Consider the following 72,089-nt stretch of genomic DNA (forward strand, 5'->3'; position numbering starts at 1 on the left):
CTACGAATACCTTTGATGTCCTTAGGACATGGCATTTTCTCAATTGCATCAACCTTACCTTGGTCCACTTCAATAACTTTTTCAGAAATTTTATGACCCAAGACATTGCCTTCATGAACCATAAAGTGGCACTTCTCCCAATTCAAGACAAGATTTGTTTGTTCACATCTCTGCAAAACTCGATCAAGATTGCTTAAACAATCATCAAAAGACTTCCCATAAACAGAAAAGTCATCTATGAAAACCTCAACAATCTTTTCACAAAAATCAGAGAATATAGCAGTCATACATCTTTGAAAGGTAGTAGGTGCATTACATAAACCAAAAGGCATACGTCTATAAGCATAGGTTCCAAAAGGACAAGGAAAAGTGGTCTTTTCTTGATCAAGTTGAGAAACAGGTATTTGTGAAAAGCCAGAATATCCATCAAGGAAGCAAAAGTGTGTGTGCTTAGATAATCTTTCAAGCATTTTTTCAATAAAATGCAAAGGGTAATAATCTTTTCTAGTTGCTTTGTTTAATTTTCTGAAGTCAATTACCATTGTATAGCCTATAAAAATTCTTTGTCGAATAAGCTCATCCCTATCATTAGTAACAACAGTTATACCTCCTTTCTTAGGGACACAATGAAGAGGACTTGCCCATCTACTATCAGCTATGGGATAGATTATACCTGCTTCTAGAAGTTTTAGTATTTCCGTTCTTACCACCTCTTTCATCTTCAGATTTAACCGACGTTAGTGATCAACAACGGGTTTAGCATCAGGTTCCATATTAATTTTGTGCTGACAAAGAGTGGGACTAATGCCCTTTAAATCATCAAGAGTATATCTAATAGCAGCTCGGTGCTTCCTTAGAACTTTCAATAATAATTCTTCTTCATGTTCTTAAAGGTTAGCACTGATAATAACATGATATATCTTCTTTTCATCAAGATAAGCATATTTCAAAGTGTCTGGCAATTGTTTTAATTCAAACATAAGATCACCTTTAGGTGGAGGAGGACCTCCCAGAGTTTCAATAGGCATGTTGTGTTTAAGTAGAGGACGTTGTTCAAAGAAAATCTTATCTATTTCATTTCTTTCATGCATATGTAAAACATTTTCATGGTCTAGCAAATACTGTTCTAAAGGATCAGTAGGAGGCACAGCAATAGAAGCAAGACCAATTAATTCATCCTTACTAGGCAATTCTTTTTCATGATGATTTCTACTAAACTTGGAGAAATTAAACTCATGAGACTCATCACCAAAACTAACACCGACAGTTTGTTTCTTACAATCTATCTTAGCATTAACTGTGTTCAAGAAAGGTCTACCAAAAATAATGGGACAAAAGTCATCTTGTGGTGAACCAAGAACAAGAAAATCAGTAGGGTATTTTATTTTCCCACACAAGACTTCAACATCTCTAACAATCCCAAAAGGTGATATAGTGTCTCTATTAGCAAGTTTAATAGTAACATATATTTCTTCTAACTCAGCAGGTGCTATGTCTTTCATAATTTCTTGGTATAAAGTGTAAGGAATAGCACTCACACTAGCACCCATGTCACATAAACCATAATAACGATGATCTCCTATTTTAACTAAAATGACAGGCATGCCAACAACTGGTCTATGTTTATACCTTTAATCGGGTTTGGCAATTCTAGCAGCTTCTTCACAGAAGTAAATAACATGCCCATCAAAATCTTCCTCTCAGAGATCTTTAACCATAGGTATGCTAGGTTCTACTTTAATTTGTTCATCAGGTTTAGGTGTTCTAATATAGCTTTTGTTAACCACAGTTGAAACTTTAGCATGTTCCTTTATCCTAACTGGGAAAGGTGGTTTCTCAATATAAGCAGAAGGAACAACTGGATCAACATTATAAATTATAGTTTCTTCTTTAACTGGTACTGGTTCTTTAATTTCTTCTTTAATAGGTGGGTGACATTTAAACCACTTCTCTTTAGGGAGTTCAACATGAGTAGCAAATGATTCACAAAAGGAGGCTCCTATCTCAGAGTCAAGTCCATATTTAGTGCTAAACTTTTGAAAAACATCGGTATACATAAAAGATTTAACACAATCATACTTAAGTTTAATACCTGACTCTTTACCTTCATCGAGTTCTCAATCTTAAGAGTTGCGTTTAATTCTTTCCAAAAGATCCCACCGGAATTCAATAGTCTTCTTCATAAAAGAACCAGCATAAGAAGTCACTACTAGGGAAAACGTTATACACAGAATTATAGCAGTAGCGCTTGTTAAAAACGCTCGCTACTGCTAGATAGCAGTAGCGAGTGCAGAATAAGCGCACTGCAGATGCATATATATCAGTAGCGCTTGTCGGTGAAAACTCGCTACTACTAAGATTCCAACCACTAAGCCGATGGGCTACACATAGTAGTAGCGATCTTTGGAGAACAGCGCTACCGCTAATATTCTTATAGCAGCGCGTTTATGTGTAAAGCGCTACTACTAACTAAAAGAAAATAAATAGAAAAGTAAATGAAAATGAAATAAATAGAAAAAGGAGAGAGGAAAAATATAAAATGTAAAGAAAAATAAACGAAAAGGGGAAAAAGGATGAAGGAATAGCAGTAGCGCGTTTGCTAAAACGCGCTATAGCTAACATTGCTATAGCGCGTTTTCCCTAACGCGCTACCATTATTTTTTACTTAACGCGAAAACGGTTTCCCCCCGGCTACCACTTCCCTCCCAAATCCCTCGCCCCGCCACTTCGCCGCCGTCTCCCCCACTTCGCCGTCGCCCCCACTTCGCCGCCATCTCCTGCCGGCGTCGACGCCGCGCTCATCCTCACCACCGCCGCCCGAGGCCGCCCAGCCTCACCGCCGCCGCCTCTCGGGCCGCCCTTGACCTCACCGTCGCTGCCCTTGACCTCACTGCCCCCGAGCCCGCCCAGGACCGCCGCCTCCCGATCTCGAGCCCGCCCTCGCCGCCCCTACCTCCGTCGCCGAGCACCTCCCCACCACCGTCTCTCCCCTCTCTGTAAGCCCCCCAACCCCTCCCCCACCCCCTCTACTCTCTCTGCTTTTTCTTACTCCGCCATGTTAATTAGCAGTAGTAGTAGATGTTAATTAGTACTAGGGTTCATACATAATGATTTTTAGTAGTAGTAGTAGTAGATGTTTTTTAGTTAGGGTAATAATAGATGTTAAGTAGTAGATAATGTAGATGTTAATTAGTTAAGTAGGGTTTAGTTTTTGAATTGAGTTTGTTTAACTAGATGTTAATTAGGGCAGTAGGGTTTAGTTTAGAGTAAAGTTTAGTTCAGTAGTTAACTAAATATAATCTATATTTGGTTTTTGAATTGAGTTTGAGAGAGCATGAGATTTGTGTAGATTTTCTTGAAGTGTCAAACGCTAGGACATGCAAATCTGAAGTGGTCAGGATATATGCAAATTCCTCAATTGTGTTTGCCCATGTTTCGATTGTGCCCAAGTGGCCTTTTGTTGTTTCCAGGGAATGAAGTTGAGTGGCCTATGTTTTGCCGGAATGTTGATTCATTTCCGTTCCGGCAAATTTCAGGTTCTCGATTTGTCCACTTTTTAGCAAAGGTCATGCCGAAATTTTTCGTGAATTTCGGCATCACTTGTGCTACAAAGTAGGACATATCGAGTGCCCAGGATTTGCCGCACCGGGAAGGAGTCAACGTTCCTGCAAAACATAGGCCTTTTTATGCCATTATTCATTTTATTAGGTCTAGAATTAATTGACTAGATTTAATCGTAGGAAACATAGCTAGCAACGATGAAGGACAGGGTTCTGGTTATTGCGACGACGTCTACCTGGCGGCAGACGAATTTTTGAGACTTGCCAACGATCAACCGATGTTGTTGCTAGGCCCACCGGTCGCATCGGGGACTGAGATCGACACACAGACCGGTGCTGGGACTAAGACCGGCGCTGAGACTCAGACCGGCATCGAGACCGGCGCTGATACTGAGACCGGCGCTGCCTCGGGGAGACTCTAGTTAGGGCATTTTGGGTACGATCAACTTTGTTATTTATGCTTATGATATGTTGCTTCTATTTTTGCCAAGTCTGTCTCTTTCCGTTGCTCAACTATATATGTTGCATATCATCGACTCATGTGACAATGCAGGTGCATAGATCATCGATGGCGAAGAAGTGCTACGCCAGGAGTATACATGCCCTTCGGCTTGATCAAAAACAAAGTAGCCTCGACGAGTGGCCGGAGTGTCAGGCCCAGGTGTACCGGTTTCCGGTTTCCGAGCGACGGGCAGTAGTTAGTTTAGGTTCACGCTAATGCGAGAGAGGGATACGAACTCATGTGCTGCATAGTTCCGCTCTCACTCAAAGTGATAGCTCTTCTCGCGTATGTCATTGTTTAGATGGATGACAATGTAGTTGCAAGTAATTGAGACTTGTGTCGCTATTTTCGAGATGATGACGAGAGATCACTTTGTGTTGGATGATGATTATGATGATGACATGATTTGATGAGACTAGTTCCCTGTAAAAAGCGTTGCAGATATTATCAGCAGCGCTCTTCCTTAAAGCGCCCTACTGCTATCCATGTATAGCAGTAGCGTGGGGCGACAGGCGCTACTGCTATACGTTAGCTATAGCGCCTTATCAGTAGCGCGACGTCCCGCGCTACTGATAGGCAAAATACCCGCGCTACTGCTAGGGTTTTCCCTAGTAGTGAGTACCAAGCATGGTTTGACCATTACGAGAAAGTTGAGCATAAAAGTTCTGGATAATAATTTCTCTTGAGAGCTCATGATTGGGGCATGAATATAACATTGACTTAAGCCTCCCCCAAGCTAGAGCGATACTTTCTCCTTCACGAGGCTAAAAATTATATATATAATTCCAATCACGATGAACTAGATGCATAGGATAAAAAAATTTGTGGAACTCCAATTTTAAACGAATCCAATTCCAAGATCCAATATCATTGCATAGCCTATACCATCCCAATGCTTTTCCCTTCAAAGATAAAGGGAAAACCTTTTTCATAACTTCATCTCTGGGTAAACCTGCAAGCTTAAATAATCCCCAAATTTGTTCCACATATATCAAGTGCATATCAGGATGTTCGGCTCCATCTCCTGCATAAGGATTAGCTAGCAGTTGTTCTATCATACCCGAAGGAATTTCATATTCCATATTTTCAGTAGGTGCAATAGGTTGAGGGGTAACTAATTGTGGTTCCGGATGAGGTGAAGATACCCCGAACAAACCCCTCAAAGGATTTTTTTTCCATAATAACAAGTGACACTAAATTTCAGCACACTATATAAATGTTTCCTTACCAAATTCCACTTACAAAAGGCGCTTCACTCCCCGGCAACGGCGCCAGAAAATAGCCATGATGACCCACAAGTATAGGGGATCAATTGTAGCTCTTGTCGATAAGTAAGAGTGTCGAACCTAATGAGGAGCAGAAGGAAATCACAAGTAGTTTTCAGTAAGGTAATGTCTGCAAGTGCTAAAATTGTATGTAGCGGAGTAGTTTGATAGCAAGATAATTTGTAACGAGAAAGTAACGATAGTAGTAAAAAATATGCAGCAAGGTAGCCCAATCCTTTTGAGGCAAATGACAGGCCAAAACGGTCTCTTATGATAAGCAAAGCGTTCTTGAGGGTACACGGGAATTTCATCTAGTCACTTCATCATGTTGGTTTAATTCGTGTTCGCTACTTTGATAATTTGATATGTGGGTGGACCGGTGCTTAGGTGTTGTTCTTCCTTGAACAAACCTCCTACTTATGATTAACCCTCCTGCAAGCATCCGCAACTACGAGAAAAGTATTAAGAATAAATTCTAACCATAGCATTAAACTTTTGTATCCAATCGGTCCCTTACGGAATAGCACATAAACTGGGGTTTAAGCTTCTGTCACTCTCGCAACCCATCATCTAATTGCTACTCCACAATGCATTCCCTTAGGCCCAAATATGGTGAAGTGTCATGTAGTCGACATTCACATGACACCACTAAGGGAATAACAACATACATACCATCAAAATATCGAAAACCTATTAAATTCACATGATTACTTGCAACATGATTTCTCCCGTGACCTCAAGAACAAAAGTAACTACTCACAAATGATTAACATGCTCATGATCAGAGGAGTATTAAATAGCATAATGGATCTGAACATATAATCTTCCACCAAATAAACCATATAGTAATCAACTACAAGATGTAATCAACACTACAAGTCACCAACAAGCACCAATCTATAGTTCCGGTAACAAGATTGAACAGAAGAGATGAACTAGGGTTTGAGATGAGACGGTGTTGTTGAACATGTTGATGGAGATTGCCCTCCCCAAGATGGGAGAGTTGTTGGTGATGATGATGACGATGATTTCCCCCTCCGGGAGGGAAGTTCCCCTGGCGGAATCGCTCCGCCGGAGGGCAAAAGTGCTCCTGCCCAAGTTCCGCCTCGAGATGGCGGCGCTCCGTCCCGAAAGTCCTCCCATTATGTTTTCTAGGTAAAAATGACTTATATACCAGAAGATGGGCACCGGAGGTTGGCCAAGGAGGTCACAACCCACCAGGGCGCGCTTGGGCTCCCTGGCGCGCCCAGGTGGGTTGTGCCCACCTGGTGGGCCCCCTCTAGTAGTTATTTGCTCCAAATATTCCACAAAAAATCTTCGTGAAGTTTCAGCTTGTTTGGAGTTGTGCAGAATAGGTAGCCTGACGTAGCTTTTTCAGGTCCAGATTTCCAGCTGCCGAAATTTCCCTCTTGGTGTGTACCTTGCATATTATGAGAGAAAAGGCATTAGAATTACTCCAAAAAGCATTATTATGGATAAAAACATTAGAAATGACAGTAAGAAAACATGATGCAAAATGGATGTATCAATAACCCCGATAACTTTGATTTTGAGGCGGTCCGCAAAGTATCCTCTCTCGAAAGATAGGATGACTCATCAGACATGAGGGGGGAGGATCGAGTCCTCGATGATCGTCTGCAACTGACTGTTATAAAACTTGTCAATTTTGCATGATGTTTGCCACTAATCCATTGCTCATATGCATATAATTCCTTGTTGTGATTAGGTCTATGTTTGCCACTAATCCATCTCTCATGGTTGTATATTAATTGCCATATTGTAATATTTGCAGAAACTATGGACAGAGACTTAGAAAAACAAGAGTTGTTGGGGGATATAATCCGCGATGGAGGTGATATCACCTTGTCGTTTCTCAACGACACCGATGGCGGGGAAAGAGAGGATGACGGCTCCGGTGATCGAATGGAGGAGGAAGGAGATCATGACGGCTCCGGTGATCGAATGGAGGAGGGAGGAGATCATGAGGGCTCCGCCGGTGTTGGAGCCTTAACTGTTGCAAAGTCCGGCGAGGTATATATATATTTATTAAGCCTCTGCTGACTAGATGCATTAATTGTTTGGTATGTACATATATTGATGCTTCTTTCTTCTTTTAGCCCTCCGGATCAAGCCAAACTTTTGTAAGGAGACGAGGCACGAAGAAAAGGTCGGGCATTGATAAAAGGTTCACGGTCGAAGTAGTCACTCCAGATGGCAAACTGTATGCTCCCAAGTGGACTAAAGTCAAATTTGTACATTAGTGCGGAGTTGTTGTTAGGGTCAGCATCCCGGTCGATCAGCATCCAAGAATGGAATATGAAGAAGGACCCCGAAGTTTCTTATGTCGACGATAGACAGATGAGCTTTGGAACTCGTTGATGACAAATTTCATCCTACTGACAGAGGACGATCCAAATAACCTAGTTATACAGCGACAAGTCAAGCTGTGGGCTCTTAAGAAGATGGCAGAACTATTCAAGAACTGGAAGAAAAAATTGGACAAGTTTGTCGACAAAGACGAGACTCCAGAATTCACCGGTCAATATGCGAAGATAAAAGATCACTGGCCCACATTTGTGGCGTATAAGAAATCGGAGAAAGCTAAGAAAATGTCATAGACAAATAAGCTAAATGTTGCAAAGAAGAAGTATCACCATGTTACGGGGTGAGGTGGCTACAGAAAAGCCCGGCCTACGTGGGACAAAGCTCAGAACGACCTGCTTGCTAAAGGGGTCCAACCAGAGGCATTGAACTGGCCTGATCGGGCAAGGACTTGGTTCTTCGGGGTTGGGGGGGACTTTGGACCCAGAAACAGGGAAATCTGTTTACACGAAAGCTCAACTTGAAACACCCATCAGAATATTCGGGAAGCAATCCAGGATGTGCAGGAAGGGAGCTTCCATCCTGAGAGAGAGAGAAGGACGAGCTGTCAAAGGCCCTTGGGAATCCTGAACACCCTGGACGAACACGAGGCACATCAGGCTCCATTCCCTGGAAGTATGGGTTTCCGGACAGCACTGCCACTTATAGAAGCCGAGGAAGAAAGAAGAAAGAGGAAGCAAACCAAATGCAGAAGATGGAACAAAAATTAGAGAAAGTAGAGGAACTTGAGAGCCAGCGATCTACCGGCCCACCATCTCAGTGGCACGAAGATCCTTCATTTGATACTGTCGGCCATGAAGCTACCCCACCATCTCAGCGGAAAAGTAGTGTGGCTTCCACGGAGCTCGTTCAGCCTGATATCACGGCTCCTCGCTACCCCGTGGATGGTATCACAGAGAATGAACATTGTGTGCTAATGGAGAAATGCCATAACCTAACCTTGAAGGTGGCGGTCGGCTATGTCTTACCTCCTCAACCTGAGGGAACTTTCCATTGCAGTCCGATTCCACATGGCTTTGCTATTGTCGGGGTGGATGAAATAATGGACGGATTTGAGGGGCTGAAGCTTGACTACCCTACAGGTTAAGGGGAGATTCTTCTGCAAAATGCCTTCAGGACTACCTGTCTATGGAGAAAGGAAAACATCTTGCTTCCAAACTGGACGCCACCTCAGCAGACTCAGCTGGAGGAGGCCCCTCAACAGACTCCTCACAGTCCAGCTCTGCTATCTCCGCTGCCTCAGTCGTCTCCGGCGCGTCAGCCGTCTCCGCTACCTCAACGAACTCTGCGGCGTCAGTGGACTCCGACGAAGGAGGCCCCTCAGCAGAATCCTCCTCCGCCTCAGTTGTCTCTGCCGCGTCAGTGGACTCCTCCTCCTCCGTCGCCTCAGCAATGGTGGAAGAGAGGCGCCACCGCTCCGGCGGTTAGCAGTACAACAGGGAAAAAATTCAGAGCTGGTCCAAGCCTTAGGGATCCTCCAAAGTTACCATATGAGAGGACTGACGAGGAAAACAAGGACATTGTAGCTGCCGAAGTGAAGGCCCATTTTGAACAGAAACCTCCACCTCCAAATGAGAAAATAGATCCAGTGAAAGCGAAGCGCTCTCTTGATGCCCTTAGATGACCACCACCTTCTCCGCCGCTATCACACTATGATCGCTGTATTCAAAAGACATATGATGAAGCGCGGCGGTCGGGAAGTACTAGCACTACTACAAAGACGAAGTGGGAAAACAATTCCCTAGATCGGCGAATAGGAGAAGCAATCGTGCCCCCCCCCCCCCCCCCCCCCCCCCCCCCCCCCCCCCCGCTCAAGGTGTTTACCGATATCGCTAATTATCCTGGGCTAGCACTAGTACCACTCTTGGTGATTACGTTTGCGATGATGTACAGTATGAAATGGCTGAAGTAGTAGGGCCCTTTAGATACGAGCACGGGAAGCCTCTCATCAAACCTGATCAGCTCCCGCATCTACCAATGATGATGCGAAGATTGCATGACTGGTACTTGGTAACCTGTAGCAAGGATGGGACCGACAGTATCTTGCTGGGAATTAAGGATGAGCATGACTTCCTTGTAGTCGACCTGATTTACGTTGAATTTCTGGAATTATTTCAGTTATTCAATCGAGACGCCATCAACAAAACTATTGTTTGTAAGTATTATTTCTGTAATTAAGTTTGTAGCTCAGCTCGTTCATTGCATGTATATATAATTATCCTCATTATATTATGCAGATTGAAGATCGTCGAATGGAAAAGAGGACAAATTTATGACATTGGGTTCATTAGCCCAAATACCGTAAATATTTACGATACAAAACAGAGCCAAACTTACTGAGGAAAACTTTCTAGACGCGTTCCTTCGACAACAAAACTAAAGGGAAATACTCTTTCCTTACAACTTCAAGTGAGTGTATTGTCTTGTGCATATTCGGTTTCGCTTACTCAAGGTTAAGTGTAATTGATGAGTTATGCGTACGTAGATTCCACTTTATTCTGCTATCCATTAAGCTTGACGGGGGAGTAGTAACTGTCTTAAACTCGAGACGTAAAGAGCCTAAGCTGTGGGCGGACATGATGAAATGCTCCAGAAGGAAGTTCAATCATTATCGCACCATATCGGCAACTTTCGTTCATTTCCTAATATCAAGTAATCATTTTCTTTGCCGACAGGGTTTGGAAAAAGTTCATCAGAATGGTTCCGGTTCTGAAGAAGTTGCGATTTACACACCCCAATGTAAGTAGTACTAGCTAGTTCAGCGCATCTCTCATTGATTCTAGTTTCATCAATACCATTATGATGCTTGATTATCAGTTTGATTGAACTCTATTCTCGTAAAGTACTTGTGGCAGGCACCCGGGAATAATTTATGTGGATACTACGTTTGTGACTTCATTCGCCACTCGACCTCTTAGCGGGGCTTATCTGACCAACAATTTGAAGTACGTAAACAATATTCACAATTTTATTTTATTACCATCAATTGTGTTGAGTTTCATTCATATATATGTATTGACCCCCTTCTTTTAATTAGATGTGGGAGATGCGGCAAGAACTCCTACCACATGATCGCGTACGAGCAATTCAAGAGGAATTGACGGGATTCTTTGTTAACCATGTCATACCTAAAGACGGAGAATACCATCAGGAATTGCAATGCGATTTTGGTAGATGATGTCAGGGATCGTAAGAGATGTTATATTGTATATATGTAGTAGCGTCGGATAGATATACGAAAACTTGTTGTTCGACCAAGCACCGAGAAAGAGAGGTCACTTCTCTCTATATATGTTCATGACGATCTTGTGTAATGGTTCCTTCATTGCTATATGTAGTAGGTAGCGTCGAGTTGAATGGAAAACATTAAATAAAAATGAAACCTTAAATGTAAAAGAATTGAAGGGTAAACACAAAAATAAAAGGGGGAAACACAATATGAAAACCCTAAACCCCTTCTTTCAAAAAACAAAAACAAAAACTCCAGCGCAATGCAAATGAACCTAACAATGTGAGATCTGAAACATGTTGATATATAAAGTTTTAGATCCACGAATATTTTTGCATGACCTTTGCTTAGTATTGGATATATTAAGTTCCAGAAATTTGGCAAAACAGAAATCAATCCCCGTTTTGCCAAAACATTGGCACTTAGTATATGATTCCCTGTAAAAAAATGAAGGTAACTGCATATTCATAGTGAAATTAACAATTCATTCTAAAATTAACAAGTCATATTCCTAATATAACAAATCATTCTAAAATTAACAAGTCATTCTAAAATTCAAAAATTAACACTCCCAAACAAATTAACCCTAGTAATCAAATTAATCATAGCAAACAAATTCTACAATTAACCCTACCAAACTAATTAATGCTAGCAAACAAATTAACCCTAAAGCAAATGAACCCTAGCCCTAACCCTAACTAATGCAATAGAACGGGATGGGACATGCTTACCGTGTGGGCGGCGGAAGCAACGACAGACGGTATGGACGGCTGCTCCGGCGGATGGCGTGAACGACGGTATAGGAGTTAGTTGTGGCCGGCGCCGGACGCCACTCCAAGTTAGCAGTTACGGGCTTTTATGTTTATCCGCCACTGCTACTTTTTGAAAATAGTAGTGATGGGTACCTGACCATGCCTGCCGCTCATTCGAGACCATTTATAAGCATTTTCTCAGTAGTGACACGGACATCCATGTCCCTCGGCCGGTGACCGCAGTTTCACTTTCCTATGTCCATAGTTGGCGAAGATTTAGACTAGGTTAAATGAAATATGACGAAAATGTCCACTTTTGTGTAATGAAATATGTTGAAAATATCATGAATTTGATCCGGTTTAAATGAAAACTGTTTGGTTTGCATGGATTTATACGCTTTGTTCGAATTCCGTTTGAAATGTGCTCAGTTTGATGAATAGGATTGGATGACCGGCTATCGTATCAGTGTCCGTGAATACATTTTTTTCTTTACAAACTACAAACTGATATATCAGATTTTTGGTTCGCGAGCTAGAAGGATATTGATTACCATATTCTCGGTATATTCTCAAAAATGCCGGCTCCGCCTGTCCAGAAGTAGTCCTGCCCACTGTTTTCTTTTTTCTTTTTGCTGAGAATTTGCTCACCGTTTGCTTGTCTGGTACTACTGGTCATACTTCCTTTGTTCATGTGTATAAGTCATCTTAGCTTGTGCACCGCGACCAAGGCAAAGTAAAAAACCAATATAACTTAATGTTTATTTACTAATTAATATTATTGTATACAATAAACTGACCACTGCATGTCGTGTTTGGTTGTCTCAAATCATTGAACGGAAACACATCTCTCCTTAGTTGATTTATTTATTTATATCAAGAAACAAAAAATAAATAAGAATTAATATACCGCACCTAAGTGTTTTCAAATTATTTGAACATATCATTTTCCTGGAAGAAAAGTAGTCGTAGTACCAATCTAGATATTTTCCAGAAAACGAGTGGACGATGGCAGGTGGCCGACTTCAGTTCATTTTTAAAAGGCGGCCGACTTCAAGACGCATGTGGCCACGGTTCTCTGTCGAGTCCCAGACGAATCATCGCCTAATAAACAATCCATCCACTGAGCAACGGCGCACCTGCAGTTGATCCATCTCTATCCGACCGACACCACGTCCCTGTCGGCATGTGAGTCAGCTGGTTCATCGACCGCTCGTTTCCATCCACGCGATGGCGACCACATAGTCCGGCTATATAAACCTCGCTCGAGCACAACGATAAGCAAAATAACCAAGCAAGAAGAAGCTAGCAGCTAGCTCTAGCCAAATCAAGACACGTCGACATGAATCACGCCAAGGAGAAGGTGAAGGACGCCGCGAGCGCGGCCAAGGCCAAGGCCAAGATCACGCAGGCCAAGGTGGCCGAGAAGACGGAGGCGGCCACGGCGAGGTCGCACGACGAGCGTGCGCTGGCGCACGAGCGGGGCAAGGCCAAGGTCGCCGCCGCCGAGGCCGAGCTGCACCAGGCCAAGGTCACCCACCGCGAGGAGGCCATGGAGCACCGCCTCCACAAGCGCGCCGGCACCGGGCACAAGCACGGCGCTGGCCACTGATGTGCATGAAGGAGCCGGACGGCCGGCCGCCGGCTAGAAAGATGTACCGTGCACGCATAGTTCATGCTAGCAAGCCGGCCTGTACTTGTTTCCAACTCTTTTTCCATTATTATTTTACTCCCAGACCAAGTGTGTGTTCATTGACGTCGGGCTTAATTTGGAGAGGTGACAGCTGCCAGCCTGCCTGCCCCAGGTGCATATGTATGTATTTTGGCTTCTTGAATAATAATTAGTAACGGATTGACATAAGTTTTGTCTATCAAAAAGTATTAAAATCAACCGACTAATTTCTCTCCATTGTAAGCCGCGTCCTCCGCGCCACACGTACCCACCGCTTCCCCCTCCATGCAACCAACCTTATCTCTTCCGCGGCAGATGTGCTCCTCCACTCGTTCTCCTTGCTCTCTTTTCCCCTTCCAAATCTCTTTCTTCGTCCCTCTGGGAGAGGGAGAACTCCGACAACCGTGCACCGCTGCTGCGATCCGAGAGGAACGATGGCGGCCACCGCTCGTGTCGGTGCTGCAACGCAGAAGGAAGAGGGAGATTGGAGTTGGCGCCTCGCTCTGTGTCCTGCCATGGTTGTGCCGGCTCCACTCTTCCTGCCCTCTCTCACCCCCATATCCGACGTGGAGTGTTGCTGCTGCAAAGAGGCACCACTGTGCTGCAGCGACGAAGGCGGTGATGACAAGCTTTTTGCTGAGAAGGGGGCACCGTCAGGGTTGCAACAGCCCTGGTACTCCAACCCACCTCGCCACAGCAGTCGTCGTTTGTTGCGCTGGCGGTGTTGCGATGCAGCTGCGATGAAGCATCGTCGGAGCTGCGACGGGTCGTCGGTGCTGCGTTCGAGCAACGCCGTGCAGGTGTTCGTGCTGCATTGAAGCATCGCCGGAGCTACGATGGGTCGCCGGTGCTGAGCACCGCCGTGCTGGTGTGGCGCTGCAATGGAGCACCGCTAGAGCTACGACAGGCCGCCGGTGCTGTGTTGGACCACCGCTGCGCCGGTGTTGGCGCTGCAATTGAGCATCGCCGGTGCTGTATTGGAGCACCGTCGCGCCTGTTTTGGCGCTGCAATGACACATCGCTGCGTCGCTGTTGCTGCCGAACGCCCAGCTCTGCCAGCGATGGAATGACGTTGATGCTTGCAAGTCGGCGGTGTTGCTTCCACGGCGCGTCCCATGGTTGCTTTCATTGTGGCACAACATGTGTTTGATCGATCCAATGGCTGCGAGAGGAAGGATCCGACGGCCCGCCACCCGACTGATTTCCTAAAAAAATCTGTCGGCTAATTTGTAGCAGCTGCCTTTATCTATATACTACTTTTCATACTTGCGCTTCGTTGATCAATGATAACAGCTATGGTCTAAATAGCAGAAAGTGCTCAGCGACAATAAAATCCGACGAGCTGAGGGCATCTATAATAGGTTATTTATAAGTTACTAGCAAAAGAGTCCGTGTGTTGTAGATGCTCTTACCGGCGCTATTACCAAAGGGATTGCAATACTGGTGGGACCGAGTAGGCGCAAGGAGCTTTTTGTTATTTTGTGTTTGCCAGGAGCTTTTTTGTGAATGGGGAGGCAGATGTCCTCACCGTTTTTATCTGGCTGACTAGTTCTGAATCCTGATATTTCTCGTCCGGAACAATGAGTGGACACGGCTCGGTCCATGCAGGGGCCGACTTCAGTTTGTTATAAAAGTTGGCCGACAACAAGACGCATGTGGCCACGGTTCCCTGCCAAGTCCCTATCGAATCAAACCCAGACTAAACAATCCATCCACTCAGCGACGGCGCAACTGCAGTTGATCCATATCCATCCCACCGACACCACGTCCCCGTCCGACAGCGAGCATCGTCCGGCGGCTATATAAACCCGCTCGCTCACCACCATAAGCGAAGCAACTAGAAGAAGAAGCTAGTAACTACTCTTAACCAAATCAGTATACTACATCGAGATGAATCTCGCCAAGGAGAAGGTGAAGGACGCGGCGAGCGAGGCGAAGGCCAAGGCCAAGATCACGCAGGCCAAGGTGGCCGAGAAGACGGAGGCGGCGACGGCGAGGTCACACGACGAGCGTGAGCTGGCGCACGAGCGTGGCAAGGCCAAGGTCGCCGCAGCCGAGGCGGAGCTGTACCAGGCCAAGGTGACCCACCGCGAGGAGGCCATGGAGCACCGCCTCCACAAGCGCGGGCACAAGCACGGCGGCGGTCACTGATGTGAGCCGGACGGCCGGCCGTAAGGCTATGAAGATGTACTACTGTACATGCATCGTTCATGCTTGCAAGCCGGCCGGCCTATACTGGTTTCGTACTCTTGTTTCATTTTTTATTCCCATTCGAAATCTTTGTTGATTGACGTTGGGCTTAATTTAGAGAGGTGAGAGCTGTCTGCCCCAGGTGCATATGTATATATGTACTGTATGTGTGATGTGTTTTTAGCTTCTTGAATAATTAACACTAGCAGATTGACACAAGATTTGTCTATACTAGGTAGGAAATGCGGCTTGCCGCGGTGCTGCCGGGTACAAGTCATAACATTGCAAATATAAAATAGTAGCATATATAATACAGTCATCGAAACATTGCAAATATAAAAAAGTAGCATAATATTGCAGCCTGCCGCAACCCACCCGGTCCCATTTTAGCTAATCCGATAATATACAATAGATATCTTGGGATGTTTAACGATCCAACATATGTTAACGATCCAACATATGCAAAACATCAAATCTCGTTACAAACCATTGGTGCATTTGTTAAATATTGTAGCATGAAATACCTAAATATAAAGGTTCGGTACTATATACCAAAAGCGGGCCATATAAGTTATTTATTTAGACTGCTTTAATACAGCATTGTACTAAACTATGTAGTTGGCAATGAGTAGCTTGCTCCAAACACCTTGTCATCTGATTTGCTTGAGTGTTGCGATGGACGCATCTCGTGTTAGCCAAATTGTGCATATAGTGTGTGTATGTATAGCAAGAAAACAATTCATGCACTGACCCCCTATGAAAGGTTTTGGACAGTGGGTGATAGGCGGTCCTCCTAATCCTTAAAAATGAAGACAATTCGTGATCGACGCTCGTACGAAGGAAAGATAGATCACACGCTGTTGATTAAGATTCACTCTAAATAGTATTTTAAAATAGTTAATAGGTAAAATAACATCATATTCGAATTCTACATATTTTTCTAATCAAATTTCATATATAACATGTTAAAATTGGAGTTAGGGTGAAAAGATATGGACATATCAAAAAGCATGTTTTTGTACTTAAAAGTGAACTGTGGGTTAATTACCAGAAGTTGTAGGAGGTTTTCTGCAAAAATAGAAAACAATTCGATTTGTCACTTAAAAGAGAACTGCGGGTTACTTACCTGAACCTGTAGGGGGGTTTCTGTAAAAACAGAAAAACGATTCTTTTTTCACTTATAGATGTACGGGGGTTTATTCCGCAAGACGTAAGGGGGTTTTCTGTAAAAATGATGACGGTGAACTGGCAGATGCAATCCGTACTTTATTAGTAGGTATAGGTATATAGATATACTTGAGGGGAATGAGTTTTATTTAGATGATAAGGGTCTTCTATAGCAGATCCCTTAAAACCTAAATTCCCTCTAATGTTATTTTTCCCCTAAAAACAATCTCCACTTCCTCGGTTTTAGTTAAGCCGTTGTGACTCTCGCGATAAATAGGCACACACTTTGCCACCGCCCAAACCCGTGCACCATACGCCACCCTGGTGACTAGCAGGAATATGGAAGCCTCCATCGCCCTCGCACCTCCGACGAACCTCGCTAATGCCAGAATCCTGCCGCCAACAAGGAATTTCACGACCTCGTATGCTCCCACTCATCCTCCATGGTTGTTAGTGTGAGACATCATGCCCGCCAGAGCCCACATGAGCCGACCATGGCACAACTGAAAGTACATCAGCGACTCCACGCCTCGGCTCATCCGCTTTCTTGATCTGCGCTCGACTCCTCCTCGGTGTGCCATGGAGGCGCTATCGTGGTTGTTCGTGTAGAGCCAGCATGTGGGCATTGTGCAGGAGGTGGTGTGCGTGGACGACGAGAGCGTGTTGGCACCGCTGCTAGAGGGCATCCCCGTGCGTTCATTGTCGATCTCGATTTGATGTTTCGGAAGCATGCGAAAATCACGGACCATCTCGCGGATGGTGATATGCGCGCCCGCCTTACTAGTGACACATTTGGTAGCTTGCAGTACAGCGAACCATGCCCGCACGATGCAAAAAGAGCCCGTTTGGTAGCTTGGCCTGCATCCGAATCTTGACTAACACACTGTTTAAAGAACCTCTATGCCAAACCCTCTAGGAACGACCGAATTGGTCGTTTTCTCTCAGCCAGACTTGCAGTGTGCGGGAGAGGGGAGATGGCGTGAGCTCGCACGATTCCATAAAATAGCGGGGAGGAATTAGGCATCCCCTACCGAATTGGTCGCCCTATTTGGCCACCTTTAGCTCACCGACGAAACCCTACGTACCATGCATATTCTTCACGCCCAAAAGCAGGTAAGTGGTGTGTGTTCTCCAGCCGGCGGTGATTTGTATTCCACCTCTTTTCCGAGCTATTCCGCGTCTCCCGTTTAATCGATGGTTGTAAGTTCGATCTCTCCCTCCTCCCTACTTGTTTGAGTTTAGATTTATGAGCATGTGGTACGAGTAGATATGTGAGCATCTGGTAGGAGTATTTCTGTGAGCATGTGGTAGCATTGTAGAATATCGTCATGTGAGCATGTGGTAGCATTGTGTCCGACGCATCCCAGGAATACATGCGCGTGGAACCGTGTGCAATGCTGCGCCCCCTCAGCACCGACTCCTAGTGAACAGCCAGCTCAGACATTATTCGTCTTGATGCCCGAGGGGCGAGGGCTACCTTAAATTTGTGAGAGAAATGGACTCGGTGCCAACTGGTCTGCCATGGTTGATGCATCTATCGACCCGGTCGAGTGTACTCAGCTTGCACATTCTTCAAAAAATGGGTAGGCCGATTAACATTTCGCCGTTCAACCATATTCAATCCAATCCCCTTTATGGACAGCGAATAAAAAATACTTCGCCTGATTCTCGGTTGTGTTTCTTTTTTCCACCAATGGCACAACGGGTCATCGTAATTTACATGTAGTTTGGCAAAAAAAGATTATAATAGTTCACCACACTTCTAGGTTCCATTTGGTTTTGCGCCCAGAGCGCAATGGGTCATTTGGATAGTATAATAGATAGATGGATGGATAAATAGATAGATAGATACATAGAATTTATTTTCAAATATTCCAAGAATAGTAAATTCGTCGCCCTCGCACATTTTCTAGTTAGTATAATTATTTTCAAACATTTTCAGAATAATAAATATAATGCTTTTGCATTTGCAAGGACCACTTTACTAGTTAGTACAATAGATAGATATAGATGGACAGAGACATCAATAAAATTTGTTTTCAGACATTTTCACAACAATATATAAGATGCTCTCGTATTTTCGAGGTCCACTTTACTACTCCCTTTATCTCGGTGTTTAAGGCGTGCGCGTAGTTCTAGGTCGCCGATTTTACTAACTAAAAATGTGGTATATGTCATGCAAAACATATCATTATATTCATATGTGCGCGTAGTTTCTAATTTTTTTATTACATATAATACATACTTAGCTAGTTAAATTGATGATCTAGAATTGCGTGCATGCCTTATGCATGGGGACGGAGGGAGTAGTAAGTAAGATAGATAGACATAGATATACATAGAATTTATTTCCAAACATTTCAGAGCAATAAATAAGATGCTCTCGCATTTGCGAGGGCCACTTTACTAGTTAGTATAATAGATAGGTAGATATAGATATACATAGAATTTATTTCCGAATATTTTCAGAACAATAAATACGATGCTATTATATTTTTGAGGTCCACTTTACTAGCTAATATAGTAGATTGATAAAGTTTATTTTCAAATAATTTCAGCACAATAATACAATGTTCTTATTTCCGAGGGCCACCTTACTAGTTATGATGATAGATAGATATTCCCACCTTTCCAGTTATTAGCCTCATAGATAGACAGACAGACAGACAGACATACAGACAGACAGACAGACAGATAGATAGATAGATAGATAGATATTGCATTTACCTTGTTGCACTTAACCAGGGAGGTGTTGTAATTTTGATCGTAATCAAGAGTCTCATGAAGTTATATGGAAAATAATGACTACCTCAAATAAAACTATCTAGTGGTAGTGGTACTAACATGACTAGAGTCCTTTCAAAAAAACATGTCTAGAGTTGCTTCTACGAGCTATGCTCTTTGCAAAGCCATTTCTTTGTTGATTGTCGGGTGTTGGTTGTATCTTCTTCAACTCTATTATTGAGAATCTGGGTTGATAAAATGATAGCCATTTCTTTCTTTTTCTCTTCTGTCGAATGTGCCTCTTGTTCTCCTCTGTCAAACACGAGGAATTGGAGATGCTTCTCTTGTTTTGTTGCTTTCGCTGTCTTCTCTTTTGGGGTTGTGGGATAAAAATTTCCTTCTAGTTCAGGATGTGCTTCTTTGTAAACTCCAACCATTTTACCTTCACTCATTGAGTCTGAACACCATATGATAAGTTTGCTATAGAGGAGACAAACATGTATATTAATAAAAGCAACGGCGTCACACCCTGATCAAGCATGACAGAAATCTTTAAGGAGTACCAGCAACCAAGAGCTTGAAGTCACCGAGCACTCACAAACTATTTCTTGCATGCACTTTATCCTCTCCACATTCCGGCGACTCTTGCAGTATCGAATACCAAAGCCCTTCTCCCACGAGTACAAGTTGTAGAAATCGTATGCCTCGCCAACTGAGTCAAATGTAGTTCCAATAACCAGGACGATCACAATCTTAGTTGGGTGGTCAGCAAAACCCCTAACAGCCTTCTTAAATGCACTAATGCGATTGGGACAAGGTGTTCTGCTAGGTGCTGCAGCTCCAATCCTTAGCCTTTAGAAAATATCAGAACTACGATTTTAGCTTACAAGGATTCAGCAAGTTTCATGCCTGTCTAACAAGGCACGTGCAATCTCATGTTTTTAGAGACATCATTTCCCCTTGCAAAATGCTTTATCATTGTTTATCAATCTCTTATTAATCAGTGACTTTCCTAATTCAAAATGCTTTAGCATTGTTCATGCTTCATGTCCCAGCAGATTATTGATGGGTACAAGAAATCATTTCATAACTAAGCATACTGGTTAATGTAATTCCACAATGCAAATTCCATTTTCGCAGGTGTACATCATATTTTTAGGTGTTGCTGGACAAAAATCTAGACGACCGGGACAGGCACTAACCTTTTGTTCCGTCCAGGAGCCCGAGGGTTCATCTTCCCAGTTGACAGCTCCGAGCCCGCGGGGGAGCTCTCTCTCCTTTCTGCCACCGCTCCGCTTGCAGCCTAGAGTTGACCTTCCGCGCTCCACCTGCTGCGATGGGTTTGCCCAATGGCGGTGCCTGCTCCAGCACACCCGCTTGCAGAACTTGTTTATCCGCCGCCTCCTTATGAAATGGCGACCGTGCCCGCTCCACCACACCAACTGCTGCCGCGGGAAGCGGCAGCGTACTCTCGCCAACCTCCTCGAGGAAAGTAGATCTGATCCATAGTGAACCAAATCCGTTTTCAATCAACTAATACGAGGCAGTTAGTGAAGCAGGTCAGGCTTGAGATAAGGGGAAATTTCACGAACCCGCGTATCGGCTGCATCAGGAACTCCATGGCTTCTGGCCACCGCCACTCGTCGCCTCCACCGCTCAGTCTCCAACCCACAAAATGGAGAAGACACTAGAACGGTGTATTCATTTAGCATTTTTTTTTAAAGAAGAAACATTCATTCTGACGTCTGAGCCCCACCGATTGGAAAAAGGCAACGTCCTGGACCACGGATCAGAGGTGCGCGCACATTTCTGGGCCACGGCTCACTTATTCCAACCCAAATGTCCGTCCACGCAATGGTTAAACCACGGCCCAACACACACCTGTAGCTCCTCCGTATTTCCGTACAGTGCCTATTTTCTAGCAGCCCGTCACCTGATGTATAAACAAATGGCACAGATCCTCACGCACATATCAACGCCCACGATAAAGAGCTCATATGAGCTCGCGCCCAAAAACTCCACGTCCGGGTGCTTCACCCATCATAGCACCTAAGCAAATATGTGGCTCACTATTTAATGAGAAAAGAGAGAGTGATCATTTCTTAATTTACATAGGATTACTCAATACCTTTTCTCACACCAAACACATTAAATGGGATATCTTTGGATATAACAATAAGACATAATCCATTCAAAAAGTTATATCCAAATACATATTTCATGCATATGTTGTTGCCTAACATATATATACTCTTTCCGCCTGAATTTACTGGGCCTCCATGTCTGTTTTTCCACGGTCCCCCTCCACTATGCATGCACTCGATTTGGTTAAGAGCAAGTCTAATAAGGTACAGTGAGCAGCTGTAAGGATTAAATAATTATATTTCTGCTGATTTGGATGAGAGAGAAGAGTGGGGGCCGTAGATTTTGAGCCAGTTGTAACACGGGCTCTAAAACACATTGTGAGAGTATAAGGTGGACCATGCATTCATAAAATAGTACTTCTTAGCAACAACTAGCTATACGTGTTGACTATTAGGTTGGCTATATGAGATTTTTTTTGAAAGTATGATGAATTTTATAGCAAATTCGAATATACGCCCTAATGCATAAAAATCAAAACTATGACCCCATCGGCTTTCTGTTGACCAAAAAAGATCTTTTTGGCCTACCGTTGGCCGAAGTAAGCTCTCCAACCTCCCGTTGACCGAAGAGTGGCCAGCTGGGACGAAGATAGTAGCTTCGGCTTACTGTTGGCCGAAGAGTGGTCTTTGGCTTCGTGAAGGCTGAAGAGTGCCGACCCATCCAGCCACTTTGCCTCGCTGCAGCTGCACGTACGTACGCTGGCTCATATGCATGCAGCAGCCTTTACTCATGGATACGGACTCGATCTCACATGCATGCAGCTGCACGTACCTGTTGTTCCATCCATCGATCTCACATGGCATTTATCTAATCACGCGCAGCTATTATCTAATCACCTGCAGCATGTACTAGTGCATGTGCACTAGTACGCGGCTATAAGAGCAACTCCAATCGGTCGATCCAAATCGTCCGTGCGTGTCCAGTTGGGTCGAAACGGACCAAAGCACCGGCCCAACGCATGGACCTAAACTCAAACCGCGATCCTGACACGAGTACGACTACACTAACCACAATCTCTAGATCGTTAACGTTTTCGATCTACAAGGATATGTAGACATCACTCTCCTCTCGTAGATGTGCATCTCCTAGATTGATCTGGGTGATCGAGGCGACGCGAGCTGCTCACGGCGGAGCAGCGGCGGATGGCGGCATACACGGCCGACTCTCCCAACTGGGAGGTCTGGTCTGCGTTGGAGCACGATGAAGACCGCCGCCGCGGTGTGCAGGCCAACCCCGTGTACCCCCCGCCAACCCCAAAGGTGAAGCCGGAGGAGGAGGAGGACGGCCAGCGTTGGGTGCATGCGTTGACCCAAACGTCCTGCTAGCGTTGGGTGCATGCGTCAACCCAAACGAAAAACCGAACACATGTGTCTGCTCGGCCGATTCAAACGTCCGCTTTTTGTCCGTTTGGATCTCCGGTTGGAGTTGCTCTAACACACGCTACTACTACCGACCATGCACTTGCACGTGATTAGCAAAATAATCCTGCACTGGTACTATCATACGTAGATAGTACATCCACATGCAAAGCACTATTACTAGTCTACGTAGATAGTACATGCACATGCGGTACCGTCTCCATCACCAGATGAGCGGGCACGTGTTGGACGTACAAACTTTGCATGCCATGTGAGATCGATGGATGGGTGGATGGAACGACAGGTCAATTCCATCGAGTCTGTAACTGCAGCTAGGCGAGCGTCTGGGACATCACATGCATTAGTACCAAGCCACCAACGGCCAGCTGCGCGTGATTAGATAAATGCCATGTGAGATCGATGGATGGAACGACAGGTACGTGTAGCTGCATGCATGTGAGATCGAGTCCATATCCACGAGTAAAGGCTGCTGCATGCATATGGCAGCAAGCCAGCCAGCCAGCTGCAGATGATTAGATAATACAGTAGCATCAAGCCACCAACGGCCAGCTGCGCGTGATTAGATAAATGCCATGTGAGATCGATGAATGGAACGACAGGTACGTGTAGCTGCATGCATGTGAGATCGAGTCAGCCAGCCAGCGTACGTGCAGCTGCAGCGAGGAGATGGGTTCGGCCAACAGTAGGCTGAAAAGGCACTCTTCGGCTAACAAGAGGCCGACGGGATCATAATTTCGATTTTTATGCATTAGAGCGTATAGTTTTCGAATTTACTATAAAATTCATCATATTTTAAAAAAAAATCGGCTATATGTAACATGTCAACTTTATATAGACGAATCATGCTCTAATCCGCAGAGACCGGCTACGCGTAAACGAGTGTGGGACGGGAGGAGAAAGAAGTATAACGAGTGGTTTTGGTCAAGGGTTGAAGAGGTAAGAGGGGGTGATGATATGCGGTCGGCCCATGGCAAGACCGGCATAGCTGGTCGGCCGGCCGGGGAACATTTTCCATCCGTGAATCACTCGAACGATCCGTCGATGTCCACTTCATTTGTACCTGTGATGCGAACAGATTTTTTTCCTACCGGATTGTGTGTCCAACTTTGTACATCCACGTAAACATACGTAATCTTTTACGTAAACTTCCTTCTTAAACTCTCCACGCCCCCCTGATTTCAATTGGTGGGGCTCCTCCACTAATTCTGTCCAACCAAATGATCGATTACGTAGATGTAGATGTAGCATTGCTTTTGGAGGAAGACAGGGTCCAATCATGTTACACCAAAGATTTACAAAGGTTTACTTAACCTTCTAATTCTCTCTCTTCCACCTGATTTTAAGTGGGGTGGATCCCCTCATCCCCTTTTACCAATCACAATCCTTCACATCAGTTTATATGTAAAATCTTTAAGTAAGCCTTTGTAGATGTAGCATTACTCGACAGGGCCCAGCACTGAAAGTGGAGAGGGACTTCCTGTACGTACGTACATCCAGGCTGAGGCACCTTGTTCGCACTTTGCACCAACAAACGGCAATGGAGAACAGCGCGCCGCCGGTGATCATCATCGGGGCGGGGCCGTCGGGGCTGGCGGCATCGGCATGCCTGGCGCGGCGCGGGGTGGATAGCATCGTCCTAGAGCGGGACGAGTGCGTCGGCTCGCTGGGGCAGAAGCGCGCCTACGACCGCCTCCACCTGCACCTCCCCAAGCAGGCAAGCGCGCTCCCCCACCTGCCGCACGCCGACGACGCGCCGACCTACCTCCCCCGCGACCAGTTCGTCCGCTACCTCGACGCCTACGCTGACCGCTTCGCCGTGCACGCGCGCCTCCGCCTCCGCCGTGAGGTCTGCTCCGCGCGCTTCGTGGACGGCTAGTGGGAAGTGGAGGTCGTCCACCTCTGCACCGGCGACGCGGAGCGGTACGTGGCGAGGTACCTCGTGGTGGCCACGAGGTAGTTCGACGAGAAGGTGGTGCCCGAGGTGCCCGGGCGCGCTGGACACGTTCCCTGACGGGGCCATCCACGCCAGTGAGTACCGGTCCGTCGAGGGTATGCGGGGAAAGGAAGTGCTCGTCGTCGGGTGCGGCAACTCCGGAATGGAGATCACCCTTGACATGGCCCAGGCCGGCGCCGCTGCCTCCATCATCGTCCACGCCGAGCTCCACCTCATGACGAGGGAGATCATGAACACGTCCATGGCGCTGTTCGTATAACTGCTTGTCTGGATGATCGACAGGCTGGCGGTGTTCGCATGCCGCGTCGTGTTCGGCAACACCGCTAGGCCGGACGTCGGGTCCTTCACCAGAAAGATCCAGAGCAACGTCTACCCAGTCATCGACGTCGGGTCCTACAACAAGATCAAGAGCGACCAGACCCAGGTGCTGCCGGCGATGACAAGCATCGAAGGGGACGCGATGGAGTTCGCCGGCGGCGAGCGGGAACGTTTCGACACCATCGTCTTCGCCACCGGGTACCGCAGCACGGCAAAGAAGTGGCTCAAGGTTCGACCACTGATGCCAAGAACCAATCAACCCATATATTAATAGTGTTGCCAACTTCTCAGCTTGCTAATGCTAGCTCGAGAACTTGAACCGAGGCTGAATCGGAATGCTTTTTCCTTGGTTTCAGAGCGACGATGGCAGGCTGATCGGCGATGATGGGATGGCATCCGGAAGATCTCCCAAGGGGGAGAACGGGCTGTACCGCGTGGGAGAGGGATCTACGGCAGCGGCACGAACGAGTTCATTGCAGAGGATATAAGCAGGCAGCTGCGGCAGGGCTCCGGCGGCGACGACGACGATGGGATCTAGAACTAGGTAGAAGCTATCACACAACCAGGCCCCATTGGTCACGACTCACGAGTCAAAGATGGCAATGGGGCCCCGAAACCCGCGTCCACGTGGGTTTTTACCCTATTAGGGGATGGAGATGGGCGTCTTTTCATCCCCGCAGGGCTGTTGCTGGTCACATTATACAACTCGGTATGTTTCGTCGGTTTACACCCGTTTCGGTAATCCCTGAACAAGAAACCCGACAATACCCGGCCAAGATATGCTCATTGTTAGAGGAATACAATCTTGAGAGTGATGATGATAATGGACAACCATCTTCCTCGTTGTTGAACCATGTATGGCTGAAATACGTCCCTGTTTGTTGCTGAAATATGCTTATTTTTGTTATTGAAATGGGGTATTGTATTGTGCTGAAAAATGCTACTTGTAGCTATTGTTATTGCTCTTTTTGCTCAAGTTATGCTCTTAAAATGTGCCCCTTGTAGCTCCTAAACCATGTACTATTGTATTCTGCTAAAATTTGCTCAAGTTATGCTATTGAAATATGCTCTTTTTGTTTTTGAAATGCTATTTTTTGTTTCTACTATGTTTGCTTAAATATGCCGATTTCCCCGTGGGTTTAGAAAACCCGATGGGTTTAAGGGAAGTGCAAATAACTAGCCCCACGCACGGTGACAAGAACGGGACGGGTTTGCAATTTTCTCATGGGGATAGGTTTGGGCAGGCAAAATCTGATGGGTTTCGCCGTTACCATCTTGACTCACGAGTAAGAATGTTTACACGTACAGAAGAATGCATATGGGCGAACGAGCGGTGATGCATGTTTCCATTGTTTGTTGATTGTATAGGACATGTGTTGGGTGTGGCTATCGGCTATATCCGCTCCTCATCGATTCATATCGTTTGTTTACTAAGCATTGTTTACTAAGCATGGCTACGTCGCTCAAACATGTTCTTTTAGAAAACGAGTATGAACCCGTGCCTTTGCATCTGGACATGCATACAGCCATTTTATTAATTATTGACGAAGACCTTACAAAGTAATATATTGATCAGTCTAAAGCCACCATCTCAGCAATATCTGTCACTACTCCTATCAACTTTGCACCAAAGTCTAACATCTAAATCCGAAGACCCCAACCAAGCCACAATGCCGGGTCTCGGCACACACCGGTCCGGCGCACCCTCAGAGGCGGCCGCCGCCATCTTCCACCGATCCATTCAGAATAGGAACTGACGCATCGACCTTTGACAGGCCTTTCGTCAATGACACCACAATGCCAGACAGCGTCGTCCTCCTGCTTATCATGAGAAACATTTAAAACGTATTGTTGAACAAATGTCAACTTTTTTTAGCACATTCAGCATTTTTCATATACATAAAAACGTATTTTATACACATTTAAATATTTTAAATACATGATTAACATGTTTTGAAAACTTATTATATGATCACTATTTTTTCCATACTTATTTTAAATTTTTGGTATATATCAAATACATTTTTAAAACAATATTATCATTTTTTGAATACATGGTCAACATTTTTTAATACACGGTGAATTTTTGTAATGGCAATAAACATTTCTTCACCCATAATGTACATTTTCATATACATCAAAAACATTTTTATATACATGTTTACATTTTTCCAAATACAGAATTAAAATTTTAAAGTATATGTTGTTTTCTTGAATTTTATTTAATGTACATTGTACATTTTTGTATACACTACAAACACTTTTCTATACACGTTTAACATTTTTTAAATACATTATCAACATTTTTCTCATGCACGCTGTATATATTTTCATATACATGACAAACATTATATATACTAGTCGTCAACCCGTGCATCCGCACGGGCTATAGATATTATAATTCTAGTAAGAATCTAGATCCCACGTGAAATATATTACTCCCTCCGATTGAAAATAAGTGTAATGGTTTTAGTTCATTGGAACAGAAAATAGTAAAGACTGAGAATTACAAAAAATAACTTAAGCTTAAATGAATGAAGATCACATTAGGGAAGGTATATAAAACATTACTCCATATATACAACGAACTCGATGGAATTTTAGTGGCTTTAATCATTGTCAGGTTACTGATTGATGACCCATATGAACCCAAAGCTTATCTTTGCATAATCTATGTCAGCGTATTCTTTTTAGAAACAGATGACAATAAGGGGAAATATTGAATATTCATTTAGAATAATATAAAAATAACGACAGAGACTTACAAATAATAACTTAATTAAACCTACATGATTAGAGACCACATTAGGTAAGTAGCACAATGCGCCATAGCTTTAATATAACCAACACAATGGAATATTATTACCATGAGGAATGGGAAGATTACTGATCGACGATCCATCTTAATCCAAATTTATTCTTTGTATAATTTGTATCGGCACATTCTTTGGGAATCGATAGTAAAAAGTGTAAATATTGGATACAGTTTTAGAATATTTTGCGTATATTTTATACCACTGTACTTGTCAGTACGTGGACCTATTGATGTTATTAGTTTGTGTTAGATAGCATACAAAACTCTCACGTATAGAAAAAGATAGAAAACACTGCATGCAGAAGTCCACTTAGCTTCAGATCATATGCACTTGCCATGAACAGTAAATTAGAAAACAATTGTAAAACAAAATCAAATTGGTTTCAGTTTTGAGTGCTTGCAAAGTTTTGGGTTTTTAAAGTTGGTTGAAGTTTTGAGTGCCTGCAAAGTTTTATTACAGAATAACATTCGTGGAAGTTGTCCCCAAAAAAGACAACCATTGGTCCAAAATGCTTTCAAAGATAGAATTTTTGGATCACCATTTTTTTTCATAACTTCCACGATTGTTATTATATCATGAAACTTTGCAAGCACTCAGAGCATTCATCAATATTTGCAACCAAAAAACTGTCATCATTTTTTGAATTTTTTGTTGGATTTTACTGTTTTTTCTCGAATACCAGATTTTACTGTTTACGCAAGCTCATTTGAGCTCAGAGCTAAGATACTCCACTGTATGATCCTTCTTGGATGCTACTTGCAACTACTGCTGTATACAAATGAAGGATAATCAGCTTGTGTAGTTCCATCATTTAATATGTGCATCTTCAAAAAATGGAAAGTTCAAAATAGAATGGTTAATATAAATATTGAGCTGTTGCTCACACACTAACTTACAGGGGTGGCTATACTTACCTCAACATTCAACCTACATATATGCCTCGGTTGGGCATGGATCATCTTACAAACCTGTGCCTTGAATGCCAAAATTAGCTTTTACAGAATTTTTACCTAACCATGCTTTGACATTTAACTCCTTGTGCTATGTACAACTCTAAGTATTACAGCTAGATATGAGCACGACCGTTGTAAAATATACAATGTTTCAGAAATAGTGCCGTTATATATTTCTCTATCTTTCAAAACCAATTAAGAAAAAAATACATGCTCAAGTAAAACTAATTAAGAAAAAAACCAATCCGATAAAATTTGCTCAAGTGAAATATTCAAAGCATAAGTTATATTATAGTCATGTGTTGAAAAAAAATAAAAAGTTAGAAAAGTCTTTTTTCGGGCCATAAAGATCAAGTGCAATTTGTTAATAGTACCGGTTCTCCCTCCGAAGGTTGTCGATTGAGAATATTGCTGTTCCATTTATCTTGTTGCGGATGGCAGAATCCTCTTTGGCACAACATGGCGAATTTGCACCTGCTGCATGTACGCACACATGAATACAGGCTTAATATTAAGAGCAGTGGGTATGTATCAATCTACGCATAGAGTGTAGAGATTAAGAGCAGTGGTTATGTATCAAGTTACGCATACAGTATAGAGTACAGTTACTGTAATATGACCATGGAGACGAATTGATCAGATGCCTCAACATGCATGTACCACTTTGTATACCAATTGATAACATACCTCTCACTTGTGTGCGCCTACAGCCGAGGAGGATCGATAAAGCTAGCTTAATGCAATTGCACATCTTGGGAAAGATCAATTAAGTGTTTAGCTCACATACCTGCATCTCGCCAGAAGTAATCGACAGAAGGCAGCGTGTATGCCCATGTCGTTATGTGTGTGCGATACTTGCATGTGACATGTAGTCTGCCTGGACCAACATATGTCGTTCCATCGCTTTGAGAGGATCCATCATGCAAGCTTTGTGCGTCTGCACATGTAGCTAGGAGATCAATCTAGTGCTAACTTGGAAAGCAATCAACCGGCAATAAGAGCGCGAGGACGGCTGACAGCGTGGGATTGACTGCTGGGTGTGGCCTGAGTATCACGTGGAAGGCGAATCGTGGCTGGATTGAAGCGGCGGATATCGTGCAGTAAAAGGATTCGGCAAAAGAAGGCGATGGTGGAAGGATCCTCCTGAACTCGTTCGCCCGCCAAAGCGGACGGGTTACGCAATCTTCCCATCCCATCATCCAGCATGCAGAGCTGCGCACAGCCCAATCCGACGACTCGATCCATCAGACAGCCAGTCAGCATATTGCAGTTAGGTGATTGCGCAACGTACACGTGATAAGATTCTTAAATACTAATTCATGGCCATGCATCAGCCATATGCGTGCTTAAGAAAGCGTAGCACAAATAGCAGATCAAATCAACCTGATTCAATTACCTTAATTTTCCTGCACGTGGAGCCAGGTAGGTATAGGTATACTCGGGCAAGTACTCTTGGATCTTCCATCGGTGAGTACTCTCCGGCCAGGAGATCAAACGTCCTCGCATGATTAGGCTCTAATCCTCATCAGTGCAGCTTTGGGAGGCAACACCTCGCTCATCAACATGTCAACTCATTCAGCAGGCGACAACAATCTGTTAGGTTCCCTGATTGTTATACAGCACTATGCATGCCCATGGGTTGTGAGATCAGATTTTCTTTTGCTGGCCTAGAGGAAGGGGAGAGTCGTGAGATAACTTGGGAAGGGGTGGCTCCATATCGTTTTTGGGAACTGGATCTTTTTCTGTTTGGCTGATCGAGGGGAAGGAGAGTCCTGGGAGATTGCAAAGAGGCTGAGGACACGTTCCGTTCTTCAGATATGCTACATCCGACGGCTCTTAAATTCTAGGGATTTTTTTTATCAACATGGGAATATAGGGAGTTATCGAACAATCTACACCGTAATAATTCGGTCCCACCAAAATAAACGGCTCCTAATTTCTAATTAACGTGGTAATTGTTTGGGAGTCCCTAATTAGTATAAGTAGGTATAGGTATAGGTATATATAGAGGTATAGATAGATAGATAGATAGATAGATATAGATAGATGGATAGATAGATAGATATAGATAGATAGATAGATATAGATCTATACATATATATATATAATTAAATGCTTGTACATGTATATATATATATATATTACAAAAATTACATTACATAAAACATTTAAAAAATGTTAACCAAACATTTGAAAATTGTTAAATATGTATATGTAAAATGGTTCTCATCTATTCAAAAATATGTGTATAAAAAGCTGATCATGTATTTTAAAATTGTTAATCAAGCATTAAATTATATATACATATAAAAATTATATATATACATATATATAATTATATATATACATCTCTACTATTAAAGGGGATCTGCAGTCGTTGTGATGGTTCGACTCCCCATCGGTATGACCCCGCGCGCAAAAAGATCGCAGGACCAGCCCACGTTCCCTCGAAGCAAGCCTTCCTTCGCGAAATTAACAGAAAAAAAATAAACAACCACGACCCACTACCGTCCCACGTCCCATGTATCCTCTCCCAGTTTCCTCCACCTCTCGCTCCTGATCCATCCCCTCTCTCGTTCTCCAGAGAAAAACCGCCACCGCCGCCCCCACACTCGTGTGCAACTACCCATCTGCATCGCCGTCCGACGCTCGTCTCGGTCATCGTCGCGCAACCAATGCACGCCGCCCTTGTACGACCTGCTTGCCTCTTGCCACCGCAACAGCCGTCGGTTCCATGGACTAGACCGCCGACGACTTAGGAGGTTGACCCCTGTGGGGAAGCTGGCGGGAGGCCGACGCCGTCGAGGCGCTCGCTGCCGTGTCCGCCGCCGCGAGGCGCGGGAATGCGGCGGCCTGCTGGCAGGGGGCTGCCAGGGCCAGGGCTATCGGGTAGGAGAGCGACAGCAACCGCCGGTTCCTCGCAGCTGCTCCCCTCGGCTTTCCAGAGCCTCACCGGTGAGCCCGTGTATGGCACCAGCGCCGCAGTATTGGGCGCGTTGGGAAGATCTTGGCGGCCCTTACCGTGTTCTCACCAGTGCAGAACCGGGCTTTAGCGCCGGTTCGTAAGGGCCTTTAGTGCCGGTTCTGCAACCGGCACTAAAGAGTGGAGACTAAAGCCTCCCCCCTACTACCGGTTCGGCACGAACCAGCGCTAAAGTGGCACCACGTGGCACGAGCCAGGCCTGGGTGACTGGTAGACTACCAACCGATACTAAATGTTTGGGGGTTTTTGGTTTTAATTTTTACTTTTTCATTAATTTTTTGTTTTTCATTTAATTCTTTTTTGTTTGCTGGTATTTTACGATATTACATATTGTACACGTTATGCATATATATAAATAGATTTTTTCGTAGAACCGATCATATATATATATATAATCGAATGTCCCACAACCACCATTAATTATTCACATATACACATGTATATATATACAATTTCTCCTACATGTTGCCTTGGTGCCTTCGGAGCACGATGACAAGTGGTTCATGGGGGCGGTAGCGGGTAATAGTGTTCTCCTTTGAGATCTATGACCTGGTCGAGCAAAAATCCCGCTATTTTCTCTTGAAGTGCTCGTATGCGCTCCTCTGGTAGGAGGTGGTCCCGCACCTCTTTGAACTGTCAAGAAGGAGATCAATATGCATGTGTATTAGTTGTGTGACTAGATATCGACAATCATGTAAGATTTGTGAATAGTGTTCTGGCAAACGTACCCAGTCCTGTCTATCAGATCTGCTCCTTTCGGACGCCATCACGCGAATGTTCTCGCAAACGTAGTATGCACACACTTCAGTCCCCGACGCTTGCTTCAGGGCCTTTACGAGAATAGAATTTAATCAGATAATAATTAATCAAGCATGTTAATTAATTAATGGTATTTAAACAAGAATTAAAGAGATGGTAGCTAGCTAGCTAGTACTACTTAATTACTTACCTTGGGTCGATACCAACATAGTTTTTGTCACCATTTTCCTGGAGTCACCTTGATGTACTTTGCCCAAGCCCTGCCCGCCGGCAAAGAAAATTAATAAAGGGGTTATTAAAAATAGTTCATATCAGGAAATGACGAACTAAATAGGCCGAGATATAGTTAATAATGATTGGAACAACCTGTCGACTATCCAATTCACGATGTTGTAGTCACTATCTTTTTTAAGTAGTGAGTCCAGTACTTCAACTTTTCCTTCGTCTACTTTAATGTCTAACAAGATCCAGTGGAAGCTGCATGCGCATACGTTTGCATGTATAAATTAAGCGGGCATGTGCATAATACTAATCAACTATAACCCTAAACCCTATACACTTATTAACATCTAGCTAGTAAGCAAAAAAGAATTTATAGTACAAGACAGTGTGACTCACTCGAAGTTGTAAGGAAGTAGTATATCTTCATTGCTATTGAGGCGCTTCAAGAACTCTACCATGCATTTCTCTACATCTTGTCTACACCATTCCAATTTCCATGTGTATTCATTAACGGTATTTGGGCCAATGAACCCAATGCCATAGCGTCCAGTTTTTTTCATTTCATACATCTTCATCCTGCATAATACCACAGAAAAGAATATATAGTGAGGATATATAATTACAGGTAATTAATGATCAATCAATGAGCACTAGAGCTAGCTTGAGACTTAAATTATAGAAAGAAATCACTTACAGACAATAGCAACTGACGATAGATTTGTCGAGTGCATCTTGATTGAATAACTGAAATAGTTCTGAATACTCAACGGACAGAGCTTTCTTATTGAAGTAATGATCTTCTTCGACTTGCACCATGAGGGACTCTCGATTGGAAATCTTGGTAATTTTCATGTACCAATCATGCAATTCATACATTCTCGTTGGGAGGTTCTTGACCTCCTCGGGCTCGACCAAAGGTTGGCCCCGGACATATTTCCGTTTTATTTCCTCCTCTCTAAGCGGAGACATGGGCTCGATATCGAGGAGTTGTCCAACAGTGATCTTGAGCATTTCAGCCTGCATTATATGCTCCTCGGTTATTACCACATCGCCCAGCTCGGGAACGTAAACGGTTTGCCCACAATAATATTGGGCGCGCGTACTCTCATGTGTTGTTGGCACAACAAGCGGGGGCGGGGGGGGGGGGGGGTCGATTGCGCCGCCTGTTCTCCCAGCTGGGGAACGGTTTTCCCGCATTTTTTGACAGCTGCTTGTTGGCTCGAGCTCGAGCTCGCTTCTTTCTGTAGTCGTGCTCGATGTGCCTTCCTGATTTGGCGCTCATAGTCTGAGTCAACAGGCTTGGGAGCTGGTGGTCTAGCCATACGAATGAAGTGGTCAATCTTTTCCTCAGACACTTCCTCCCTCGGCGGCGGTGCCGGTTTTGGTCCAAAATGGGCGTCCACTTGGGCCTTCACCATGGCATCGTTTAGCTCCTCGGTCATGTCATAAGTCCTCTGAGGAAGAGGAGCGAGGCTTGGACCATATTTATATTGCTTGTCTCCGCCTGTACTTCCTGTACTACCTCAACTCGTACCGCTATGCACCATAGCTACGGCGTGTCTCTTCTGCGATTGCTTAGGCGGCGGAGACGGCTGACGTGGCTTAGTTGGAGCAGGAGGAGTGGCCTGACGCTGTGCCGGACTTGAAGCAGGAGGTGTGGCCTGACACGGTGTCGGACTTGAAGCGGGAGGTGTGGCCTGACGCTGTGCCGGACTTGAAGCAGGAGGTGTGGCCTGACACGGTGTCGGACTTGAAATAGGAGGAGTGGCCTGACGCTGTGCCGGACTTCAAGCAGGAGTCTGCTCACGCGTTTGTGGACTTGGAGGAGCGGGAGTCTGCTGACACGGCGGCGGACTTCGAGGAGGAGTTGGCAGACGCAGTGTCGGTGGACTTCGAAAGATGATGCAATCCTTTCTCCATAGGATGATACGATGTATGGCCTCTCCCGGTGTGTGCTCGTCGTCACCTCCAGGAATGTCATGCTCTAGCCCCGAATATGGGTCCACCACCTCATCAACCAAGACACGAGCATAGCCCGCTGGAATCGGGGTGCAATGGAAGGTTGCTTCGGGGGTAATTGTAAAAGCAACGGCGTCCGCCACCTTCATGGATATGTTCTTCATTTTGAAGTGTAGCTCACAGTTAGTGTTCTCTATGATGTCATGCATAGGGTATGTATCCAGCAGTGCGTCGCCCGGGGCGGAACCAACGCTGCTTCTCGGCATGGATGGGACGGTGCTATCCAATGCTGGATGATCATCCGCTTGTTGCTGCCGCTGCTGAGACCCTCTTTCCTAGCTAAGTGAGTCGATCTGCTGCAGCTGCTGCTGCTAGAATTTGAGTGCCAAGCCCGCGTGCCTTGCTTCTAGGCCTTGAAGGCGTTCCGCGTCCTGCTTCCTTTGCTCCTCCTCCAGCTTCCTCTTCTTCTCCTCCTCCATCTTCTTTCTTGCTGGTCCTGTAGTCGGTGTTCCATTCCGAAAAGCCCTCATAGCAGGGAATAACGCCCTTGCCTCGTGTTCTTCCCGGGTGTTCAGGATTTCCCAGGGCACGCGTAAGCTCGTCGTTCTCTCTGTTGGGCGTGAACACCCCCTTTCGAGCAGCTTCTATTGCGTCAAGTAACTTTTGTTCTGCTCCTTTTAGACTTGCCTTCTTCGAAACGTCGCCTGTCTTCGGGTCCAACGCCCCCCCATGCGCATAGAACCAAGTTCTGCACCTGGGGGGCCATCTCCTAGTAACCGGAGTGACCCCTGCATCCTCCATCGGTTGCTCATACTTATCCCACTTAGGCATTGCCACCGTGTAGCCACCTGGACCCAGCCTATGGAACTACGTCTTTTTTGCGGCATTGGCCTTGTTTTTTCTCGACCGTTCCTTAGATAATTCTGATTCCTTGAATTTCATGAAAGCGGGCCAGTGTTCTCTTTGCTTCTCCAGTGTTCCCTTGAATTCTGGAGTCTTCCTTTCTGCAGCGAGGTAGTTGGCCCATACAATTTTCTTGTGGGTGTTGAATGCAATTGGCATCTTCTTAAGAGCAACGTCCTTGACTTTCTGCACATCTGCATCAGTGAAATAATCTGATAGGGTGAAATGTTCCATCAGAGATTCCCAAAGCTTTTGTTTTGCTCTGTCGTCGACCCAAGTAACATTTGGGCGTTTAGTTTTTGGCTCTTTCAATTCTTGAATGGAGATCGGGAGTTGGTCCTTCACAAGAACTCCGCACTGACGAACGAACTTGTTCGCAATGTTCTTAGGCGTGAGGGGTTCGCCACTAGCTTTGATGGAATTGATGTTGTAGTTTACACCCTCCTTCAACTTTTTGCTCGGGCCGCGCTTTGTCCTGCTGTCTGTAGAAGCAGATTTGCTCGATCCGAAGGGCTGAAAGAAGAAAGATCGATTCGTTAATATATCTTCAAATAAAAAAACATGTGATGATCACTAGATGCCTGCTTATATAAATATACCTCGTCGGTAGTCTTTGTTATTTCAAGATCAACATTGTATCCGTCATCACAAATCATTGTCCTGCTTCCTCATAATCATAATCATAGTTCATGACTTCATCAGCTCGGTCGTCGAGATCGAATATCTTATCAATCACCCTCCCCGGTATTGTTCAGATATTGGGAGCCGTCATTTGCTTCATTCAGATCATCTGGCCTGCTAGGGCCTGCGTATGATCTCGCACAGGGCTCTTCTCCTCTCTGCCGGTATTGTCCGCCATAGCTTTTATTTGACTAATACAGAAGAATATAAAACAATTTAGTATTCAAATTACAATGCATGGATGCAATCAAATAAGGAAAAACTGAATCATATAGTACATAATATGCATCGTCTCGAATATATATATAATCTCCGAATACATCGTCTCCGAATATATATAATCTCAAATACATCGTCCTCGAATAATATATAATCTCGATACCATCGTCTCGAATAATATATAATCTCCGAATACATCACTGGCTAGGTAGCTAATAAAGATCGAATACTATAGAACAATCTAGGCCACTCGCGGTTCCTGGGCGCGGGCGGTGGACACCCAAAGACAAGGAAACATACAGGATCATATCTCCGGTCCATCTGCCCAAGAACCTGCAGGTTTGGAGAACCTGACGTCCATAGCAGCCATGTAGCGATGGACGTGCTCGTCCTCCTCCCTGACACGACGACGCACCACCTCCGGCGGGGCCGGCTCCCTCTGCACCGAATGTGGCCCACGCGAACGCCACCAAAGGAGATCAGGGTCGACGACGGACCCGAGGCCGGGTTCCTCACCAAGCGGCGCGCCCCTCCAGGTAGCACCTCCCAGTGCCAGCCCGGCGGAGCCCAATCCCGGACATGGGTCTGCCGGACGTCGTCGCGAACGGGTCGACGGCGAGGATGCGGGCCGGGCATCGTCGAGAACAAATACTATATGCCCGCAAAAAGTAACATTTTTTTAATTATTGAATTGTGATAACTAAAATTCTATATGCAAATTCTAACAATTTAACATTAATCTAATTCGTCTAACTAAAACAAATTCTAAAATTTCTAACATTTCTATATATATAACTAACATTTCTATAACTAAAAAACAGAAAAATGGCTAACATTTCTATAAATATTTCTATAACTTTAAAATAGAAAAATTTATAACATTTCTATATAACTAACATTTCTTTAACATTTCTAATATTTCTATAACTAAAAAACAGAAAAATTTCTAACATTTCTATAAATATTTCTATAACTAAAAACATAAAAATTACTAACAATTTTACAACTAATTAACAATGTGTGTGTGTGTGTGTGGACAAGGCGGCCGGGGCAGGTGCTCACTGGCGAGGCGAGGCGACGGGGACGGCGACGGGCGGCGATGACGCGGATGGCGACGATGGGGACGGGGACGGGGCGGCGACGACGGGGACGGGGACGGCGACGACGGGGACGGGGACGACCGGGCGGTGACGACGGGACGGGCGGCGAAGGGGGCACGACGGGGGCGGCGGGCGACGGGGCAGAGGAGAAGAAGCAGATGAAAACCGGTTGGAGCCACCAACCGGTACTAAAGGTCAAATTTGGCCAGCCCAAGCGGCGGGAAGCGCACACCTTTAGTACCGGGTGGTGGCACCAACCGGTACTAAAGACCCCCCTTTAGTACCGGTTGGAGCCACGACCCAGTACTAAAGGGGTCCGGTGGCGCAGGTGCGGTGCGGGCAAGTTTAGTCCCACCTCTCTAGCCGAAGGGCGCCCGCACCTGCTTATAAGCCACGCCGCGGCAGCTGTCTCGAGCTCCTCTCTATTGCAGGCCTTCTGGGCCTACCTGTTCTGTGCTGTCCTGTGGGCCTATTGGGCCTTTGCGGGCCTGCATCCTGGCCCAACAACAGGTTGGGTTTCTAGTCGTATGCAGGCCGCATTGTCCCAGTACGCGGGCTTTTTTATTTTCTTATTTTTTGCTTTATTTATTTTTGTTTTATTTATTTTTGAGTTGTTTTTTGCTGTATTTAGAGTTTCTTTGTGAATATTTTTGCTTTAGGTACAAAAAATTACAAACTTTCTATTAGTGCCGGTAGTTTACAAATCTAAATAGTTTACATTTTGAATTATTTGAAATTTGTGTGAATCACTAGTTTGCGAAGAACTTAACTTTGAAAATAGATTTTTCAGTGATTCTTTTTTCTTATGTTTAATATTAGTGTGTTTATCATTATATTCAATTTGGTAATGCTTAGGTTATTTAAAAAATGAAATGCCTTTGTAACGGATGAGTTTTCGTCCGAAACCCTGATACTTCGAACGAGATAGTCCATTTTGTACACGAAGTGCATCCAGTTTTTGCGGTAACCCTCTCTACTTTTTTGCACATGCTATGTGGGTGAAATTATGATACCATGCCAACTTTCAACCTTTTCTGAGTTCATTTGAAATGCTTTTCAATTTCAGGGTCATTTAGCTGAAAAAAAATCAGTAAATGCATAAAAGAATTTGTTTGCACATAAAATTTCTTCGCGTTTCAAATGCCAAAACACATAACTACCCTAACTATTACAGAGATTCCCTCCTGGGTGTGAAACACAGAAGAAAGTGATGATAGTGAAGCCGATCACATCCCAGATCCTTGGGTGTGAAACTTTTTCTTCGCCTGTGTCCCTTTGCGCCGTAGCCATGGAAAATCTTCATCATTTAACTGGATACTCGGGTCAATATTCACTGTGAATGGAGCAATTTCATCAAACTTTTCATAATCTTCGGACATGTCTGTCTTGTCATCCACTCCCACGATGTTTCTCTTCCCAGAAAGAACTATGTGGAGCTTTGGCTCATCGTATGATGCATTCGCTTCCTTATCTTTTCTTTTTCTCGGCTTGGTAGACATATCCTTCACATAGAAAACCTGTGCCACATCATTAGCTAGACGAATGGTTCGTCTGCATACACAAGATTGTTGAGATCCATTGTTGTCATTCCATACTGCGGGTCTTCCGTTACCCCGCCTCGTGTCATATTGACCCATTTGCACCGAAACAAAGGGACCTTCAAACCACGTCCATAGTCAAGTTCCCATATCTCCTCTATGTAAACATAATATGTTTCCTTTCCCATCTTGGTTGTTGCATCAAAGCGGACACCACTGTTTTGGTTGGTGCTCTTCTTATCTTGGGCGATCGTGTAAAATGTATTACCATTTATCTCGTACCCTTTGAAATTCATTATATTCGAAGATGGTAACTGGGACAGCGAGTACATGTCATCTTCAATAGAGGCATCATGCATGGTACGTGTCTGCAACCAGCCGGCGAAACTCCTGGTTTGTGCACGTGTAATGCAGTCATCAGACCGCTCCGGGTGTTTGGAGCGTAGAAAATTCTTGTGCTCGTCCATATACGGAGCCACCAAGGCGGAATTCTGTAGAACTGTGTAGTATGCTTCAGTGAGAGAATGTCCGTCCATACATATTATTTGATTCCCTCCTAGCGTGCCTTTTCCATCCAGTTTGCCCTTATGCCGCGATTCAGGAACACCAATCGGCTTAAGTTCAGGAATAAAGTCAATAGAAAACTCAATGGCCTCCTCATTTTCATGGCCCTTGGAGATGCTTCCTTCTGGCCTAGCACGGTTATGAACATATTTCTTTAAGACTCCCATGAACCTCTCAAAGGGGAACATATTGTGTAGAAATACAGGACCAAAAACATTAATCTCTTCGCATAGGTGAACTAGGAAGTGTAGGGGAACGCAGCAGAAAACAAAAAATTTCCGACCTACGCACCAGCCCAGGACCACTATGGAGACTGCATACAAGGTTTGATCTTTTTCGTTACCGACTCGTAGCGCAGCGGGAAGTAGAGTCGATGACGATCGGCGGTGCAGATCCCCGCAGCTAGGATTTACAACCTCCCAACCGCGAGGATGTATACCCTCATCTGCTCCTCAGACAGCCCTCCGGGAGGCGGTCGAACAGCCCCCGGACGGTGTCGCGGACAGCCCTTCGGGAGGACCTTCGGGACTCGAACGTCACTCGGACAGCCCTTCGGGAGGACCTTCGAAACTCGGACGGTCACACGGACAGCCCTTCGGGAGGCACTCACGAACTAAGACCGAAACTACGATCTCTCTACAGAGTTGCACACATACGGTGTCATCTATCCGGCAGGGCTTCGCCGTCCAGAACTAGTTCCCACCGAACCCAGACAGCCTTTCGGCTCTACGAAATTATTTCGCTGGGAGGGAGAGAGAAGCCAGATCATGCATGGCACTTGTATGTGAGAAGGGATGATCCTTTAGGCAGCCCCCTCCACCCCTATTTATATGCCAAGCACAAGGGTGGCTTCTACAAGAAGCCAAGGGGGGAAATACCAAAAAGGCCCTCAAGGTGGCTTCTCCAAGAAGCCAAGCAAAAAGCACTTTCACTATTCATGATGACATTTTTCAGCGTCCGTTCGAACTGAAAATATTTATGTGGGCTCAGAACATTTCCAGTACCCACTAAAATAATTTTCAACGCGTTCCGAAACAATTTCGGTTTAGTGATTTTCATCTGCGAAAAGCAAACAAGAATGCGTTTTCACTATTCACGAAGACAATTTTTCGCGTCCACTAAATCCGAAAATATTTCTATGGGTCTTAGAATAATTCCAGTACCCACTAAAATGATTTTGGATTCGTTCTGAAACAATTTTAGATTAGTGAATTTCATCCGCGAAAAACAGCCAAAGCGGTACCGGCAGCTCCGAAACATTTTCGGTTTTTATTTCTGAAAATTCCAAAAAGTTTCCAGAATGATTCTGGCACCCTCCAAGAATTATCAGGCATGTGCCGAAACCATTTTGACTTAATGGCATACCCCGAAACAACTTTTTCGGTTTCACCGAAACTCATCCGGTGACCTCTCTCTGCGGTACGATTCCGCTGTCCGAAACTTTTTCGGTGATTTTCTCTCAGACTCCCTGTCTAGTATTCAGTAGATAGATGACCCTTAAGCGTGTGACCCTATAGGTTCGGTGAAGTATAGACATGACCTGGAACCCCTTCCGATCAATGATCAACATCGGAGCCGTGGACACCCATATTGATCCCTATACCCACACGAATGAATATTCGAGTGAACCTCCAGTTGAGGTGAGCTATTCCTGTTGCTTCACGATATATCACAAACACCTGAGGTGAGACTTATTGCATCCCCGTGGGCCAACACTTTGTCCACTATGCAAGTTACCTCGTTACCGGTTTTGTTCTCTTTTCTCGTTTCGTGTTCCGGCATCCCCGTGATCAAATCACAAAGTATCTGGCCAGACGATGATGGACACCGTAACACCGAGAGGGCCCGAGTATATCTCTCCATCGTCGGAGGAGCAAATCCCAATCTTGAGCTATCAAGTTACTTGACACACTTTTCCATGAACCCGTAAGCCGCCGTAATAGCCACCCATTTACGGATGACGTTTAACAAAACCCAAAGTTCATGAAGCAAGCATGAAGAAACTCAAAACTCTCATGGTCTAAGGAATCATGCAAACGTTAACCATCTCTGTGTTATGTACTAATAAACTTGTGACGAATGAATCTCTTAGCATAACATCAATCCGGGTCGATTCAACACAAATGTTCTCTTAACATTGTGCCCTCAAAATTGCTGGCATAGACATGCCCATGATCAGGAAAACAGAACCATCATGCAACACTTGAACTAGTCTTAGAGGCCAGACTAGGAATACTTCTTACCGTTTATTATTCCACACGTGCATATGAGTCTTCCTCCGAGCCTCGTGGATATTGCAGACTCGAGAATCATTGCAGTTATAGCATGGAACATAAACATAATTATGAACTCAGAGATAAATAATATCATTTATTATTGCCTCTAGGGCATATCTCCTACAGACTCCCACTTGCGCTAGAGTCAATAATCTAGCTTATGCTAATGCACTTCACACTTGTGGCACACCGGTGTAAATATGCTTCGCTTGTGGTATAGCCTGATGTCCAACGGATCTGACGACTTCAGTTCCGTGTGTATCTTTGCATGTCCTCGCGTTTTCACGTTTTCACAAAATTCATATTTTGTGTGGACTTGGCTTTGTATGTATGTGAATCACAGGTCGAACCTGGATTCCTCAGACTGAGTTATGGAGCAACTACCTGCAGTAGTGTCCCATTGTCAAAAGCCATCTTGGAACTATACTAAGTTCATGAATGAACTATATGATTCAACATCTTCTTTGTCGCTTCTAAAGCGTCAACATACTTAGCCCTTGTTATAGAATTCGCCACAGTAACTAGTTTGAACAAATTCCAACTAACTGTGCCACCACATTGTGTGTTACACAAAACCCTTAATTTAAATCGAAAATCGCATGGAGAAAAGATGAAGACTGTATCGATGTAACATTTTACAACGAACTCTTCATGATCTCTGCTTGCGAGAAAACATGTCATCAGTACTTACTCTAGTACTCTGTGACATCTTTCACTGTTGTCCCATGATCAGTAATTTGATCACTTTGGTATCCATACTCGCAACACCTTGGGAGTATCGGACATATCTGGTTGTTTTACATACCATGGAATACATGATTAATCCAAACACAAAAGTGTGTGGAATCTGCATCATGTATTTTACTCATCAGTGTTTTGGGACACCGAGTCTTGCAAAAACTCTTTCCATGTGACTTTGGCAAGAATCACTCCTTGGCGTTTTAAATGCTAAAAGGTTTTAGCATCTTGTCAATATGTATTCATTGCTTAGCCCCATTAGGTAAATCTATCTCCATAGATCATCATGCCTAATATTGAGGCTATTTAGCCTAAGCACTTCATCGAAAAACTATTTTCAAATGAAGTCCTAATTCGTGTCAAGAAATTTATTTCCAATTACCAATGTGCCAAGCACATAAGGTTTTTAGAAATATTATTACGCTCCCACTTACTTTCTTGAATTACAAGCATCTTCGTTACCCATTGATGAAGTCAAAACCCCTTTGACCATTTCATCAAAACACGAAGATTCCAACTCCATTTTGCTCTCTTCTGTCCATTGCTGGAACTCTGAAGTTTGCATACCTACTAGCATCCTCTGGATCGACAAATTACTTTGGACTGTATCATATACAAGTCCTAGCTTTCATTTCCATCAGATGGAAATCCTTTTATCATCCATGTTTCATATCTCATGATTGAAATATGTATTAATTGCTAGTTCAACCCGAACCGACTTTAAGCATCGCTACGATGAAAACAACCTCATCGTAGTCAACTCTTGAACTTGTTATTTCAACAAGTCGAGCTTTATGGATAAACATTTTATCCGTATCAGTTTTAAGTTCCATAAATATTCGTTAGACTCTAAGTCTTCCGAAAGGTGTATCAAGGTTTTAATCTTGAATCACTTATATGGAAACTAACTCGGGTTGTATTGGCATTTAGCCAATTCCGGAGTCAGGGCCCATCAACGCTTCCTTGTGTATCGTAGGTATAATGTTGTCTAACAACAATATCTCGTTTGCGCACCTGAGAGGTTTGCACGAGCCTTGCCTACGTGGTTCAGCTGCAAGTTCGACCGAAGTTCATACATTTTATTGTAGAGACTTCCGTATCAGTCGCAGTAGGAAACTCTGGAATTACTTCCAAGGTCTCTTTCCTTTGATCTGATGACGTAGATACTGTTTATCTCGTCGAGTTGCACTATTCTCCCACTCACCTTTTTGAAAGAACCATTCTCTTTAAAAGCACACCGTTTCGCGGCAAAACTATTTGCCTCGGTATAGTGAGGGAGGAATACCCAACATTTTGGTATAACCTACAAAGTAGCACTTGTCTGATTTGGAATAGGTTTGTAACCTTTTACACAAGCCCCATATTCCAAATGTTAAGAAAAGATATAACATGGTTGGGCGTACCATACCATGGCTTCATTTCAACAGACCCGATGTAGCTCTTTTCAGTGTAAAAGCCGCAGTCTCTAAAGCATCACTTTAAAAGGGATAATGGCAAATTTATTTATGTCATCTTTGACCTTACCATGTCATAAATGGTTTGATTACATCTCCACGGACTTTCCACTTGCAGTGGTGTTCCGGGAGGTGCAAGTTATGAAACCCCTTTCACAACTCATCAGACATTCGCTAAACATGTAACTCAAATATTCCTTTGTGCAATCAAATTGCAGAAACATAATTTTCTTGTTACAATAACTTCTACTTCATTTTTGAGAACCTTTCGAATGATTTCAAAAGATCCAGACTTACGTCTCATCAAGTAAATATCCATATATCTACTTGAGTCATTTCTGAAGATAAATAAATCCACCACTAACAACACTTATCGGACTACACACATCAAATGTATGATCACTAATAAGTTTGTTGTTCGTTCCTTATGGCCTGTGAACGGTATTTTAGTCACTTCACTTTTCGGAGGAAAGTTGCAAGTGTCAGATGATTCAAAATCAAAAAGACTTCAAAATCCATCATAATGGAATTTTCCATGCGGGTTTCTCCAATGTGACCAAATGTAGTGCCACACTTGTGTGGTATTCTTTTAGTCTTGCGACATTTAGTGTCAGTGTTATGGATGTATCATATTACCCTCAATATTCATAACATACGTCCCATTGATGATGGAAGTATGGCCCTTATGTTATTCATAATACTTAACAACAATTGTTGTTTTTATGAACAACTCTTTTGCAACAAACATTGTGCAATGGGCTAGAGTGTATGAAACTCTAAAATGAATTATGAAAGTAAACCCAGAGGTATTGTATTATTATCAATATTCATAACATACATCTCATTCATAATGAAAGTATGGCCCTTGTGTTATTTATAACATCGAACATAAAAGTTCTCTTATGAACAACCTTCTTGCAAGATACCTTATGCAATGGGATAGAGTTTGTAAAACTCTAAATGAATTATGAAAATAAATACAGACGGCAATACACCGATGGAAGGTATAGTAACATTTACTATGTTCCCTGTGTATACCTTAACCTCATTTCTAGCTAGTCTTTCAGGCCATAGTAGTTCTTACATCGAGTTGCAACAGAATGCAATCGAGCGGGCATTTTTGTGATGAACTCACAATACCCAAGAATTAGTGATTAACATGTTTAACCATAATTCGCAAGAACTATACATCAAAAACTTGTATGACATTCATACATGAGCTGGATATTCCAGTCTTCTTTCCTTTTGCCTTTATACTTCTAGCAGTTTAACTTTTAGTATTCTCCTACTCTCAGAAGAAGCACCCAACTTAAGAGTGGCATTAGCCCCGGACTTCCTAGGCGTGTAAGTCATACTAACACCCTTTGGACACTTCCTTTCTCTTTAAGTTGTTGTTTTATTCACCTTTCATTATATGACAGGCGTTCTTCTGGATCCCTTTCCCAACAGTCAAATGCATAGTAAACACTTTTACTAATACTTGCAAACAAACATTGCGTTGTTTGTATCTGAAAATAATTTTCAGTTCCATGAATATCATACAACTATCCCAACTTTCGAAGTTTGGGTTTCGTGGAAGCAAACATATTCCACTTGACCGTAACAGAATTCTAGCTTTTGGATCGAAGGACGAGAGTCACATGATCCATAGCATTAGCGGGAGGATACGGAAAGCATGCGATAGGACAAAGTCCTTCTCGGCACTTTTGAGGACAATCCTCATATTACATTACCAATCGTAAAGTTTTAACCAGATATTTAATAGCTATTCAATTTTAATAGGGAAGGTGGAAATGCGAGCCATTATTCTACAACTATTATGCAAGAAACACTTAGACAGTGTTCATAATTAATTGCACTGAGAATTAAACATGTTAATTCAACAGTGCGCTCCCACTCAAATCAATATCTCTCATAATTGATTTAGAGTGATTCAAGATCCATATTTCTATTCGATGCCATTGACGGGTCCATCACTGATGACACGAATTTCAATCGGTAGGCCAACTTGCCGATCACATCTCTATGTGATTCTTGTTCATCTTTCGATGGGCGTGTTCCGAGCTCAGGACTCTCCTGCCTGAACGTCAAAGACAACCAAGTGATCTTGCTGCGAGGTCTGACCTCACCCGCCTCATTCCTCTCGATTCGTTCGTGCTCATGTGTACATGGCGCACCCCGAAAAGATACGAATTTCAGACGGTGCTACACTTGGGTGAACACTAACTACTTTGATATTTTAAGTGAGAGATCACCCTAATAAAAAGCGACTACCGCGCAATCAAGAAGGGTGCATCATAAGGGATAAACATCTCAGGCAATTCATAATAGCATGATATGGTATAGCCCTTTCTGACGGAGAAGTATTTCATTTCTTCGTCTTCGGCATTCGCGTCGGTGTTCACCTTCGCGAAGATTGCCACCACCTTGTCGATGCACCAGATAATATTGCTATCTCTATAGCTAACAAAATAATGCATTACAACAAGGTTGACACGCAGGTCATTAAAGTGCAATCATATGGCTCCAGCCATCATGCCGAATCATGACACGCAGGTCATGTTAATCAAATTACATCATATAGTCATCTCATACATAATCGAATTAGTATGAGCACTGCTATACCACATCACATGCACATCCTGCAAAACCAAGTTAGACGCCTCTAATCGGTTTATGCAAAATTTATTTTACGTGGCTTCTAAGGTTTTGACTTAAACCGCAGCTACCAACATTTTATCATCAAGTATGATTATTCAGGTTGCTAGATTAACATCTCGGGGTGTATGAAACACGGGATAATTAAATCTCGAGCCCCATACTAAACTTCGTCATACGCATGACCCCCGTGCAGATCATATCTGCAATGCCCTTTCATCTGCGAATTTCATCTTTCTTTTGACTACGGCAGAACCCAAAGAACTGATAGCACTTCCATGATCAATCAGGATCACGGATTGCCAGAACTTTGTCAAATTCCACCATGCTGTCTCGAGATTGAGCAAACGCAAATTCTAGGGAAGCAACAAGAACCTCGGGTAACAGATTTCATCTGTCACCCGCATAAATAATTTTCAGCAATAGATCTCATCTACTACCTAATTATATTATGCAATACCCATACATCTCCATGTATTCTAGATCGAAACCTGCATCTACGCATAGCACGGCTCTTGATGCCACTGTAGGGGAACGCAATAGAAAACAAAAAATTTCCGACCTACGCACCAGCCCAGGACCACTATGGAGACTGCATACAAGGTTTGATCTTTTTCGTTACCGACTCGTAGCGCAGCGGGAAGTAGAGTCGATGACGATCGGCGGTGCAGATCCCCGCAGCTAGGATTTACAACCTCCCAACCGCGAGGATGTATACCCTCATCTGCTCCTCAGACAGCCCTCCGGGAGGCGGTCGAACAGCCCCCCGGACGGTGTCGCGGACAGCCCTTTGGGAGGACCTTCGAAACTCGAACGTCACTCGGACAGCCCTTCGGGAGGACCTTCAAAACTCGGACGGTCACACGGACAGCCCTTCGGGAGGCACTCACGAACTAAGTCCGAAACTACGATCTCTCTACAGAGTTGCACACATACGGTGTCATCTATCCGGCAGGGCTTCGCCGTCCAGAACTAGTTCCCACCGGAACCCAGACAGCCTTTCGGCTCTACGAAATTATTTCGCTGGGAGGGAGATAGAAGCCAGATCATGCATGGCACTTGTATGTGAGAAGGGATGATCCTTTAGGCAGCCCCCTCCACCCCTATTTATAGGCCAAGCCCAAGGGTGGCTTCTCCAAGAAGCCAAGGGGGGAAATACCAAAAAGGCCCTCAAGGTGGCTTCTCCAAGAAGCCAAGCAAAAAGCACTTTCACTATTCATGACGACATTTTTCAGTGTCCGTTCGAACTGAAAATATTTATGTGGGCTCAGAACATTTCCAGTACCCACTAAAATAATATTCAACGCGTTCCGAAACAATTTCGGTTTAGTGATTTTCATCTGCGAAAAGCAAACAAGAATGCGTTTTCACTATTCATGAAGACAATTTTTCGCGTCCACTAAATCCGAAAATATTTCTGTGGGTCTTAGAATAATTCCAGTACCCACTAAAATGATTTTGGATTCGTTCTGAAACAATTTCAGATTAGTGAATTTCATCTGCGAAAAACAGCCAAAGCGGTACCGGCAGCTCCGAAACATTTTCGGTTTTTATTTCTGAAAATTCCAAAAAGTTTCCAGAATGATTCTGGCACCCTCCAAGAATTATCAGGCATGTGCCGAAACCATTTTGACTTAATGGCATACCCCGAAACAACTTTTTCGGTTTCACCGAAACTCATCCGGTGACCTCTCTCTGCGGTACGATTCCGCTGTCCGAAACTTTTTCGGTGATTTTCTCTCAGACTCCCTGTCTAGTATTCAGCAGATAGATGACCCTTAAGCGTGTGACCCTATAGGTTCGGTGAAGTATAGACATGACCTGGAACCCCTTCCGATCAATGATCAACATCGGAGCCGTGGACACCCATATTGATCCCTATACCCACACGAATGAATATTCGAGTGAACCTCCAGTTGAGGTGAGCTATTCCTGTTGCTTCATGATATATCACAAACACCTGAGGTGAGACTTATTGCATCCCCGTGGGCCAACACTTTGTCCACTATGCAAGTTACCTCGTTACCGGTTTTGTTCTCTTTTCTTGTTTCGTGTTCCGGCATCCCCGTGATCAAATCACAAAGTATCTGGCCAGACGATGATGGACACCGTAACACCGAGAGGGCCCGAGTATATCTCTCCATTGTCGGAGGAGCAAATCCCAATCTTGAGCTATCAAGTTACTTGACACACTTTTCCATGAACCCGTAAGCCGCCGTAATAGCCACCCATTTACGGATGACGTTTAACAAACCCCAAAGTTCATGAAGCAAGCATGAAGAAACTCGATACTCTCATGGTCTAAGGAATCATGCAAACATTAACCATCTCTGTGTTATGTACCAATAAACTTGTGACGAATGAATCTCTTAGCATAACATCAATCCGGGTCGATTCAACACAAATGTTCTCTTAACATTGTGCCCTCAAAATTGCTGGCATATACATGCCCATGATCAGGAAAACAGAACCATCATGCAACACTTGAGCTAGTCTTAGAGGCCAGACTAGGAATACTTCTTACCGTTTATTATTCCACACGTGCATATGAGTCTTCCTCCGAGCCTCGTGGATATTGCAGACTCGAGAATCATTGCAGTTATAGCATGGAACATAAACATAATTATGAACTCAGAGATAAATAATATCATTTATTATTGCCTCTAGGGCATATCTCCTACAGGAAGTGTGTCATGATGTTGAAGAAGGATGGTGGGAACACCAACTCAAAACTGACAAGACATTGCACCAAATCATTCTCTAACCTTGGTATGATTTCTAGATCGATTACCTTCTGAGAGATTGCATTGAGGAATGCACATAGCTTCACAATGGCTAATCGAACGTTATCCGGTAGAAGCCCCCTCAATGCAACTGGAAGCAGTTGCGTCATAATCACGTGGCAGTCATGAGACTTTAGGTTCTGGAACTTTTTCTCTGCCATGTTTATTATTCCCTTTATATTCGACGAGAAGCCAGACGGTACCTTAATACTGAGCAGGCATTCAAAGAAGATTTCCTTCTCTTCTTTGGTAAGAGCGTAGCTGGCATGACCCTGATGTATGCCGTCTTTTCCATGCATACGTTGCTGGTCCTCCCGTGCCTCAGGTGTATCTTTTGTCTTCCCATACACGCCCAAGAAGCCAAGCAGGGTCACACAAAGATTCTTCGTCACGTGCATCACGTCGATTGCAGAGCGGACCTCTAGGTCTTTCCAATAGGGCAGGTCCCAAAATATAGATTTGTTCTTCCACATGGGTGCGCGTCCGTCAGCGTCATTCGGAACAGGTTGTCCGCCAGGACCCTTTCCAAAGACTACCTTCAAATCCTTGACCATATCATGTACATCAGCACCAGTACGGTGGTGAGGCTTCGTCCGGTGATCCGCCTCACCTTAGAAATGCTTGCCTTTCTTTCTTACGGGATGCCTGCTTGGAAGAAATCGACGATGTCCCAGGTACACCTACAATTGTCCAAATATATACTGTCGGTATCATCCAAACAGTGCGTGCATGCGCGGTATCCCTTGTTTGTCTGTCCTGAAAGGTTACTGAGAGCAGGCCAATCATTGATGGTCACGAACAGCAAGACCTTTAGGTCAAATTCTTCCCCATGTGCTCATCACACGCACGTACACCTGTTCCATTCCACAGCTGTAAGAGTTCTTCAACTAATGGCCTTAGGTACACATCAATGTCGTTGTCGGGTTGCTTTGGGCCTTGGATGAGCACTGGCATCATAATGAACTTCCGCTTCATGCACAACCAAGGAGGAAGGTTATACAAACATAGAGTCACAGGCCAGGTGCTATGGTTGCTGCTCTGCTCCCCAAAAGGATTAATGCCATCTGCGCTTAGACCAAACCATACGTTCCTTGCGTCATCTGCAAACTCCTTCCCGTACTTTCTCTTGATTTTTCTCCACTGTGACCCGTCAGCGGGTACTCTCAACTTTCCGACTTTCTTACGGTCTTCTCTGTGCCATCGCATCGCCTTGGCATGCTCTTTGTTTTGGAACAAACGTTTCAACCGTGGTATTATAGGAGCATACCACATCACCTTGGCAGGAATCTTCTTCCTGGGGCGCTCGCCCTCGACATCACTAGGGTCATCGTGCCTGATCTTATAGCGCAATGCACCGCATACCGGGCAAGTGTTCAAATCCTCGTACTCACCGCGGTAGAGGATGCAGTCATTAGGGCATGCATGTATCTTCTGCACCTCTAACCCTAGAGGGCAGACAGCCTTCTTTGCTTCATACGTACTCTCGGGCAATTCGTTGTCCTTTGGAAGCATATTCTTTATCATTACCAGCAACTTTCCAAATCCCTTGTCAGATACACCATTCCCTGCCTTCCATTGCAGCAATTCCAGTGTGGTGCCCAACTTTTTCTTGTCAGCTTCGCAATTCGGGTAAAACAATTTCTTGTGATCCTCTAACATGCGCTGCAACTTCTTTTTCTCCAAATCACTTGCGCAGTTTCTCTTTGCATCGGCAATGGCCCGACCTAGATCATCAGCGGGCTCATCTGATGCCTCTTCTTCAGCTTCTTCCCGCATTGCCGACTCAGCTTCTTCCCCCATTGTTGTATCATCGTATTCAGGGAACCCATGGCCAGGATAGTTGTCGTCGTCCTCTTCTTCTTCACTGTCTTCCATCATAACCTCTCTTTCTCCGTGCTTGGTCCAAATATTATAGTGGGGCATGAAACCGGACTTAAACAGATGGACGTGAATGGTTCTTGACGTAGAGTAATTGTGATCATTTTTACAGACTAAACATGGACAAGGCATAAAACCATCCGCCCGCTTGTTTGCCTTAGCCGCAAGCAGAAAAGTTTGCACGCCATTAATGAACTCGGGAGAGCATCGGTCATCGTACATCCATTGTCGGCTCATCTTCATTACACAACACCGAAAAGACCAAATTAATACAAGTTCATACATAAAGTTCATACATGACTTAAATGCAACAAACAAATAACTCTCTAACTAAAGAATTTAAATGCAACAACAAATGCGATCAAGATGGCAACTAAGGTAACAATTCATCCAACAACATAATGATACCAAGCCTCACTATCAATGGCATATTTTCTAATCTTTCTAATCTTCAAGCGCATTTTCTCCATCTTGATCTTGTGATCATCCACGACATCGGCAACATGCAACTCCAATTCCATCTTCTCCCCCTCAATTCTTTTCAATTTTTCTTTCAAATACTCGTTTTCTCTTTCAACTAAATTTAACCTCTCGACAATAGGGTCGGTTGGAATTTCCGGTTCACAAACCTCCTAGACAAAAATATCTATGTCAACTTGATGGGCATAATTTGTCATAAACACGAAATGCAACAACTAGTTTTAAAAGAAAATATACCACATCCAAATCATAACAAGGACGAGGGCCGACGGGGACGGATATCAAAACCATGGCACTATGTATAACAAACAACGTACGGGTAAGATAATCAATTTGGTAATTTAAAACATTCATGAACAAGAGGCTCACCACAAGGTGGTGCCGGCGACGGAACGGTGCGGGCGATCGACTGTGGTTACGACGAAGATTTAGAAGGCAGTAAGTAAACCACACCTACATATGCAAACTAAGTGTTATTTTTGACCTTAAATTGCATATAAATCAAATACTAGCACATATATTTCCTCCCAAATTACTAAACTCATAAATTAATCACTATACAAAGCATTGCAAGAGCTAATCTAGCAATGAGAGATGAAAGGACAAAGTTGCTAACCTTTGTGATCATTTGAATGGATGGGGGCCTTCAAATCTTGACAAATTTTAGGCAAAATGTGTGATGAGCTCGAGAGGAAGAGGGGAAGAACAGAGAGGATAGGGGAAAGGGGAAGAACAGAGCGAGCTCGGGTGGACGAAGGGTTTATGTAGGACGACCTTTAGCACCGGTTCGTGCCACGAACCGGTACTAAAGGTGCTGGAGGGGCCCGGACTGATAACATCCTGCCACCACTCACTTTAGTACCAGTCCGTTGCACGAACCGATGCTAAAGGTCGGCCACGAACCGGTACTAATGAAAGCGGCCGGCTAGCCGTTGAAACCGGCACTAATGCACACGGTAGTGCCGGCTCCAAAGCAAACCGGCACTAATGTGCTTGACATTTGACCCTTTTTCTACTAATGTCTTCCCGCTCGACGAGGAGGCCCGGCGCTACATTGCCTCCCCGACATCTCTCAAAACCCTCATCTCGGTGCTGGTGACCTTGCCGCATGGGCCAGCGCCGCCATCATCCTCCGCGAGCTCGCCTCGTCCCCCGACTGGCATACTGTCGATGTCATCTCGAGGACGCCCGGCGTGTGCAGCGCGCTCGTCGGCCTCGTCGGGAAACCCATGTCCCCGCAGGCCACCAAGGCCGCGCTAGTCACGGCCTACTACATCGTCTCCTGCAGCAACCGCGCGGCCGCCCGCTTCGCCGAGCTAGGGGCAGTGCTCGTCGTTGTGGAGCTCGTCCTGGACGCTGACAAGAGGACGAGCGAGAAGGCACTGGCCGTGCTGGACGGCGTCCTGTGCCAACACCGGCCTCGAGTCCGTGCGTGGGCACGCGCTGGTCGTGCCGGTGCTGGTCAAGAAGATGTTGCGCATGTCCGACATGGCCACGTGGTTCGCCGTCTCTGCGCTCTGGTGCCTCTGCCGTGCCGCGGACACTGGCCCGGCGCGTGCTGCAACGAGGCGCTGCGTGTGGGCACCTTTGAGAAGCTGCTCCAGGTGGGCTGCGGCGGCGTGACCAAAGATCAGGCCAACGAGCTCTCAAGCTGCTCAATGGTTTCAAGGGCAGCGTAGAGTGCATCGAGACGGTGGACTTAAAGGGGCTCAAGAGGCCATTTTGATCGGTGTGAATGCTGAATTTTTAGCGTCTGCTTTCACCCTTGTTTCGATTGTATTGGGAGCTAGATTGGATGTGTGGATAAAACATACTCCAGGATAACTAGATTTTTTTTACCCCATAACTGAATGCTCGTACACAAAATGATCAACACAAAAGACAACTGAACATTGTCATGTTTATTTATCTTCATAGTTTGAAAGTTATTTCGTGTTATTTACGATTTTGAAGTGATCCACACATTACAGAATTCCATGAAGAGTTGAGAAACATAAGTCTATTTTTGTGGTCATCATGATGTTGATAAACTCCTATATGCTTCTTTCTCTGAGTAGTATGCTCCAATTTTGGGGCCATCATGTGTATTGCGGCTTGAATCATGTTCAGTTCCTCTCTCTACACGTTTGGAAATCGATCATGCGTAGCAAGATAGAAAATCTATTTTTAATTAAGATGGCCATAAAAAACATTTAGTTGTGAATATTTGAATAACGGAGCAAGATATGTGCCCTTGCCTTCTCCCTGAAGAAATGATGCCCTTTGTGAATTAGGTCAATCTCGAACACCATATTTAGTATTTAGTAGACCAACAACGTGCTCTTATCATATTTGTGTATCCTTACTATTTTTTTATTAAAGAAAGGATACAGGTATGATGGTGGAGAGCTTAGAATCTATTTTGTGTGCACGTATTCATCCAGTGTTGCGCTAACTCTTTTTCCATAGAGGGTCAACCAGGAGAAGCACCTGGGCTTGTCACTCATGGACATACTTGTTCATGCATACAAAGGCAACACTCACCCTGCTTCAACAAAGTGATCATACTAGGGTGTTGGAGCATTCGTAATCATGAAAATATCTTCATATTTGATGGAGACATATTAGTTCAATGCATGTTCCAAGTTACATTGGTTATACACGTGGCTACCCCATTCGAGATATACAAGGGGAGTTGGTGATTGTATGTCCCTTTGTTGGTATGTCGTCGTCGCAACTCACTATTTCTCTCTACACATATGCACCATTTCATATATCTTATAATGTTTTGAAGAAGTGGACAAGCGATAGTTAGGGAAAAATGACCAACATTTGAATTGACGACAATGATAGAGCAAAGATGGATGAATTCTGGATGTGGAGAGGAGGAATGACCGGGAGAAAGCCGCTTTTTCTAGATGCAAGGAAGGTAGTGAAAGACACGATGTCATAGGAAGTTAAGGACACACCTCTAACTTGTAGAATATACATTAGGGGTCTCTCTTACTATTTCACGTTAAAAAAAGAGACATGATAGAGAAAGCAACGGGAGAAAGAATTGGTAGTTGTTGTTATATCGATCAATACCGATCATGTTTGACATGCACTTCTGAATTACAACAATGACCGGTTTATACATTTTTTAAGTCCCGTGACAACGCACGGGTATTTAACTAGTATAAAATATATATACAGGTGGTTCCGTCAAGACAACTCCACGCGGGACAACGCTCACTTAGGCACGCCAACTTACCGCCTTACCATAATTGTACAGGATTACACTTGAGGGACTAGAACCATATTTGCCGTGCCAATCTACACTCTCCTATTTAGCAGCCATTGCTGACTGTTGAGTATATTGATTATTAGAAAAGACAAGATAGCCTAGGTTTTGTTCTGTCTTGTCTTGTACTCCAGGTAGATCATGTACTCCTATATATATGCCCACGAGGCTCAAGCAATACAACAAACTATTCCATCAAATTCCTCTCTCCCTTCTAACACTAACCGATGGTCGACAGTTTTGGAAAAATCTGTGGTTTGAGATGTAGTCATTGCCAAGTGACCAGGACAGGACAATTGTTTATATGGAATGAAAGTCAAGGGACATAAACAGTGATGTAGACATTGCTGAAATATTAGCACAACATTTACGATAGCACAACTGCACAAGGCAACCACGCAAGGCTAGAGACATATAGAAGGAGCAGAGCAGGCTACTGCTACTACTTGCAAACAAAACCAAGACCAAAAATCAAGAAGGGCATCGGAGTTGGGGTCATGAGTTTGCTTTGTTCATTTCTAGCACATGTTGGACTTCCAACGATGCAGCTAGTCATACATGAAACATGAAGCTGGACAAAAAATAAAACCAAAAGAGAACCAGGCGCTAAAACCGGTGCGAGCCAATAGCATGCCAACTCAGCATGAAACATGATGCTGGACAATGAGGCAGATATTCATCATCCCCGCAGGTTAAATATTTGATTAAACCAAAAGAGGACTAAAGTCAACATCAGCGTGCTGTTGAAAGTGAACCAGGAGCTAAAGACACTGTTGAACTTTTTGCACTGGCGTTTTACAACAGAACCCAAGGCATCCTGTCAGCAACCGCCCCTATCATCACCGTGGGCTGGGCCATGGGCTGCATCGACTGGGCTTGGGCTTCAGCAACCGAGGGCAGCAGCTACATATATACAAGGGATGATGCTAAAACTAAAGTTAGTACTCCCTTCAGCAACCGAGGGCAGCAGCTACATATATACAAGGGATGTCAAAATCAAACTTTGTAAACTTTGACAAAGTTTATAGACAAAAATATTAAAATATACAATAACAAATCAACACCATTAGATTCATTATCAAATGTACTTTCACATCATATATATTTGTTATGATAAATATTTATATTCTTTTCTATAAATTTGGTCAAACTTTACGAAGTTTGACTTCTGTCAACTCTAATATGCGGAGTAAATAAAAACGGAGGGAGTACAAAGTTGAGTCATCTATTTTGGAACGGAGGGAGTATATACGAGGGATTGGTCACAGAGAAGTCGGCTAGGAACTGGACGGCTTCGGCTTCCTCTCCTTCGGTATCTTCTTCCTCTGGTTCTCCTCTCCTTCCCTGTCATGGCCTGATCTTCTGAATCAATGGCTTGTAGTTGAAATCAGTGAGCAATTGACCTCTGTACTAGTGTGTTGCTAACACATCCACCCGTATCTGAGGCAGTGAATTGTTGTTATTGGTAAGCAAATCTGGAACCAGTATGGGCATGGCAACGTTGGTGATTAGCTTGCCATGGCCACCCCTCGCTGTCCTAATAATCATTACTGTGGTGGGTGCAGCGACTGTCCGTGCTGCTCGCTTTCAGCGAGCACGCCGGTAATAATCATCACCTTATTAGAATAGCCAATATTGTATACTGTTTGTTTTTTCACAGTTACAAGGGGTATACAGAAATTTCATCAGTGTGGGTGGATAACTTTATAGATAGCTAAACACTTTACAGGAAAAACTCACACAACTCCAAAATACATCAAAGAAGGTACCTACAATTTGGGCTACCGTCTTCGTGGGTCCCCATCTGCTCGTTCGATGAAAGGTGGGCTACCTTCTTTGTGGGTCCCATCACATAGTTGGTTTGTTCTGGTCTTTCCAGCCCTGGGTAGAGGCCGTCTTTGTGCCTGAACCTCACCAGTGACTCTTAATGTCTGAGTGTGGTTTGTGATGTAATTAGGAGTAATCCTAGCGAATCCAAATATCCGATTATAAGCCCGGGCTCATCTGCACCCGGTGAACAGTAAATTCAAAACAAATACTAGAAATATTCAAAAAATTCCAAATTTTTTCGCGAAGAAGATATTTTAGTGCATGAGGTGCGTGCCACATTTCAAAGCATTTGGACATCTGAGTAGGTCTCAGCAAAAAAAAAATTCAGGTCCAAACAGTGTATGAACAGTAAACTTTTTCACAGACCCCAAATTTATCTTTTTACTGGAGGCTACTCAGATATTCAAATGCTCTGAAATTTTTGGCACGGACATCACACACTCCGTCATCTTTCTCCTCAAAATAATTTGGAGCTTTTTGAATTTATTTAGTATTTTAATGATTTTTTTATACACGGGAGCCAAAACGCCTCTCTCCTACCAATGTTCATATTTTTACGATTATTTACAAGATAATGCATCCAAATAATATGTTTATCAAATAGATCACTTCTTGGTTGCATTTGGGTTTTGCAGCATGGGTAAAATGGGTGGCCGACCGCATTGCGTAACTAGCACATGAGAACCAAAGATCACACATGCCGACCCGGCCCAGGAGCATGTAGACAACACGTTGTACCCGGTGGAGGAAAATCGGGCCACTCTCCCAATGCACGGGCAACATTCACAGGGTGTGGGCAATTCCCGACAGACAAGGTGGCACCCATGGGACGTCTTCCCATGCGTGACACTGGACAGTCTAATTGGATGTTTGCCCATGCATAATCCCCATTGGTTCGAGTGGAAGTCTATTGACACACCGCCAGAGACGGATTCAAGAAGACGAAGCCAGTCAAGCTCCTAGAGGCTGTTAGCCGGGGTAAAAAAAATGGCGGGAAAGGTTGAAGGGAATTATGTTGGAATTATTCTTATGTTCTGTCTGTAAAACAATAAAAAGCATGTCTGAATTTTTTTTAATAACATTTGTACAAAAGATCCTTCAAATTTAACTACATGTCCAACTGAAAAAGACTTACATAAAAATTTATACAACATCCTGAAAAGTTGAAATACTTCTTTATCATTAAAATATTTTGCAATTTTCAAAACAAAGGAAGGACCTTTTTTGTTGTGAGTGCTAGGGATAAACACTTGGCTTAACAACTTTGCATAGTGTCTGCCGAGAAACACTCGACATAGGTGAACGTGTCAACTGCGAGAAGCATGGGCACATGTCTATGGTTTTCCCGAGTACTAGAATCATTACCAGTGTAGATCGTCGAGTACTCGGCAAAGCGACAGCTATGCTTAGTGTTCTCCCTTTACCATGTGTTTTTTCCTATCACTCGAATTAGGCTGGTGACTATACCGAGTGCCCAACAAAATACAGTTGGCAAATGTTCCAGCATTATGTAAAGACGTCGACTCCATTAGTGAGGCAACTTGATCTAGCAGGGTGGTATAGTTCAACTGAAATGAACAAAATATACATAGTTTATTCCACACCCCAAATATTGACACGATACACTTTAGCACCCTTTCTACTGGTGAAATTTAGGGTGCCAAATCCTGCCATCTATTCTTCTATAGGATACACGCATTATTTCCACAATAGTGATCTGGCTAGCAGACATTATCAACATATCACATTAATAAGAAGCTTGGGTCTTTAGGATATTTCTTCATATAATGGCATATACAAAATGTGCTTCACTTCATACAAACTCTAATGTTTAGCAACAGGGAATACATTTTTGCTGCAGAAGATGGTTGCCCTTTAGCTCAATGATAGAAAGATTTTATTCTTTGCTATACATTTCCCTAATTTTTGCGGCCATACTTTATCACAGCTGGGACGTGTACATTCAAGAGATATGAGTGCCAGTCCATAGATCTGGGATCAAAATTAAATATGCTACCACCATTGCAATCCATCTTTACTTCCGTAAGCAACCTTGTAATGTTCGTGTCATCAAAGCTTCAGATATGAAAACATAAAGAAAATTCGGTCAACATACATACATTACTATAAGAAAAGTGAGACTGCAATGCACATATGATCTTATGTACATGAATAGCCAATAACGTCATATCTCCACAGATATATACAATCATTCTGACTCATAAACACAGGATAGTTCACAGAAAAAACACACTAAAGCCCCGCATCTTACCGAACCCTATGCGCGATGTGAGGCATCCACATTCAGACCGCCAGTAGGCCCCCTGGTTACATCGGTAGCATGATTGGGCCAGTGGTGGTGCTTTGATCGTGGAGCATATGAAGTTGGCTAGCTGCAGGATGCGTGCTCCTGTCGCTCGCGTGATGGTGTGTCAGCTAGTGGAGGCGTGGCTCTGATATGATATGTGCATGTGGGGAGAAACTGAATCTAGCCTCCCCATGCCTAGTAGCTTTGGTGGCAAAGTGGCGTCTTGATAGAACTCCAATGGAATCCAAAAAAGCCTAGTGATCGTTGAAGGCTTCTCCGACCCGCTTGATGGCTTTTAAGAGGCACGCAACTTTTTGTGGTCGTTTGGGTGATGACTCCTCGCTTGTCTTGTTACGATTCTGATCTCGGCCGTCTTGATCCGATAATGGCCGACTCCCCTTCGCGTTCCTAGCTGATGTGACTCGGAAGGAGGAATGCACATTTTTAGCATGTTTAGCTTTGAGCATTAGCATCCTTCTGGTGGTCATCTTTTGGCATTGGTATAGCCCCCCCCCCCCCCCCCCGCGCGCAAAGCTTAACGATCGTTGAAGGCTTCTCGGACCAGCTCAGTGGCTTTTAATAGGCACGCAACCATTTGTGGTTGTTTGCCTGATGACTCATCACTTGTTTTGATCAGATGTTGATCTTGTCCGTCTTGATCCGATGATGGCTGACTCCCCTTCGGCGTCCTCGGCTGATGTGACCGGGAAGGATGACTGCACATTTTTGGTCTGTTCAGCTTTGAGCATTAGCATCATTCTGGCGGTCAACTTTTGGCATTGGTATAGCCCCCCACCCCACCCCGCGTAGCATGTGGTATTTGGAGATGACAGACTTCATGCACAATCTCATTTCTGAAGGCATCGTACGGGTGTTGTCAATGGTGTTGGTAATGGTTGTTTGTTTGGTTTCAGTGGCTCGTTCTCCTCGTCGTGACCCTATAAGTCAATTTATTTCATTTTTTGTTCTTAATGATCATGTGCATCGTTATGCATGCACATGCCAGGGTTGTACTCGTTGTGTTTGTATCCACTTGGTGCAACACCATGAGTCGATAAAAAGCGTCATTTATCACGGAAAAAAAGTTGAGTTGGAAATCAAATAAAGAGGTTAGCATAAATGTGTAATATGAGATCATAATACTCTTTAATTATTTTGTAACAGTTCGTTTAATCTAGTCTCTCTCTGCTTAATAAGAACACGAGTCGTTTAGTTGCTTTAGCACGCCATGGTAGTGGTTTCTGGTTAGTTGGCGATCTATCTGGTTTTTTGTTAGCTAATGCCTCGAGACACGGTTTATGTGGTCTGTGGCGAGTTTCTAGGATGTCTTGGGTGTGTGTGCTTGGTTGTGGGATGACACGTGACAGTAGGAGTGCAGACGCCACATCATGTTTCCTTTCTGTTCATGAATAAATAAGAGAAAGATAGAAAAGCAGCAACATATTGCGCTGCGCCAAAATTTCTATGGCTCCGTGAGTTGATTATCGAGCTCGAGAGGCAACATAAACCATAATAAGAACCATACCTACAAGTACTTCAGTAATTTGCTATGTGTGCATATGGTCGAGCAGTAAAATAGGAACTAGCTAGACTAGTCATAGTAAAGCAGGGTGATGGGAGACATCCAGTGTGCAAAATGACAAGTTTGAAAGTAATATAATTTACAAAACACAAGCACAAAATGGACCTCACCATCCTTTGAAGAAGGCATATGGTGCATAGAGCTTCACCAAGAGGATTAAGAAATTGTATCTTCGGTTGTACTTATTGTAAGATTGCGAAAACAACCCACAGAATAAAAGGCTCACCGCATGCAAGATCTGTTTAGCCGAAATTAAAGATATGCGAAAATATATGAGTCACTTCACAATACAAACAAATATATTTACATGTGAATATGAATTATAGAACTTATGACTATGTACCTCAAGTGGTAGCTTATAAACCATTATCAGATATGCACGGAAGAGAGTGAACCTCTTAAACACGTATGGCCTTTTGTTTTTCAGCGGTTTCCCATCTTCTCGTATACGAGGATGCTTGGAGAAGTAATCCCAGCATGCGTCCTCTAAGACATAACCAGACAATGGATTTTGGAGTGCCGAGCACACGTGGTAAATGACATATCCTTTTTCATTCCAGTGAACAGCCATGGCTACAAGGGTTGCATTTACCACCATGTCCGCAGGAACCTAAAAACACCAATTATTATTATCTTCCAAGTTTAGTAAGGTTAGTCTATTAACATGTCTACGTTGTTAATTGCTACTAGTACATATGCATGATGTTATGTCTTACTCACAGCATCCATTATGTTTTTTCGATCACCTACGAAACATGGGAATGCTTGCTCAGTGTAGGCGACAATCAAAGCATCAATTGTCCTGAATATAAAATGGTAACAAATCAGTTGTTATTGTGGGATGTCCAGCTATATTTATATGTAGTATAGTACTATTGTGGAAAATATTTATGTATACACCATTGATATATAGTTATATATATAGATCTTGAGCATACCTCGCCCCTTCTATCCAGCCAGGAAATGGATCTTGAAAAGTGCTGGTTACCATGGCGGGTCGCATAATGATGAGAGGAAGGTCTCCCCTCTCCTGCGCAAGTAGCATCTCGCCCATAGCTTTGGTAAATGTATATACGTTTGGCCATCCAAAATGGCAGGCCCTTCAGCAGTGTGAAAAATATATGTAGTGTCAAGCTGCTATTTCATATAGCATGTACTCTCTCCACTTACACATGAGTAAATGTTGTTAAAGCGTGTCTACTCAACCTTACAATCATAATCAGGATATTTGTTAATCAAATATTCCCTTTGATTACAATTACATTCTTATAGCTTTTCATCAATATGTTCTAAAACAAACTATGTCATCAAGGTAAGTAAATGGACAGAGCTCATCTTGTGTCATGTAAATTTTGGTGAATGTTCTGGCTTAGCTATGAAAGGTTAAGAATATTATATAGCTAACTTTTCCCATAAATCTTGGGGAAATCCTGTGACGCCCCTTCAACCATTTTATTCTTATGATATGTGGCATAATAAATCAACCAACTATTTAAATATCAGTTTTTCATCATCTAAATGGTCAGAACTAGTGTTCTCAAGGTCGCAGTGTTTGATATGATAAATACCTTAGAAACGACATTACTATCAAAGAGGTACGATTTATATTTTACTATCTCTTGTCACTAGATGTAGTAATATACTAACCCATCAGGAAACTAAGATTTTTAAGAGAAGTGTTGTTAAATGAATCTAAATTTTATTACTAACACAAAGAAATATTATTTGGATTGGTCATGTGAATGCATATGTTCAATTTTTTGTTGAAAGTATTTTCGAATACATCAGTTATAAATTTTAAAGCCAAATAACACTCAAAGTTGCAAGTTGGTTAACAGGTGTTGAAAACATAATTTATATTTATAAAATAAAGGAAATGACACATTTAGATGGCCAGACCTCTTTAAGCCAAGTTCTTTCATGGCTGTTTTCTCCAATGACTGGTCTGGCCCACCACTATTGGCTACTCTGAGTTCAGTCTTGATCTTCTCAACTAACCGCAACTCAGCTTTAATGTCTAAACAGTAACCGGGCCTTAGTGTTTCACCCATCTGCAGTGCTTCCTCTAGTAAAAGTCCTTCTCGGGTACCCGCTACAAAAGCTAACAGACAAAAAAAAATGGAGAGAAATGGCTATTGCACTTGGCTGAAGATATATATTCTCACCATAATCTACAATCATATTCATTTTCTAGCATATGTAAACTGGGTATATATAAATAAATACACGTACCAGTGGAAAGATGAAGCAACAATTTCATATTGCTGCACTTCTTTGCAAATTCGCATATATATTTGGCTCCTAATGCATTTGATGCTAATGCCACATCGTACCTGTACAGGCAATAAAATTCAAGAACATGTTAAACAATTAATACTAAAAGTTAAATAGTATAACAGTTTGACTTCTGTCCTCCTAGAACCTCAACCTGATATGTCTTTTTTTACAGAGTCAAGCAGTATCTACTAGCAAGATACATTATAGTTTGAAATGAATATCTGTAGAATATATTTGAAGATTTGCAAAGTGTAGAGCACGTTCTCCCAAAGATAAGTTCAGCGCTGCATGTCGGATGATTAAACCTCTGCCAAGTATCTGGACTCTCGATATTCATATACGCTAGTAAAAATATGTCCATGCACTATTATCTCTGGGATTTCTGTGCTTCTTATTCCATTCGGAAGTTCTGAGTGTATTAGTCTGTAGATTCACATTGCTTGTTGGTTAGACTTCATTCTGTGGTATGTCTTTTGTAGGTCATCCATCCACTTTTTTGTGTCTGGGTATGTAATATTTTATTTTTTAATATTTTTCTACTCGCTTGGTCCCATAATGTAAGACGTTTTTTGACACTACACTAGTGTCAAAAAACGTCTTACATTATGGGACGGAGGGAGTAGTTAATATCGCAAACCAATTCATAAAACAATAATAAAAAAAACACAGGAACCACATGAACATGTAGATATTCTCAGAATGGATCTTTGATATGAGAAGATTCTTATTCGATTGTGCAAAACGTTATTGATCTTTGTGAGAAAAATAAGCGACCTGTTAATTAATAATGGCTGGACAGATGCAGATAGAAATGATGGGTGTACTTACTAGATTCCATTTACTCTTCTTACTAACCAGTACTGGACAATGACATGGTCCTAACTAAAATTATTAATAAGTAACAAATATAAAAATTGAGAAGTGCTTGTGATGAAAATTCTACAGTTAAATACCGTAGAACGATTGTTCTATAGTTCAGTGTTCAAAAGGAATCTCCATTTGTCAGGCAAATATTTTTTACTATAAAAACAATTTCACGTGCACTTTGCAGAGAATGGATATAATAATTATTGTACCGTTCATAGAAGCTCGTTGTTGCTGCCCCATGGATGATAACATCGATCTCCTCACAAAGGTCGTCAACTGTCGACCTATCGAGCCCAAAGTTTTGAATCCCAATGTCTCCTGCGAGAGGAACTATCTTCTCTTGGATGAGCTCCTCGAAGCCAGCTAGCCCATGCTTTTCTCGCATGGTGTTGAACAGATCCTTCCCCAGAACCTGCCAGCACATCAGATAACAAGACAAAAATATGAACTTGCAGCGCTACAAGGATTTAAAGAGTGTGAGGAACATTTTGCACAGTAACTGTGAGTTATTTGTTATTTGATTGCTAATGTTATTATATATCAAAAATGGACTTTCACTGTCAATTAAACATGTAAAAATTGACTATTCAAATAAAATATGTTTTTTGAGACGTGTGTTGGTTGAGATGGTTTTTAACAAAAACCGATAAAACAAAAAAACAAAACAAGAAATGGAGGTGCGTTGTGGAGATAGGACGAAAGAACGAGCATACTATAAACCGAACCGACTATGCCCCTGGTCTGCTGCTTCTGGAATTATATATTGAGTATGCAACGTCAACTGAATCACTAAGAATTATGGTCCATATATCTATTATTGGGAAACTTGTCAAAATTGATTTATAGTCACATGCATTTGTTCCACGTAGGGAGGTTTTTTGCAGAATGCATTGGTAAATGAGCTCTTATTTGCTTGTGGGATTGCCCCTACCTGTGTGCATACATATACAGAATGAAAAATGTACTAGTATAAGACCATTAAAAAACATAACAAAATCCATAACTCTCATGCTAACAATTAAATGAAAAATATGTCATATGTATAGATCATGTGTGTCAATAAGGATCTCACTTATTCGCCAAAAAAAACTTACTTATGCAGGCAGTCTGTATACCAAGAGCCCATATATGTTGGTGAGTGTACAGTTCACAAAGTGCAAGTAGCTGGAAATCAAATTCATCCAGAATAAAATATCTAAAATTTTCATCATTTTAGCAAGATTTTACGTGCATTCAACATTTAGATATTCATAGGGAACATATATTTATTACCCTACAATTTTAAAAAGAATTTTCGTACACTTATTGTTACTGACAAATGCAAGAAAATACGCTGATGCAACTTTGTTGCTAACCAATACAAAGACTTCTTCTTTTTTTGTAGGATTTTAGAAAATTAGAATTCTTACAAGTTCTCCCGATGGTTGCTTTTGCAGTCTATTTTAGAGAGAGAAAACTCATCAACTTAATAATGTTGCTACAATTTAATTATGTTTTCTGTCGTGGGAAAATTCCTGTTTGTGGCTTATCATATAGCTTTTCAATCAGATATGATTCAGTAGTACATAGCGTTCCAATTCTGCCTAAACAGAAGCCTTTTTAAAGCATATTCTCATTGACCTAAGACTATACAAGATAATAAATTACACGTTTCATCAGAAATTTAATCATCACGTAAAATACCTTTGATTTTCTCATGTATTTCTGATTATCAATACTCTAGCCGCCCGGTGCAGTGGTTGCTGGCTAGTGCCTCCTATTAAGTTTAGACCTATTCGTAGCACGACATGTGAAGCTGTGGAAATAAAAAGCTATGGGACGTTTATACTTTACCTGGGACAGGATACGCTGCTCCGCAGAGGCGGCATCCGACGCGCGCACCACCAGGTAGAGCTTCTTCACGTTCGGCTGAACCCTCAATATCTTCTCCACCAACACTGTGTAGATGTATATATTGTAATTGTAAAATGTATATGGATATATGTACACGAGAATATGTGGTATTTGCATACATTTCCCGAGGAAACCAGTTGAGCCAGTGACGAGTATGGTCCTGTCCCGGAAGCACCCAACAACCGCTGTGGCGTCCATTGTGAGCTACTGTATTATATGGATGAAATTTCTATGTGGTTGTAGATCAATGAATCTGAATATATGCGGAAGAGAGTGGTCTATCATGCAAGCTAGATCAGTGGAGTCAAGCGGGTCATGGACTTCACTTGCGCTGTGGGTAGTTTGGGTCATGTGGACGCATGGTTGCTACTTATAGCGGATCGAGAGGCAAGCTGGATTGGATGGGCTTTCAGCTGTACTCACACATGAGACAAGTACATGTCACAATTGAAATGAGTGAGTGAATGAATGCGTCCTCTGGACCGGTGAATGTCATAGTTCTAGGCTGTCTGGCATATTTTGCTTGGGTGCACGGTTGGAGAGGTGCCTAATAACTGTGCTGCTGGTCTTTGTCAAGTATGGGTGTTCAATAATTGCGTGGCACGGCTGTTTGTCAAGGCACTTGGCCGTTTACCAGTAGTAATTATCCAATAAGAAGCCCCTCCGTCATAGAGATATCGTCTGTTCCTTAGGCTGCCCGTAGTAGTATCATACACACCAACTAATTTTGAGTTAATTACACTATTGGTAGATAAACTTGCAGCGCGGGTACAATCTCATACAAAAACTTATAAAATGACTCAAATTAGCCCATAAACTTGCTTTACGGGAGCAAATTGATACAAATTAGTTGAAACCTGCCACGTCGGCTCTAGGAACTTGGCCCGCATCCAGGTTAATTTACAGGAACCCCCCGCTGTATGATGTAAATAGATCCCCGAGTAGCCTAGCCAGCCTCTCTGTTCACCACGCACCAGCCAAATCCCTAGCGGTTCTTCTCTGTTCTTCCCACAAATTCACACTCGACCGAGGCAGCCTTCCTCTCAAGCCAAATCCCTAACCCTTGACAGTGGCAACGGCCGCGGCAAGGACGGAAGAAGGTGGCTCGCCGTGACGGGGCGTCGTCCTCGGCGGATAGTCTCCTCGTGGGCGCATGGCCCATGGGCGACGGCGGTGGCAATGTCGGTCCCGACGGCGGTGGCAATGTCGGTCCCGACGGCAGCCTGGGCGACGGTTGTACTGAAGAATGGCGGGTGACATCTAAGCTTCATTTCGGCCCAAAAAAAATCCGGAGGTGCTTTTCTATTCGTAATTTCTCGTGTCCTACAGTATGTGACTTTGTGAGTAGAACTCAACAATTTTTGCACAATCAAATGCAAATGGCCACTGAGTATCATTTTGATGGGTTTATTCCACCATCTGAGTATTGCCCTGAATTTTATGACATTGAGAAGGAGAATTGCGGGCATTTTCGTAGCCCTGTTCTTAGAGTGTGTACAGAAGGATTCGACGCAGGGCGTAGGTTTCTAGACTTTCATCTGAGTTATGTAAATAGTGGTAGTGAAAAGATTTAAACGACACTTGTTTCAGTCACAAAACTATGAAAGTAATCACGTCACAAGATTATGATCAAACAACAGCAACTCCACTATAGCAGAACACTACTTTCTGCAACTCTCAACATCACACCCAACACGGGTTTCAGTAAACTATGACAAGCGAGCGGAAATACCACAAAACAACACCTTTCATCTACTGACGCCTAATTATCAACCATACGCACCACAGAAAAACCATATGCGAGCGAATATACCACTGATCAGACCGGATGAAAACCCTAGCGATAAGAGACGCCGTTACAGGTGGGACAATCCGACATAGAAGAAGGAAAGTGATTTCATACCGTAGTCAAGCGGAAACTCACCAATGCCGCGAGGACGCGGCTCCATCCAGCGTCGATTTCGTCCGCGACGACCATCGCACCGTCGCCGACGAGAAACAGAAAGGCGAAAGGGCTGATGAGAAACGAAAACCGAAGTGACCGATGTGTGCCTCTCATCCGACAGGCAGGTTTCGGACTAATTTGTATCAGTTTGTTCCCACAAAGTAAGTTTAGGGGCTAACTTGAGTCAATCTGCAAGTTTTTGTATGAAATAGTACCCTCGCTGCAAGTTTATGTATCAATAGTGTAATTAAATGCAGGAAGAGAGAGTTGAGTATCATATTAAGATACCGTATCATATTAAATTATGTGGTACTATTTTTCATGCATGACAATAAATGAAGTCCTCTATGATACCAAAAGAGGTAAATACATCACTGGTGCTTGAACCTGCCATGAATGTGCGCTTTGGTGCCTGAACTTGCAAAATACATTGAACTGGTTCCATAACTTGGCATGGACGTGCATATACGGTTCAAATCTCGTTTTTATACGTCCATGACGCTCATAAGGCACTCCAGGATGCAAGGGACAAGGCGTGTGGCCTGGTGTTTTGAGGAAAATCCCCTAGAATATTTTTTCTTACAAAAAGGCCCTCAGGGAGAAACTGATAAATTGAAAAAAAAATCTATTAATCTATTAACAATAAAAACTGGTCCAGGGTTTCAACCACACGTGCAGGTGTACACCTTATAAACATAAATCTCAACAACATAAATTTAAAAAATTATTCCAGCAAGTGTCGTTGCTTTGAACGTGCAACCGGGGGCTATATAGCAGCCGCACATATCACTAGAACCGACGACATCGAATGGTGATAAATTTAGGTTTATAACATAACCAGCCCGTGTGGATCAGTTTTCAACAAGTTTGTTCTTTTTCATTTCATTTTTTAAATATGTATATTATTATCACGTTACAAACAATATACATATATTTAAAACAAATTGCGTTAAAAAGTTCATTTAAGTTAATAAAATACCTATGCAGTAATTTAACAGAAATACCCATAATAAATTACGAATTAAGAATATAATTTACAATTTGAAAAAATGTTTGCATTTTAATAAAATATTAAAGTAATTTTAGAAATGTTCATATATTTAAATAAATTCTCATATAAACTTCAAATTTCACATTTTTAGTAAACTATTTATGTAGTATATCAATGTGTTCATGCTTTAACAAAAGGTTGTGTTGTTTTAAAAAGTTTATAATATATATAAGTTTGTGTGTTTTCTAACAAGCCTAGTGCGCCATTAGACTCCGGATCCTCACATGAATAATACTTGAATCATATAAACATTTTAATCATTCATAAGTATTTTCAATTTTACGAATATGTTTTAAAATAACACATGAATTATTTTTAAAATGATATGAAGATTTTTGCATTATTTTAAAATTATGTTTGTTATACTGTTCTTGTACTTTCGATACATGACAACTGATTTGTTGGAGTGGCATCCGTGCCTGGTCTACAAGCTTTGTTCTGATGTTCGGGTCACATATCTGGTGCTGTTTTTGCTCGATTATTAAATTTTATTTATTTATTTTGTTCAGCCAAATATTTATAAAGGTTATGAATCATTAAATATCAGTAAATATGAAGTTGTTGAGTGGCTAGCTGCATGCACTTGACTGGTACATCGCTGGTTCGATCCAGCACACCAGTTTTAATCTTTATATTTTAGTTATACTCCCAATTTTTATTTTATAATTTGTCAGTTTCTTCCCAAGGGCCTTATTGTAAGAAAATAATTCCAGGAGTTTTTTCCAAAAAAACCAGGCCACACATCCTTGTCACTGACAGCGGGCCCCATGGCATGCTGGCGTGCCTCCTCAGCTTCGCGGACGTATACAAACGTCATTTGAACCGTATATGCACGTCCATACCAAGTTATGAAACCAGTTTAATGTATTTTGCAAGTTCAGGCACTAAAGTACACATCCATGGCAAGTTCAAACACCACTGATGTATTTACCTCATACCAAAATATGAGACACTAGTATCATATGCATGATATATATTAGTATATTATACTCCCCACTACCACCAGCCTTGTGGGCTACTCAGTCAGTTCTTTGCCGAGAGTTCGTTTAATGTGGAACTCGGCAATGTTCATATTTCCTGAGTTTCATATGTTCGGCGAGTTGTTTTTCCATTGCATTGGGCGAACGGTTCTCATCGCCGAGTTTTGCGTGTTTGCCGAGTTATGTACGATGGTGAAGGGAGAGGGGAGCATAGTAAAAGGTCCTTGAGGTAGTACGATTGCGAAGGGAGAGGGGAGCATAGTAAAAATAGAAATACTATAGGTGAAGCTGATATTTACCGCGTGTAGCTGAGTTCCCTTCAACGGAAACTCAGCTAACAATTATCATTTTTCTTTCTAAAAATGCGGTAAGTAATGGGTCACCACTAGTGTTGCCCTTGGTAAAGGGACAAGCTTTGCCGAGTGCAACACTCGAGAAATCTATATAGCTGAATTGAAAAGAGAACATATAGCAGCAATAACCAAGGCGAGCGAGTAGCCGCGGCGACCATGCCATAGGGGCCTTAGAGGTGCGCGACTGGTCAGGCGCCTGCGCGAAGCACATTGTTCAAAAAGGGTGAGGAGAAATAGGAAAGTGGTGTGGCGACCCTCAGTGCGGCGGGACAGCACCGCACGGGGGCTTTCCCTGCCCGCGCCCGAAGCCCTCTCTCCTCACCCCCTTCCCTCCCTCTGCCACTACCTGGCAAAGCCCGCGAAACGTGGCGGGGGGGGGGGGGGGTCCTGCTGGCCGTGACCGGGCGTGGCAGCGTCGGCGCCCGCTCCCACTCCTTGTACTGCGGTCATGCGTAATGGTGGTGGCCAGAGGCGCGACGGCGGCAGGTGGCTGGCATCGGCGACTGGCGGGCTCGATACTCCGGCATGGGCCTGGTGGGCCCCAATCTCACAACCCGTTGCTTTCTGTCTATGGCATCGACGGTCTGCGGGTCTGCCCGCATCCCTTTGTTGCCAGGAGACGGCCCCGGACATGACGGCGGTGGCCTCCTCCTTTCGCCGGAGGTGGGCATCGAGACATGGTTTATCTTGGGATCTCATGTCTCGCAAAATAATCAGCTAGGCTGTGGCCCTAGTAGTCTTCGTGTGAAGTCACTGTCCCCTGTGATCAATCCTCTTTGATTGGACATGTGAGTTCCGGACTTCTCCTTCGAAAGAAAACAAGGAATGGTGTATATGGCGCTTTTTGGACACATGATTGGACAGGGGCCGATCGTGTGCACCCACCACATCAGCATAACCAGCTTCACCAGGCCATCGCAAAGCTCTTTTTTTTTATTGACACCTTGGGACATGATGTCTGCACCAGGATTTTCAAGGGATCAACACATGCAGAGAATGCCATGGTGTGATTAGAGGACCTGCAAGTGACGAAGGCGGGGTCTTGGATGCCATGAAGAATTTGCTTCACAGGCACTTGTTTAGACTTGGCTTTCGGGATATATTCACGTCCAGACCAGACGAGAGTTTCTTTGAGCCTGGTGGTACTCCCAGTTCTTTTCTCTTTGCATAACTCAAAGCTCGCATACCAAGGAGAGCTAGCCATGCAAAAAGATGGACTTTTTAACCACGCAACAAGCGTGCTCTGCATGGGCGAATTTCTGGCACAGTCATAACTGCAGCGTCTTGATTGGCCGTTGTACTCGGGAAGAGACGATGAGGTACAGGAAGCAAGGCGCTAATAAATGGACTTAACCGGAAGGCTAGGTGCATAGATGGAAAGTCTAGCCAGGGATGCCTAATACGCAGAGTATTGAGGAATGGAGGGAGTATGTGACTTGTAGTAGTAGCCTCCGCAAGTGGGGCGGAAGCATTGGATGCCATCTTTGTTGGTGGTTCTCGTTCGAGTACGAGTCATGATTTCCAGGATGAAAATCTAAGGT

The 72,089-nt window shown here is 43.5% G+C and overlaps 3 protein-coding genes and 2 pseudogenes across 3 annotated transcripts; 4 read left to right on the plus strand and 1 right to left on the minus strand.

Moving 5' to 3' along the window:
• The first annotated feature begins 12,961 nt into the window (after positions 1-12,961).
• Positions 12,962-13,548, plus strand: LOC123165568 (late embryogenesis abundant protein 6). The gene has a single exon (XM_044583237.1). The coding sequence runs from the start codon at positions 13,030-13,032 to the stop codon at positions 13,297-13,299; it is 270 nt and encodes an 89-aa protein (XP_044439172.1). The 5' UTR covers positions 12,962-13,029; the 3' UTR covers positions 13,300-13,548.
• A 1,647-nt stretch (positions 13,549-15,195) lies between these two features.
• LOC123168254 (late embryogenesis abundant protein 6-like) lies at positions 15,196-15,765 on the plus strand. The gene has a single exon (XM_044586127.1). The coding sequence runs from the start codon at positions 15,250-15,252 to the stop codon at positions 15,508-15,510; it is 261 nt and encodes an 86-aa protein (XP_044442062.1). The 5' UTR covers positions 15,196-15,249; the 3' UTR covers positions 15,511-15,765.
• An 8,736-nt stretch (positions 15,766-24,501) lies between these two features.
• On the plus strand, positions 24,502-25,774 carry LOC123164733 (probable indole-3-pyruvate monooxygenase YUCCA11; annotated as a pseudogene).
• A 5,906-nt stretch (positions 25,775-31,680) lies between these two features.
• LOC123170699 (U-box domain-containing protein 21-like) lies at positions 31,681-53,926 on the plus strand (annotated as a pseudogene).
• A 5,285-nt stretch (positions 53,927-59,211) lies between these two features.
• On the minus strand, positions 59,212-66,417 carry LOC123164773 (alcohol-forming fatty acyl-CoA reductase-like). The gene is made up of 10 exons (XM_044582339.1): positions 66,339-66,417; positions 66,160-66,263; positions 64,536-64,738; positions 63,415-63,515; positions 63,082-63,283; positions 62,121-62,282; positions 61,903-61,984; positions 61,526-61,792; positions 61,293-61,420; positions 59,212-59,368 (listed from the first exon to the last, which is right to left on the minus strand). Exons 1-10 carry the CDS (start codon positions 66,415-66,417, stop codon positions 59,212-59,214), a joined length of 1,485 nt encoding a protein of 494 aa, XP_044438274.1.
• Between the last annotated feature and the right edge of the window lie 5,672 nt (positions 66,418-72,089).

This window comes from Triticum aestivum, chromosome 7D (assembly GCF_018294505.1).
Source record: "Triticum aestivum cultivar Chinese Spring chromosome 7D, IWGSC CS RefSeq v2.1, whole genome shotgun sequence".
NCBI classification, from domain to species: domain Eukaryota; kingdom Viridiplantae; phylum Streptophyta; class Magnoliopsida; order Poales; family Poaceae; genus Triticum; species Triticum aestivum.

Coding starts and splice junctions, on each gene's coding strand:
- LOC123164773 (XM_044582339.1), bottom strand. CDS start 66,417: ATGGACGCCACAGCGGTTGTTGGGTGCTTCCGGGACAGGACCATACTC. Junction 63,284..63,414: donor GTTGCTTCATCTTTCCACTG/GTACGTGTATTT, acceptor TTTGTCTGTTAG/CTTTTGTAGCGGGTACCCGA. Junction 61,793..61,902: donor GAAAAAACATAATGGATGCT/GTGAGTAAGACA, acceptor TGGTGTTTTTAG/GTTCCTGCGGACATGGTGGT.
- LOC123168254 (XM_044586127.1), top strand. CDS start 15,250: ATGAATCTCGCCAAGGAGAAGGTGAAGGACGCGGCGAGCGAGGCGAAG.
- LOC123165568 (XM_044583237.1), top strand. CDS start 13,030: ATGAATCACGCCAAGGAGAAGGTGAAGGACGCCGCGAGCGCGGCCAAG.